The sequence below is a fragment of the Lactuca serriola genome, chromosome 5 (genome assembly GCF_051521515.1).
Source record: "Lactuca serriola cultivar US96UC23 chromosome 5, Lser_US96UC23_V15, whole genome shotgun sequence".
Lineage (NCBI taxonomy): Eukaryota > Viridiplantae > Streptophyta > Magnoliopsida > Asterales > Asteraceae > Lactuca > Lactuca serriola.
This window is the reverse complement of record NC_136412.1, coordinates 303,947,041-304,019,129: the sequence shown is the minus strand read 5'-3', so window position 1 is coordinate 304,019,129 and position 72,089 is coordinate 303,947,041. Positions and strand designations below refer to the sequence as shown.

At 32.7% G+C, this 72,089-nt stretch overlaps 2 protein-coding genes and 1 long non-coding RNA gene across 24 annotated transcripts in view; 1 reads left to right on the top strand and 2 right to left on the bottom strand.

The window, feature by feature from the left end:
- Positions 1–9,564, bottom strand: part of LOC145054816 (translation initiation factor IF-2, chloroplastic-like) — a 16,228-nt gene extending 6,664 nt beyond the window's left edge. For 2 of the 22 annotated variants that reach the window (XR_013684947.1, XR_013684951.1), the window contains exons 1-10: positions 9,325–9,564; positions 8,929–9,166; positions 8,570–8,680; positions 7,640–8,031; positions 7,506–7,538; positions 6,174–6,777; positions 5,940–6,074; positions 5,575–5,859; positions 5,335–5,479; positions 5,102–5,237 (exon numbers count right to left, since the gene is read on the bottom strand). Coding sequence is in view for 2 of the 22 variants with exons in the window: in XM_079003077.1 (XP_078859203.1) it covers positions 7,515–7,538; positions 7,640–7,981 (366 nt within the window). In the remaining 20 variants the exon portion in view is untranslated. Of the gene's footprint in view, positions 1–5,101; positions 5,238–5,334; positions 5,480–5,574; positions 5,860–5,939; positions 6,075–6,173; positions 6,790–7,318; positions 7,539–7,639; positions 8,032–8,569; positions 8,681–8,772; positions 8,816–8,928 lie in introns of those variants that run through there. The other 20 variants (XR_013684949.1, XR_013684964.1, XR_013684966.1 and 17 more) reach the window with 20 other exon arrangements.
- Positions 9,565–27,668: 18,104 nt separating this feature from the next.
- LOC145051759 (trihelix transcription factor GT-3a-like) lies at positions 27,669–28,884 on the bottom strand. Its single transcript, XM_078999578.1, has 2 exons — positions 28,542–28,884; positions 27,669–28,473 (listed from the first exon to the last, which is right to left on the bottom strand). The coding sequence occupies exons 1-2, from the start codon at positions 28,806–28,808 to the stop codon at positions 27,940–27,942; spliced, it is 801 nt and encodes a 266-aa protein (XP_078855704.1). The 5' UTR covers positions 28,809–28,884; the 3' UTR covers positions 27,669–27,939.
- Positions 28,885–36,593: 7,709 nt separating this feature from the next.
- LOC145051758 (uncharacterized) lies at positions 36,594–37,765 on the top strand. The gene is made up of 4 exons (XR_013683817.1): positions 36,594–37,096; positions 37,194–37,231; positions 37,495–37,588; positions 37,676–37,765. It is a non-coding gene; the product is annotated as an uncharacterized LOC145051758 (long non-coding RNA).
- Positions 37,766–72,089: the final 34,324 nt, after the last annotated feature.

The window sequence follows — 72,089 nt, the reverse complement described above, 5'->3', positions numbered from 1 at the left end:
TGAAAGTAAAATGCTATAATAGGTAGACCTTTTAAAGAAAAATTGAAAGATATTGATAGATTTGAATTGCTGTAATAGAAAAAATAAAAATAAAAAAGCTCAATGCTATAACTAGGTTGACTTTTAAAGGGGAAACATGCTTGAAAAAAAGAAAATGTAACTACAGTCAAATAATTGGTAGATTTTTAAAAATGAAATGCTTTTATAAATAAAATAAAAAAAGTCTGATAGATTTTTCAAAATAAAATCCAAAGATACGAGAAAAAAATTATGGATTTTCAAAATAAATAAATAAAAATAAAGTCATGATAAGAAAAAAAAATTGAGACTTTTCAAAGTAAAATGCCCTGAAAAGAAAAGACTTGATAATATTTTAAATTAAAATGATTTAATAAGGCAAATTTTGAAAAATATAATGTTGTAACACAAAAAAAAATGTTATAGTAGTGTTGATTTTTCTGAGGAAAATGTGCTTATAATAAGATTACTGAAAGTTCAATGCTATAATTCAATAGATCTTTCAAAGTAAATTTACTCATTAAAAAAAATGAATGTTACAATGCTGTAAATGGGATTTTTAAAAGGCAAATGTGCTTAAAATAAGGAAAATAAAAGTACATTGCTATAATTGGTAGATTTTTCATATAAAAATGTCTTGATATTGAAAAATATGATATAGTTTTAAAATTAAATTGCCTTGATAACATATAATTTGAATGTTATAATGTTATAAAATAACAGAAAGAAAACAAAAAAAAAAGTGATACTCTATAAATGGGTTCATTTTTCAAAATAAAATTTCTTGATAAGAAAAAAATTGAAAGTTACAATGCTCTAACACATATAAAAGTTGAAATTTGCAAAGTTATCTTTGGATTGCTTTTTTTAAAAGGAAATGTGTTTATAAAAAGAAAAATGTAAGTACAACACTATAATTAATAGATTTTTCAAATAAAAAAGCTTTTAAAGTTATAATGTTGTAACAAAAAGAAAACTAAAAATTGCAATACTATAAAGGAGTTGATTTTTCAAACAAAATGCCTGGATAAATTGATAGATTTTTCAAAGTAAAATGCCTTAATAAGAAAAAGCTTGAAAGTTGCAATGTTGCAACACAAATAAAATTGAAAATTGAAAAGTTATAACTGGGTTGATTTTTCTTAGAAAAATGTTTTTATAATAAACAACTGAAAGTACAACACCATAACACGAAAGATTTTTTTAAACTAAAATGCTTTATTAAGAAAACATTTGAGAGTTAAAATGCTATAACATAATGAAAAACAAAAAGTGCAATGCTATAAATGGGTTGATTTTTCAAAGTAAAATCTCATAATAAAAAAAATTACAAAGTTATAATGTTGTAACAGAAAGAAAACTGAAAAGTACAATGCTTAACTCGGTTGATTGTTCAAAGGGAAAACGCCTTAATAAAAAAAATTGAACTTTACGATGCTGCAACAGAATAAAAAAAAAACTAAAAAGCCTTATATTTTTAAAAAATGAATTTTGAAAGTAAAATGCCTTTATATGAAGAAACTAATGTTTTAACAAAAAGAGATTTAAAAAGCGTTTGATTTTTTAAAGGGAAATATGTTGACAATAAGAAAACTGAAAGTACAATACTATAAATAGTAGATTTTTCAACGAAAAATGCCTTGATGAGAAAAAATTTGAATGTTGCAATGTTGTAACAAAAAGAAAACTAAAAAGTCCAATGCTATAGTTATGTTGATTTTTCAAAGGAAAATGTGTACAATGCTTATAATTAGTAAAGTAATATGCCTAGATGGGAAAAAATTGAAAGTTAAAAAGTTGTAACTTAAAGAAAACAGAAAAAACGCTATAATTGGTTGATTTTTTGAAACAATATGCAAATATGATTGATTTTTTTAAATAGAATGCTTTGCTAAGATAATATTTGAAAGTTATGATGTTTAAACATAAAGAAAACCAAACAGTGTGATGCTATAGATTTCAAAATAAAATGTATTTATAATGAAAAATAAGATAGATTGCTGAAAGTAAATTGCCTTGAAAGTAACAGAAAGAAAATTTGAGTACATTAAGCAAATACTGAGTTGACTTTCCAAAGTAATAAGAGAAAACTTGAAAGTTATAACATTGTCACACAAATGAAACTAAAAAGTGCAAAGCTATATTTGAATTGATATTTTAACAGGAAATTTACTTATAATAAAAGAAATTAAAATACTAACTAAAAACCTTAAAACTTATTAAACTAGTAGCCACGCATGTAAACCTGTGAATTAAACCTGATTAATCCCAACATTGATAAGAAAAACTGAAAGGTTTTTGAAACTAAAATGCATTGATAAGATATAAATTTTGAAAGTTACAATGTTTTAAATGAAAAAAAAAAGAACTATAAAGTGTGATGCTAAAAATTGATACATTTTTCAAAGTAAAATGTCTTGATCAGGAAAAACTTGAAAGTCACAACTAGAATCCCAATTGTCCTTTTTCGTTAAAAAAAATTAAAAAAAAAATCCATGGCATAATTGTAAACAAACCCAAACTATAAGACTTCTGACAATAACTCTTATTTTTATTATAGCAAGCATTGTTTGACAACAACTGAATTTCAATAAACAAACGTATATTTTCTTTTATTATAGCAATTATAAGAAAAAACAAGATGATATTAAGATTCATTCATAACAAAAAAAATGAAAAAAAAGGAAAAAGTTCATTACACTGGTATCTTTTGGTTTTGCTTCAACAACAAGTTACACAACCAAAAAGCTCCATTCTCACAACAAGTTTTATAATTGGGTTGATTTTTCTCAAAAAGAAAATGTGCTTCATAAAAAGAAAATTGAAAGTAAAATGATATAACAGGTAGATTTTTTAAAGAAAATTTGAAAGATTTTGATTGATTTAACTGCCTTGATAACAAAATTTTGAAAGTACAATGCCATATCAGAATTTTTTTTTGAAAAGATCAATGCTATAATTGGGTAGATTTTTAAAGGGGAAACATGCATATAATAAGATAATTGAAATTACAATGATATAATTGGTAGGTTTTTAAAAATGAAATTCTTTGATTAAAAAACATCTGATAGATTTTTCAAAATAAAATCCGAAGATAAGAAAAAATATTGATAGATTTGATAAGATAACTGAAAGTACAATGCTCTATATAATAGATTTTCAAAGTAAATTTTCTTGATAATTGTAATATGCTACAATGTGTAACAGAAAGAAAACTGAAATTTGTAATGCTATAAATAGGATTTTTTTTAAAGGCAAATATGCTTATAATAAGAAAAATGAAAGTACGGTGCTATAATTGGTAGATTTTTCAAAATAAAATTCCTTGATATTGAAAAATATGAAATACTTTTTAAAACTAAATTGTGTTGATAACATACAGTTTGAAAGTTATAATGTTGTAACAGAAAGAAAACAAAAAAGTGTAATGCTATAAATGGGTTGATTTTTTAAAATAAGTTTCTTGAAAAGAGAAAGCTTGAAAGTTATGATGTAACAAAAAGAAAGCTAATTAGTATGATTGATATTTTTCAAAATGAAAATGTCCAGATAATGAAAAAAATGATATGATTCTAAAAGTAAAATGCCTTGATACGATGAACTTTGAAAGGAACAATGTTGTAACAGGAAAAAAAATGTGATACTATAAATAGGTTGATTTTCAAAGTAAAATGTCTTGATATAAAGAATCTAACACCTTTTTCAAAATAAATGTCCTTGATAAGAAAACTTGAAAGTGATAATGTGGTAACACAAATAAAACCGAAATTTAAAAAGTTATATTTGGGTTTGTTGATTTTTTAAAGGGAAATATGTTTATAATAAGAAAAATGAAAGTACAATGCTATAAATGATAAATTTTACAAAATAAAATGCCTTGACATTGAAAAATATGATAGATTCTCTCAAAAGTAAATTGACTTGATAAGATACAATTTGAAAGTGTTATTATGCTGTGGCAGAAAGAAAACTAAAGAAAAAATGGCTTGATAAGAAAAGAAAAAATGATAAAAATTTTCAAATTAAAAAAAAAAAAAAAAAAAAAAAAAAAAAAAAAAAACTTGAAAGTTAAAGAGAATTATGTGTATAACAAGAAAAATAAAAGTATGATGCTATACTTGGTAGATTTTTCTAATTAAAATGTCTTAATAAGAACTAAATGATAGAGTTTTCAAAGTAAAATGCCTTAATAAGAAAAAATTGATATATTTTTCTAAATAATATGCCTAGAAATAAAAAAAAAAAGCTTGAAAGTTAAAATGTTTTTACACAAATAAAACTGAAAACGAGTTTGATTTTTATTGGGAAATGTGCTTATATTAAGAAAAATGAAAGTACAATGCTATAATTGGTAGATGTTTCAAAATAAAGTGCATTAATCATAAAAAAAATGATAGTCTTTTCAAAGTAAAAAAGCCCAGATAAGATGAAAAAGTATGATTCTATAAATGGATTGATTTTTCAAAGGAAAATGCCTTGATAAGAAAAAATTGTATAACTTTTCAAAGTAAAATGTTTTCATAAGAAAAAAAAAAAACTTGAACGCTACAGTGTTGTAACGAAAGTTAAGAAAATATATAGGTGTTTAGTAAGTGACAAGATATAAGAACAGATGTTTAGAATCACTCAATTGTCAATGAAAATATTCAAATTGAAAAAGATTAGCAACAGCAGAACGTTAATATAAATAGTGAAAGGAGTTGTATACAGATTAAAGAAAACTCTTGCTTTGAATTCCAAAAAGAACGATCACGTCTCAATTTAAGTATCAAATATCTTAGATTTCGTCTTCAAAATAACTGCAGAGTGCTATATAAAATTAAAAGAAAAAAAATAACTAAACCCTAAAAGAATTAAGTTTTCAAGATCACAGACGTTGCTGTTGTTGAATGCCGGCAACACAAAGTTCAGTCAAAAACTGGGTTAACATTTATCTAAAGATGATCGTTAAAGTTATTAGACCCTAAAAGTAAGAAGTATTACAATCGAAAGAACATCAACAGATAATGCGTTTTAGACCAATTAAACCCTAAAGAAATTCGAGTCGATGTGGGATGTGGGTTTAGAGAAAGGATAAAATTACCTAAAGAAAAATGAGAAGGACAACAGCCAAGAACGCTTGCTCTCGGACGAACATCATCGTCTTCTTCCACTGTTTCTTGGAACTGGAAAACGACTATTATCAAAAACTCCAAGTGTTTAACGAAGAACCCAAGAACCTACAACGGAAAAAACATCAACGCATAGTGTGTTTAAAACCCTATAGAAACGCATATGTATTTTGAATCTAGAGAAAGAAAAAGATGAGGAATATACCAGGAACGAAACACCAGAGGAAAACGATTAACATCCACACGCAATGATGTCAAGAAAAGAAAGGTGGATGCGATCATGATTCATGCGAGAGGAGAGGAAGAAGTAACATGGCCTGGCCCTCGATTTGTAGTCAAACGAACCGTTTCTGAATATCATAATTTTGATTTTTGATAATGAATCTTATGCATTAAATAACTAAAAAAAATTGCACCGGTTTCGTATTATCAATTATGATCTTACCGGTTACAAATTGTTTAAAACTAGATGGAATCATGCGCGCTCATTGGCGCTGATTCAATTTTTTTTTCATTCTTTCAACGTGTATATGTACATAATCCATCTCGTGAAGCCTTAGCTGCTACATAAGCAAACCTGACATCTAGAACCAGCCAATTTCATTTTTTGTCGTTGCAAAAATAGTCATCTGGTAGAAAAAAAGTCTGTTGGAGTCTTAGCTTCTATATAAGCAAACCACACATCTGGGAACAATCAAATTCCATTTTTTGGCATTGCAAGAACACCTGTCTGATAGAAAAGAAAAAAAGTCATAAATGTATGATTTTGAGTTTTTATTTAAATATTTAATGCTAAAATGTTGAGTTTACCTGTGTTATGATTTTGTAGTGGGTATGATTAGATACAACAATCCAAAATTCCATTGTTATGCTATCCATGAAGCTTATATATTGCTTTTTATATCCAAGATTTTGCAAATAAGAAAGTACACCACCATCTGGGCCCTACAAATGAATTAAACAAAAAATTTTATTTTTTAAATAAATTATAGCCCATGAAATCTGTTAATAATTAAAAAAAAAAACAAAAAAAATGTTTACAACCTGGGCCTTGACAAAGTCCAAATTCAAGAAGTTTATTTTTTTCCAGCAACAAAACAATGGTTTGCAGCATCTGTAATGAGTAAAGAAGCAAAATTTATAAGACTCACAAAAGGGGTTCTAAAAGTTGAACCACTAGAAATAGCAACAATACAAATAAAATTTTCAAAGATTCGATCTTTTTGTCTAAATGTTTCCAAAAATACCCTTCAACCCAGAAAATAAAACTTACAGCAACAGGGCCTTCAATAATCATCAAGGGTATACAGACCTGCATTACTAACACAAATAAACGGTGCAGAAAGGAAGAGATGTATAACAAATAGCATTCAAAAGTGCATCCATATATGGAAGCAAGCATGTATATATAAAAAAAAATAATCAAATAAATAAAAAACTATTCAAAATCCCACGTTTTCATCATACTCTCAACAATCGATTGACATCAACTCCATTGAATTGAAAAAAAATCATATAGACAAATCAATAAATTAATTACCTTAGGTTATAAGGAAATTCGTCAACGGTTACCTTGATTTCTTTGCCAGGTCGGTGATAATAAGCATCTAAGTCGAGACACCCCAGTCAGCTCCTTGTTGACTCTTGACTGGCTCCAAAACTTTGATGTTGTCATAACTCGCAGGTTATACTCATTTCTTTACTTTAAAGATTGTATATATATATATATATATATATATATATATATATATATATATTATGTTTATGAAACGCATTTAAAGAAAAAATATATATTTTTTATTTTTTTATTTTTTATGCAGTGCAAAGCCGAAGTTTTTCTATGATGAAAACCGTGCTAATCTTTTTGCGGTGGGCACAGATTCAAGGATGCTTATCAATACTGATAATGGTAGTCCTATGGCTCAGGTTTGTGTGGAAGTATGTTTTTACCATTTTACCCCTATATGCATATTTTAATCAAATTTTTATTTTCATTAGCTTGGAGCCTCTTCTGTAGAAGTGGCAGATCAGCAGATCCCAGATAAAGGGTACAAAGTGTTTCAGATAAGTAATCAGTATATCCGAATTACATAAATACCCTTTTCTACACAACACCAATACTTAGTGCACAGTGGCGGAAACCCTTTACACAGACAAGTCATTGGATTTTAGAGGTGAAAGAACAGATATTTGTAATCAGCATCCAGTTCATTGGTCCTAGTCAACTCTAAAACCAAAACTGGAAAAGAACATGTTATAAAGACAATCTTTTTCATTCTTTAATCATAAAGATCCAATCTTTATTTACATTTCATGTTACAAAGACTATCTTTTTCGTTCTTTAATCATAAAGAAATAATATTGATGAAATTGTACCTTGGTTTTCTAGATAAATTCCAAAAGGGTTGTCTGTCATATACAAAAAAAAAACAATATTAGCAACAAAAAAGATAAAATAGTCTTTTAAGGAAATCAAACAATTTAAACCAGTAACTATTACTTATTATTACCTTTCCATGATCAACATGACCCATGATTATGAGAACAGGGGGTCTATCTTGTAAATGATCCAAGTCTTTTTTATAAAAAAATTCTTTCTTTTTAGCTTGTTCTGATATTTTAATGGGACCCACATCAATAACTTCTACCTCATACTCCCTACAAACCATCTTCACCATTTCCTTATCAAGCTTCTGCACCCCATCAGGCTTAATACCCTTTGCATAAAGATGCCCTAGTATTTCACCTTCACTCACAGCTAAATTATATGCCAGCTCATCAATCAGCATACCTTCTTCACCAACTTCCATTAGTTCTACTTTGACCGGTTCGGCTTCCCGAGCTACCTGCATCCTAGCTGCTTTCCTAACAGCTTTACTCTACTTTCTTCCCTTTTTTGCCCCTGGAATTGAAACATCAACCTCATCATCATGAACACTATCATCTTGAACCATACACCTACGGGTCCCACCAGCTGCCCCACTTCTCATTCTGAAAGCTTCCTTTAATTTTGTGAGACCCGAGGGCTTTCCTGGATTAGGAGGTGATAAAACTGCTTGTGCCATTAAAGGGTCAACTGGTGGTCTTTTGGAGGTAAAAAAGGATATAGTATTATAGATTTTAGGTCAGTTCAGTTCATCAACAGAAATTTAACAAATAAGTTGACATTCCATACAGAAACAGGTTACAAATCAAAAACATTAGATTCTTTCCACATCTGCTTGAAAAACTCTAACATGACACACATGTTGAGAGTTTATAGGTAAGTCAGGTCCCGCTTTGTGACGATGTTTGATTGAAAAAAGAAGAATAAAAACATATGCCAGTTGTGATGATCTAAAAAAATCTTCTACAAGAATGAAATCAGATAAAAGTTTTATTGTTCTAGGGTTATTCAGTCTTCACCAAAAAAAAATAAAAAAAAAATAAATAAGAGATACCCCCATCCATCGCTGTCTGTTTTCTAGAAAACCATCCATACTTGAGTCGATTAACACCAAAATTGTAATCAACAAACTGGTGGAGAGCAAACGAATCGAACGTAGCAACATCTACAATCGAAAGGAATTACAAATATCAGTGGAATACCTAAAACCCTAAACTAAACAAACGATCTATTAAAAGAAAATACCATAAAAATTACCTCCAAATTGAAGCTTCAAAGCATATGATCAACAATAATGCTTCTACAGAAACACAAACATTCCGGTTATAGCATAACATGACAAAAAAATTAGAATTTAGAGAAATCTGAGGTTGCCTAACAGTATTTGAATCAGTTAATTAGACTACTTGACACCTGGAAGCAGCAGATGAGAGAGGGCTGAAGGGAGCTGGAAGTCGACGACGCGCATGTGTTCTTGAAGAGAAGGAATCACCGGAAGCTGAAGAGAGAATCTCCATGGCGAGCAGTGGAGGCAGCAATGAACAATAATACGTATGAGAGTCTCGGAAGCTTCTTTCTCAACAATGATTTCCTCCCTGATTTGAGTATAAACTCCTTCAAGTAGAGGGATTGGTGGCGATGGAAGCGGTCCCTTTTAGGCGGGGGAGGAAGTTGGAGGAGTAGAGAGAGACCGGAGATGAGAAAGACGGTGGGGGGAATCTGTAGTTCAGTAATCGGATTTTCTTTTTGTATTGTGTCTGTTAATCCCTAAATATTTATAAAATTTGTGCGGAATACTGAACTTTTTACCTTTCTTTCAATCGCAGATAATATCGAGGAGGACATTCGTGCTTTGGAACTGGACTCATCTGGTAGGTTTCCTTGATCTGCATAAAGAGCTTTTTGTAGATTCGTACTTTCTGATTTTAGGAATTGTATGTGTTCGCGAGAGAGAAGGTGGAGAAGGAAGTAAGCAGAAAGAAAGAGGAAACGAAGAAAAGCGGTCGAATTTTTATTGGACGAGGAGGGGCAAGGCGACGACTGAAACGGATAAGAAGGAAAGGCAAGAAGAGAAGAACTGGGGCTTTTTTATGAAAATGTAAACTTCGGTGGCAGCAAAAGAAAGAGAAAGAAAGTTCCTGTCTACCTTTTAAGGATTAATACTATATATAATTAATATACATTTAATATAATTATGATTTATAAAAGGGTAAATGGCACAAAAAACACTCTTTTTACACAAAAATTCAATTTTGACAACGTGTTTTTTTTTGTCAATTTTGACACTGTTTTTTCCAATTTGTTACAATTCTGACCATTTGACCGGTTAACCAGGTTGCATGGTGACGTGGCATGGTGACGTGTCATTTTGATGACGTGGCATGCTGACATGATATGTTGACGTGTCAATTTCTCACAAAAAACATTAAGTTTTCATTTTTTTCGATTTTCACACTAAGTTTAATATTTTCTTTCAACTTTGACACTATGTTTTTTTGTTCCAAATCGAACATCATTTTTTCCAATTTTGTTCAATGTTGACAATTTTCTATTTGAAACCGTATAAATATTTTTTAATACATTTAAACCGTATAAATATGTTTTTTTTTCATTTAAAAACCATAGTTTTGTATAAATACATTCTTTTTACACTCAAACAATATTTTTATGTATAAATATGTATTAGTTATATAAAAATTGTATTTTATATTAAATATGCAACTTTAAAATGTGTTTGGAGGTTTGGAAGCGTGTAGTCGATCAAAACTTGGATATCAAGTTTGCAACCCATTAAATTTTTACATCTTAGTAGAAGCTTATGGTTAGTTTGATTCTCATTATATAACTAATGCTTTGAATGTAAGAAAAAAAACATCTTGTATTTATATAAAAATGTGGTTTTTAAACGAAAAAAATATGTTTATACGGTTTAAAATGTAATTAAAAAAATATATTTATACGGTTTCAAATGGAAAATAGACAAAACTGAACAAAATTTGATAAATGATGTTCGATTGGAACAAAAAAAACATAGTGTCAAAATTGAAATAAAAAATTAAACTTAGTGTCAAAATCGAAAAAAAGTGAAAACTTAGTGTTTTTTGTGGAAAAAAAAATCAATTTTGACACGTCAGCATATCATGTCAGCATGCCACGTCATCATGTCACGTCAGCATGTAACCTGGTTAACCGGTCAAGTGGTCAGAATTGTAACAAATTGGAATACACAGTGTCAAAATTGACACAAAAAAAAGCACGGTGTCAAAATCGAATTTCTATGTAACAAAAGTGTTTTTTGTGTCATTTACCCTTTATAAAAAAAGAATATAAATATGTATTGTGAATAATATATAAAAAATAATATAAATAACAAAAATATATAATTTAGTTAAAGTTTAAATCTGTGACGAAATCTGAATCCTTTAGTTGTTTGGACCCTTTTTGTTAAATAAGATTAAATATAGCTAATTTAGGTAAATTTTGTTATCATGGTTTTATAGTTAAAAATATATATGTAGTAAATTTCTCAAAAAAGTAAATTGTGGTAAAAATAATTCATCTTAACTGGATGATGAGATGTGATCACAAGTTGTCACCTATCTTTATAAATTTGTCGTTATAAAAAATGTAAAGATAATCTGACAGCTAAATTATTGAATAAACTTTAGTTTCAACCATTGTCGATTATTGAATAGCCGGTCCTTGTTGTAGGATAACAAACTAAAAACTTATTTTCCAATCGAATATATGTAAAAAAAATTAAAAGCAATTGAATGTAATAAAATGAATCACGAAAGGGTGTCATTCATAATGGTTGGTAGTGTTTAATTATAACAATAATAATAAAATAATTATTAATTTTCATATGATTATGTATATTAAATTTGTCTTATTATTATATCTACTCTTGAGACACCATTTCATCTTGATCTAAAAAATTATTATTTACCAATCCAAATTATTATCAAATTCAACAATTTGTGGGTGTTTCTATAAACATTTTTTTAACCAGTTTTTAATTGTTATTTGTAAAAATAATTCCAAACCACATATATATTTGAAAGTAATTAAATGTGAGCCAAACCCAAGAAACACATTTAGTCGGCCAACTTGCAAAAAAAACGTCATTCATTTGGTTTTCATAAAAACACAAAGGGCTAGAAAGGAAACAAATTTAGTTCGATCCCTTGAAAATTTGTGGTATCAGTTGCAAAAGTATTATATCAAAATTTGAAATTGTAACAAACTTATGCACGTTGATTCTTCAAAATGTAACCAAACTCAAAAACACTATGTTATACCTCAGCTAACAAATAACACAACAGGAGATCCAGATTTAACCTTTGTTTATAGTTTCTTCATGTTGTGGAGAATAAATTTTGTTGAACTCATGGTATTCACACCACTTGACAATTTACATGCTCAACTAGAGTGATAAACAAATTGTACACAAAAATCAGAGAAGGCATAAAAAGTAAATAATTAACTGTTCCGCCCACAAGTAAAACTCTCCACATTTTGTAGTAGAGACTGCTCTTGCCAACATGTACACAGAAAACAGAAAAAAAAAATTAAATCCATGGGTTTCTTGTTTTTTTATGATCTTGACAGAGATGATGAAGTAAAATAGGGCATAGAAATACAATATGATTTAAAGAGAGAGTAAGGTTATAGAAGAAATGGAGGGGTTCGAATCAGACATGAAGGAGGTGATTTGTCGAGATTTAGGACTATTGAGATATCAAATTGAATCAAATCCTGATTTGAAGGGATTCTAACCGAATGACTTGAGGGTAATTTGGTAATTTAACTTTAAGGTTAAAAACATTTTGGAGAAGTCACGTGGCAAAAAAGGATTCATTTATCATAATAGGGGTGTTACTTTCATTGAGATTCATTGCTTTGCTGGTATTCTTAAGGGGGTGTGGTGTAAACTTATTTTTATGGGCTTAAGTTTAGGGAAAATGACTTATTATGTGGGCAATTAACTACTGTATTTATATTTATTTTGTCATTTTCCTTTCTTTTTCTGTATCTGATTTATCATTAAACTTGTTGTAGGTGTTCATAGAAATCATTAAAATCGGCTATTGAAGGTTTCCGACAATTTCCTATCTCCGGCAACTCTCCGGTCGTCTTCTCCAACGAGCCTCTGGCAAAAATGAGTTTTCTGACAGATCTTTGGGTCTCGGCTGGATGACTTACAGTACTAGTAAGCAGCAGGAGGTGGTGATGGTGGTTTACCGGCGGCAAATGGGAGGTGGCAGGTGGGTTATGGTGATGGCAGGAGGAGGTGGCAGGTGGTTTGCTGCCTCGTCCCTTTTTCGTTTTTCTTGCAGCAAATCGACAGGAGGGAGAGAGAGGAGGGTGGAGAAAGCTAAGCAGCAGCACCGATGGTGGGTGCCCCTTGGGATGGCAGTTGAGAAAGGTCCGCCGGAAAAACTCATTTTTGTCGGAGAAGACGATCGGAGAGTCGCCAAAGATAAGAAATTGGCGGAAACCTTCAATAGTCGGTTTCAATGGTTTCTATGAACACCTACAACAAGTTCAATGGTAAATGAGATATAAAAAAAAGGAAAGTGACCAAATGAGTATAGAGGCAATAGTTAATTACCCTCATAAATCATTTTCCCTTAAGTTTATGACCTTAATAGTTTAATAACTAATTAGCTTATTAGCTTATAAAGTAAAAAAAAATGTTTGAATTAGCTTATGACTTATAAGCTAATAAGCTCTTTTCAAAATAGTGTTTAGGTTAGTTTATTTTTTGTAAAATGACTAAAATTGACATGCTTACATTATACAATTGGGGAAGAGAGCTATTGTGTTTTGGGGAAAGAAGAATAAGGGTAAATATGTAAATATACATAAATAAGCTTTAAAAATTAAAGCTAAATTGAAATGGCTTATGAAAATTGGCTTATTTTTAAGTAAAATAAGCTTATAAGCTTACGCCAATAAGCTAACCCAAGCACTAATTTTTTAATAAGCTTAAAATATAAGCTCATAAGCTAAAAAGCCTGAAAAATAAGCTAAAAAAACACCTTCTTCGTTGTGAGCCTGCGAGTGTCCATTTATTTATCTTGGGCTTCCTATTGGTGCAAATATGAAACTTACAAAGAATTGGAATTCTATTGTTGAGAAATTCAAATCTAAAATCTCCTTATGGAAAGCTAGAAATCTTTGTTTCGGTGGTAGACTCACTCCTGTTTAATCTGTGATGGAATAGGTGTCTAAGCACATAACTATATTTGATATGTACTTGAATTGATAGCAGCATAGTTCTTTTGGGTTGCCCTCAAACCTAACAATTGGACAAGGAAATTATGAAAGGGGATAAATTAATTTATTATAAGATTAATAAATTAATATAAGTGATTTATTAATGTAATATATTAATTAGAAATCATAATATTTAATTAATATTTAATTGTATTAATTGTAAAGTACATGGACTAGAATTAATATATTAATTGTATTAATTGTAAAGTACAAGGACTAGAATTAATATATTAATTGTATTAATTGTAAAGTATAGGGACTAGAATTAATTAATGTAATATATTAATTAGAAATCATAATATTTAATTAATTATAATTAATTTTGGGGTTAATTGTATTAATTGTAAAGTACAGGGACTAGTTTGCAATTATTAAATAGTTGGAAGGAATGTTCCAAAACCTCCTTGGAGGAGGTGGGCGAAATTCATAGGGGAAACCATAATGAATTTGTCCAAGGGCCTTGGATAAGGCTTATGGATTTGCTTAGGCCCTAAGCAGGGGAATCCTAGGGTTATCCCTTAAACCCTAGCTTTGGGACTAAGTTACCTTGACTATTTAAAGAGCCTCCTAGCTCCTAATTTCGTCCCACTTAGAGAAACCCTGACCGAAAATTGCATCCCTCCTCTCCTCTATCTATAGTTTCCTTCTTTCTAGCTCTTAGGTGTGATTCCATTAGAGGCATGACAATTGTGGTGCTAGGCTTCCAAGAAGATCAAGATCTAAGGATTATCAATTGTTTACTTTAACAATTGAAAGGTATGTAATTCTTAAACCCTTTCTAGTTATTGTCGAAAAATAGCTTATTCCCTTAAGGTTCTTGTTTTGCTATTCAAAGTTATATGTTCAATAGTTAAAACATAGATCCAAAGTAGGTTGCATGTGAACTTAGGAATTGTTTTTCTAGTTTATTTGTTTTACCTAAAACCTATCATAGTCTTCCCTTTTTTTACTTCTCACTTATCAAAGCTCCGGAGAAATCTTAGATTTGTTAGAGCGCATTAGAATAAGATTTCTTTGAAGCGGCTTGGAGGATAAAAAGAAAATTCATTGGGTGGATTGGAATACAGTCACTAGACCCAAACACAAAGGCGGCCTCAGGGTTGGTTGTCTTCTGTCTTCGGTCTTTGAACATTGCGCTTCTTGCTAAATGGTGATGGAGGCTAAAAGTCGAATATACTTCCCTTTGGTCCTCATGTATTAAAGCTTTCCATAATGTCAAAGGATTTAATGGAAAACCTTTTGCCAAGTACGGTATTCCAGGGACTTAGATGTCTATTTACCAATTTAAAATGGAGTTTGAGGAGTGGAACATTTATTTGGAAGATCTTTTTTTTTGCAGGAACTTGGGGATGGTAATCATACTCACTTCTGGAAGGATAAGTAGTGTGCCGAGGTTCTTCTTAAAGACTCATACCCAAACTTATATAAGATTGAGATGATAAAAATAGCAAGGTTTCAGATAGATTAAACACGACTACTGGTGTGGATTTTTCATGGAGTTGGAAGCGACAACCAAGGAGTGGAAAGGAGGCTAACGAGTTGAATTCCTTAATCAATGTCATGACATATGTTTCTCTCTCCTTGCGATCAGATATGTGGGTTTGGAAACCCGAAACTTTTGGGAAGTTTTCTATCAGGTCCTTAAGGGCCATTTTGGCGAATAGACGTTTAACTAATAATTACATGCGTGATTTTGTTTGGATTAGTTGTGTTAGGGTGAAAAGTTCTCATTGGATGTGTAAATAGGAAGTGAGATGCTCCCATTTATGTAAGAACCCATATGAGAAATTAGTCTAATGAGAGAAATATTGCAAGACCCACTTTGTAATTACTTTCTAGACTAATGAGAGCTTAAACTGTTTTATTTAGTCCTTGTATTCTTGATATTGTTAGACTCAAATAATCATTACATTTTCGCATTTTGTCACCATTCACGGGATCTTACAAGTTGGGTGTCCTTTAAAGTTAGTTCCTTTGTATAGCGTCTCTTGTGCAATCGGGTTCATGTGGCTTCCAATCTTGCTGTTAGGTAATTACTTTAAATTCCAATCATTGTATTTTTTGTAATGCTATCGAGGAGGATCCAAATCATGTATTTTTCAACTGCAGTTTCTCGACTACAATCTGGAGCTGGTTCATTACTTGGAGTAGGTTGAACATGGTTTTACCTAGTAGTAAAGAGGAGTTGTTCGAAATCCTAAAGACTATTGTTCAAGGAAAAAAATCCTAAAGACTGTTGTCCAAGGGAAAAACAAAACAAAATTAGGATGTCCTTGTTGTATTATGCGGTGTGGCTGATTTGGAAGGCCTGTTACTCTTCGATTTTTAACGGAAATAGATCTTCTCATCTGAAGACGGCGGATGATATTCAATTTATTGCTTTCAATTGGGTCAAACATAGATTGTCTTTTAATTTTATTAGTTGACATGATTGGTGTATTTCCCCTTTTAATGTTTGTACACTTTAATTTCTTCTAACTTCTTGCAAGTTTCTAATGCATCCACTGTTCAATAAATCATTTTTTTTTCTTTAGTGTTTTTTTATACCCATAAAGACTTCTCTTATCTTGTGAGGTTATTTTTAAATTGATAATTATTTATTTATTTTCCTTTTTATTAACAATAATAATTGAAAAGTCATATGTTCTGGTTTAAATTTTTTTTAATATTTTTTAATAGGTAACAAAAGGTAATTATAAAAATAGTTTATGTGGTATAATATCGAAAATGGTTAATCGTATTAAAGATTTGCTTTTTTATGATTTTTTTTAAATATAAAGATTGTTTTATTTTAAAAAGGCTTTTATATTTTTTTTGGTTTTGATTCTTTTAGCATGTTTACCGCTAATTTTATGGTTTTATATAATTTCTTCACAAAAGACAATTAATTGATTTTGAGAAAACTCTCCAATTTTTATATTTTTATATCTAAAATAACTTTCATTTTATCAACTTTTTTAATTTAAGTCATATTTCTCATGTTTCTTTTATTGTTGTAGTTTATGGTGCTCTTGGTAGTTTTCAAAATAATACAAATAGAAAGAAATGTCTATCTTCTCAAAAACAAAGAGAAAAGATGTTATGTCCACTTTTTATTGAGAAAATGCATATTAATATTTATTTGTTGGATGTTCAAAGATTATTGAATTTTAAGAAATAATGATGTTGATGAATCTAATGTTGTTATAATTATTGATCAAATCACTTTTTAGATTGAAAATATTTTTAACAGAAAAAAACATAAAAGTTGAAGTTATATTATAAACACATATAAGAGTTCCAAAGTTGTAACATCTAAGATTTTTGAGGTTTGCTTTTGAACCTTTGAGTTTTGACCTTGTTTCATTTTAGGTCCCCAAAGTTAAAATCTTGAAATTTGGCATTGATCATGTATGCGGGTCATACATCCTTGTACGCTTAGCGTAATGGGCTCCGTATGAGTACGTTGCGCGTACTCCTGTATGCAGGGTGTATGTAGCTCAGATCGAAACCCTACGAATTAGGGTATGTGCACTATTTAATCCTCCTTATGGCCCAAGACACTCCCTACCTCAGCCTCCACTCCCTTTCACGATCCTCTTAGCAAACCCTAGTCCATTTTGATCTTTTTGGAACTTTTTGAGTGATAGTGTGTGCTTTTGGTTGTGAAGAATGTTGTTCATGAAGGAAGCTTTGCCCTCAAGAGTTTGGATTTAGCATATCCTATTCATTTTGCACCACTAGAGGGTATAAAGCTTCAAACTTTGGTTATGTTTCTGTAAGTTCCATTTTGAGACTAGTTTCCTCCTTTTGCCCCTAAAGTTTAGATGTTGGTGAGTATGAGCTACTCCTAAGCCTCCAAGTTGTATTTTTAGATGTTTCTAGTCGTTTTCTATCATAAAGGTGCAGGCTTGAACCTTGTTGAGTCCCCATTCATATTCTAGAGGGTAGGTTTGGGTGTGATAACCTAGGTTTTAGAGTTTGGGCTCTTTGTATCCACCCAAAGGCATAAAGTTTGCAACTTTATGACCTTAATGGTCTTAAGGGGTCCAGATATGAGTTTTAGTCGTTTGGTCTTAAGTGATTAAAATGTTTTTGCATGGCTTGCATGGGGGCAACGTACGTCGTGCGTACTTCCTGTACGCCATGCATACTTCCTCTTTAACCGTGATTTCCCACTTTAGACTTGTATGTTGCGCGTACCATTGTGTACGGAGAGTTTATGGCCCAGATCAGGTGGACTTGTGTTTTGGGCCCAAATCGATGAGCTTGTATGATGGGTTTGGGCCTTAGGCATTTTTCCGGTGGGCCACTCCAACTGTTGGGATCCTCGTGGGCCTTACTTGACCTTTGGATGAGGCCTATGATTTTATTGGGCGTTAGGTCTAGTTTGGCCCATCTATCGTTGGACATTAGTCTTATGTTGTAAGTCTTAGTCCAGATTTTTGACCCAATTGTTTTGGGAACTTATTGTTTAGTTAGCATGGGAGTTTATCCAGCCTAGCAGCCCGAGTATTGGTTTGGGATTTCAGCAGTTGAGGTGAGTCTTCTCACCGGGTTCATGGGTCGAAGGCATCGATGCCGACCCATTTCTTATTTCGTAGAATGTTGTTGACTTTTGTGATAATTGTATGGAAGACCATGGGGTAGCCCATGACACTTGAGTGTAAGACCGGGATTTAGCCCTCAACATCGCAAGGAAAGACCAAGGGGGTAGCCCATGGTACTCATATGTAAGACCAAGATTCGGCCCTCGACATAGTGTGAAAAGACCATGAGGGTAGCCAATGACACTTACATGTTTTTGTTTAGTATGTGATATGATTGGGAACTCACTAAGCTTTCACTTACAATTTTTATTTGTAGTTTCAGGTACTTCCGGTACTAAATGGAAAGGTCCGGCTTGATGGCACAACATTCACCCTCACTGGTTTTTCCGTATTTTGACATTTTATTTTGATGATTTGACATTATTATTATAGAATTGTTTGGAACAAAGTATGATTGTTACTATTCTGTTATTTAAAATGAAAATTTTGATCTTTGATTTTTGGGCTCTTACAAAAGTTGTCATTATATTTGATTTTATAAAAAATTTAAGATGTAAAACTAGCTTATATCGTTGTTCTCCGCCTCTTATAATCTTTTAAAATCCTCCACGCAAATTTTGATACACATGTTTGCAAACAAAAATACACACAACATCCTTTTTCTTTTTCTATTGAAAAAAATAATTGTTTCCTTTAAATTAAATGTTAACAATTATCACCAACAAGAAAACATGATAATTATATGTCAAAATAAAAACAAATTGGTCAACACAATAAGTTTTTCAAATGTGAGGGTTTTTCGAGAAAAAAAAAATTCAGGGTTTCTCCAGAAAACAATGTACAAACCAGGCGATTATTTGTAAAGTGTCCAAGCTTTCTTGTTCTTCTTTCTCTTTCTTGGACTTTTGATCTTGTGTTGGAAAGGGTGGATGTGTGACTTTTACATAAATTTCCTTTTGTTGTAGTGATGGTATGATCACTTATTTATCTTTCTCAACCTTCTTTGTTGCATCGTTTTCCTTTTCATTAGAAATTTATACATCTCTCATAACCTTTTCCACTCCTAAGAGTAATGGCATTTACACTTTACTTTGGATTAGTTTGAGTTTAAGAGCGTAATTTGCATTTTTATTCAATTCTGCCTATTGTACTAGCTAACTGTATTATTTGTTTCCCCATGCTTTTAAGATTTTCACTTGTCTCTTGCTGGAACTATTGTTGGTTAGTTGCGAGAATTTTGACTAAATATTTGAGAGATGTTATAGAAGTATTCCCGGGAGGTGATGTTGTAATTTCTTGATATGATAGTTGAGGTTGATATTATTAGTATTGCATAGGCTAAAATGGCGACCGTTGTGTTTGGTATTATTGTGGTCTTTGTTGGTAAGCTATGTTTGGAGTATTCCTCTATCCATCATTGTATTGTCCATATGGGACTAATGGAATTGTCTTGAGCTCTAACCTTGGAAACCACCGATGGCAATGGCTTATTCTCGATTGTCCTGCAAGGTAGGGCACATGTCAGTTGGATGGACAACATTTAAACATATTTCACATCCTTTTGTGTGTATCTTGATCTTTTCCTTGTCTTATTTGTATCGCCAACTTTTTCACATCTTAAATTTGAGATTCATCATTTGAAGAATGCATCTTATTGATGCCTATTGATAGGTCATCATACCAATGTCCATCATTTGTTGCATGTTTTGAATTTTCAGCTAATAGATTGATAAAAACTCGAATTTGCTAGGAGGTTTTATCAATGATTGACCCTCCACTCAAGGCTTTAAATATACTACACTCAATTGGGCTTAGTCCCTTACAGAATTATAGCATCAGGAGTTGTTTGGTGATGCGCATGTTGAGGGAATCTCACACATAGTTGTTTGAACCGCTCTCAATAGACGTGAAACAATTCTCTTTTACCTTGGCATGCTTAAATGATTTGTTGTTAAGTGGTGGATGCTCAAATCTCACGAAATTACTTCTCAAGAAATAGTTGAGCCATCTCGTTCCACGTATTTATGGTCTGATGAGGAATATATAAAAGCCAATTTGTATCCCTATTTTCTCAAACAAAGTGGAATGCCCTTAGCTTTATATAGCCTTCTATAAAATCACGTGGTTTCATGCAAGATTGTCAAAATCGCATTTTTAACTATAAAATCGCACAATGTTCAAATGTTTAGTTTATGTCTAAGAAAGCCCCTAGAGTTTCTCTATCTACCTTACGATGTTCAAAATCTCTAGATATCCATGTCATCCTTTCTTCAACTTTATGTACTGATTGTACTGCGAGTTTAATCATAATGTACTATTTAAAGTACTTTGTTCAGTTCTTGTTATGTCATTATTTTTTTTAAATTTATTTCTCTTTTAAAATATTATTTTAAAGATTTTATAGCAAACTTATTGTTATAACCTCATTTCGCAATATATGGTATTAGAACCAAGAAATATTTTTCGGTGGTTAAAAAAATTAATTAAAATTTGAAATAAATATATCACACATAACCACCCAAAAATCTTTCTTGGCTCTAATACCATATATGGCGGAAAGAGGTTCTAACAATATGTTTCCTATAAAAAAAATAATGACATAACAAAGTACAATTGAACAGAATTTGAACAAAGTACTTTGAATAGTACTTTTTTTTATTAAAATCAAAGTACAATTAGTACATACATTTGGAGAAATGATGACTTGGAAATCTAGAGATTTTGAACATTGCGAGGTAGATTGAGAAACTCTAAGGCTTTCTTAGACATAAACTAGACATTGAGATAATGAAAATTTTCGAATGCTCGAAACTAAAACTCCATTTTAATTTATAAAAGGTCTTGATCTTTAATATTGGTAACCAGATGTTTACCGGATCAACAATCTTTAATTTTTTCAATCTTTTCTTGAATAATCATCTTTTGTTCTTCTTGAAATGGCCAACAATGAGCATCTTTCCTTTTGAAAAATTTCTTCATCTTTTAATAATTTGGTTATCTTTCGTTTGTCTTCATCTTGAATGGTATGCAAATCGTTTGGTAGAATAATAAAGGCTCGCAATTTTCCTTTGTCATATTCTTCAATATCGTAATGCTTGTATTTATATCTATCGTAATGCTTGTATTTATACCTATCATAACATATTTTTGATAATAATTTTGAAAAAAGATGCTTATACACAATATATGCACACACAATATTGATAAACATTTGAAAAGAAATACCTTACATTGAAGGTATACACCAAAATAAATTTTATAATATTTTAATTTTTATAAGGATCATCAAATGGGTCTTGAGCATCTTGAAACTCTTCATTTTTATTGACTTTGATGGGGATCCTTCTGATCGAGAAGGAGAGTTACACATGTCTTGTAATAAATGTTGAAGTCTTGTTGAAATGATCCAGCAACACCACAGATTCTTGCAACTAAATATGTGTCTAAGGAAGGAATGTTTGAAATATATCTTTGATTATTTCATCTTCTAGTTCTTGATGATACATATCTTGATAATACTTGATTGATTACTCTACTTGATTATTGTTTTCCTCATTAGCTTGATAAATCTTGAATTTATCCCACCATTTTAAACGATAACGACGATTTAACCACGGAGGAGAAATTCCTTTGGCTTATTGATAGTGATATGTACATATCATAATCCTTGGGATTTTGGCTATTATACTAAATTGTAACATGTATTCAAATTCAGGAATCTGTTGAGTAAATATTTCTTTGAATTTGAGATATCCCTTAGACATATCATTTGGTAGACAACTTGACCCACAAATTTGTACTAGTTAACAAACGATCTTGGATATTCATAGTCAAAGTTAATATCAAAAAAGATAAACCATCAATAAGAATAATTTCGGATTAACAAAGTTTTGAACCAGACTTATTGATGATCATAATAGGAAAATTTTGGGGTTGTTTGTAATTTTGAAGTTCATCTACAAAATCAGATTTAGTGGGACTAGGTAAACTAGTTTCACTATTTTGTTCATCTTGATGGAGTGGTTTTGGAATAGAATTAGCATAATCAACAATTTTTAATTTCAAAGACCTTGATTTTGAAAATGAAGGTTTTGAAGTGCTAACTTCTGGAATTGAACTAGTTGAAAAATGTGATGATAAAAAATTTATAGAAGAAAAATCTACATCAACTGATCCATCATTATGTTCAACTATGTTAGAAAACTGTTTTGAAGAATCTGAAGCCTTTGTCTCAATAACGTTTTAAAAATTTTGGTTACATGATTGAGTAATTTCTAACCATTTAAGACTTTTAGGCATATAGACCTTAGTATGGTTTGTATTTGTTTCAAAAATAATTGATTCATTTTTTTGGACTTGATAAATAGGTTCTTGGTTTTAAAGTGGTTGTCATAGTTTTATAACAAACACGATAGATTATTACTAAAAGTTTGGTATTATCTTAAAATTCTAAATTTTGTGTTTCTACCATTCAAACATGGTATCTAATTTATTTTTATCAAATAATCCTTCAGAGAAATTTAGATAATAATTAAATAAATTGGTCCTTTTGAAATATTTGTTTTTGCCATAGCTAAAATAGAATTTTAAAAATTTATGTCTTTTATCTCTTAAAATGGGAAAACTGGAGCATCAATACCAAGTTTAAATAAATGTTTAATAGCAATTTGTACTAAACCTATACGAAGAAATTTATATTTTTGTCTATGTTCTAAAATGGATCTTAATGATAATAGATTTAAATTTTGTTGATTTTGCCCAATATACAGACTTTGTTCTGTCATTTTGATTGAGTAACTTTGAAAATAATAAAATGTTCCTCTTTTGTATATTGTATCTATATTTGTTTTTGGTATTACCCAATCATTTTAAACTTTGTTCTATGTCATCAATAGTTTTTTCGATAGAATTTATTTGATTATTATCATAATTTTGTTCTTCATTTATATTTTTACTAGGAATGTATCTTTTGGATAATAAGCAAGAAAACTTACTCATATTTAATTAATTTTATTTTAAGATTTTAAAAGAAAACTTAATTTTTTTAATAATCATGAACATAGGGGAATCGTCCTGACGATGATTGTGGTCCGGCACCGCGACTTACATCATTATATGTGTATCTTACGCTAATTCAACCAATCACTAGTCTTGAATCTGAATAATACTTATTAAAACTCATAATTTTCTTATAAAAATTTAAACCAAAATTAATCAAATTTAAAATAAATCTATCACACATAAAGGTTCATGTGACAACCGCCAAATTCCCGGTCAAGTCAAAGTCAAGCAAAGTCAATGGATCAAATTGGTCAACTCAAATAGCGCTTACATGTTAGGACTTACTTTATGGTTACTAATGTACCACTCAAAAAAAATCTTAACGCAAAGTATCACTTGTAAGTTTCAAATGTTTAGAAATTCTAAACCCTAATCAGATTGAGGGATGTAACAACTCTATAGAACACTATTACATGCCCTTCAGGGGTGTATGACACTCAAAGTAGGGTGTAACTAAGTCTAAGGTCCTTGCTCTACGAAGAAAAACATTAATAAAGGCCCCCCGACCAAGTCTCTCCCAAGTCTCTTCCAAATCTCTCCAAGTATATGAAATTTCTCTCAAATATCTCCAAGTATATCGAATCTCTCTCAAATCTCTCCAAGTATATCAAGTCTCTCCCAAATCTCTCCAAGTATATGAAATCTCTCCCAAATCTCTTCACGTATCTTAATCTCTCTCAAATATCTATATGTACCTTCCTCAGTCGAAAGCAACTCAAAACCTAAGGAGAAAACCCAAAAGGACCCTCTTGGTTTGGAACCCTCTTGGGTCGGAACCCCTCTCTACTTCAGAGCTTTTGATGGATTTCGGAATGCCTTAGTTTGCTTCGGAACACCTTCAATCCAGAGGGATTTGCTCCGGAATCACCTCGTGCGGATCCTTCGGTTCTACTGCGGAAGACCCCGCCTCGCTTCGGAATTCCCAGCCGGCTTCGCACCTCCGGTCCGGACCTCCGGACTTCGCATGTGACTTCGGATCCGAGAAAACACTCCGGAATTTTGCCACATGACTCCGGAACTACCCTAAGCCCTTCGGACCCTCGCAGATTCCGGACTACACTCCATATTTTTGTCAATTTCGGATTATTTCTTCAGTTTAGGATATTTTTGTTGGATTAGTGGCTAAGGCTGTAACTATATTTGGTAAGTACTTGACCCGGTTGTGCATGGTCCTTTTGGGTTGCCTTCACCATAGCAACTTGATAGGGTGATTTAGAGAGAAGAGATATTATTATTAATATATTATAAGAATAATATGTTAAAAGAATAACTATATTATTTGATTAATATAAGTCATAAATTAATAAGGAATTAATTTGGTGACTTAAAGAGATTAATTGAATAAAGGGGTATAAACTGTCAAATGTGTGAAAGTTGTATTTTGAGCTGATAATCCTTATGGATATAGGGTTGGACGATTTTAGGGATATGGATCACCTAGAAATCGTCCAAGGCCTTATCTAGGAAGGGATTTGGATTGCTTTGAGGCTAAGTTATCCAATTAGGGTTTAAGGGTGAAACCCTAGGAGCTCACAGTATAAATAGACCCATAGGGTTGAGGAAATCGGCCAACCTTGTGATTGGAGTAACCCTAGAGCCGATTTCCCTCTTCCTCATCTCTCTTAAATCATCTTCTTGCTAGTTGGTGTTTGTAAGCCATTAGAGGAGTGACATTTGTGACTCTAAGCTCGAAGAAGAAGAAGGTTTTCAAGCAAGTAACTCAAGGTATCATTCTAGATCTGTTTTCATATATATATTTTAATTGTTTGTTTACATTAGATCTAGCCATGGAAGTCTTGGATATGTTGCATGTTCAATTAGTGAAACCTAGATCCAAGCTATAGGGTTGTATGTGCACATAGGTAAAGTTCTTATGTCCAAAACTCATCAATTTTGACGTCGGGAATTCCCCCAAACTCGTATTTTTCATATATTAGACCCTTTAAACCCCTATTTTATGCCAAAATTGATTATTTAAAACATATTTATATGAAATAATACCCAAGATTTTTAAAGGGATTCTAACTAGATAAGGGGTTTGACTTTATGATGTGATGCAAATCCCCCGTTTTTCCATGCAAATCTCAATAAAACCCATATTACCCATAGATAATAAGGTTATCCACCAGCCCTCCAAGCAAATGTCGAATCACCCCTTATCCCCTCCATTTAGATACGTGAACTCCTTTCCCCCTTATTCCACTTCTCATTTTCATACTTAGTAAACTCCTAAGAGGTGCTCTCAACTCATTCAAGCTTCAAGTCTCATTCCTTCAAAGAAAAATTCCCAGATTTTTGTAAGTAACTCATCTTCTTTGACTAGTGATTCTCCACATTATTCCTAAGATTTCATTATATTTACACATAAAATTATTCTTAGGATATTCTAAAGTTCAAAGAACCTTTCAAGTGTTGGAACTTGGAAGCTCCTTAACACTTCTTCAAATCACCCAACAAGCTAAACCAATGTGAGCTTCATATCCCTAGTTTTTCGATATTTTTATTGTTTTTGGGGGAGGATGCAAGTCAAAACTTTGTTTTAAATCTTAGTTTGCGTGCTTGTTATGCTTGTATGCTAAATTATATGTGTTAAAGTTATGAAAACATCAAGAACTCGAAATCTTGGGCAAGTCTCAAGTGTGAAAGTCATATTTCCCAAAATATACAAAGAAACAAGAACTAGCATGTCACAAAATAGAAGTTACAAGCTTCTATAACAAAAACCATAAGTATTTACGTCAAATTTACTTAAACTAGCATTTAGAGGGAAAGAGACCACTTTCAACAAACCACCTAGCTTTGAGTCATCTTTTGACAAAAATGAGTCTTATTTGTTAAATTATAAATTGAATGACCATTTGGCCGACATCAAGAATATTGGGTCTTTTTGACGAGCCTGATTTATAAATGAATATTTTCTAAATGAAAACGAAATATTTAGCCAACAAGTACGCCATTTCTGTTTATGTAATAAATAATGGATTACAACGATTTGCTTCAAAATCTGTTAGTATTCTAGTCAGACGAATCTTCACAGTATATATATATATATATATATATATATATATATATATATATATATATATAATAGTGTACGCTCAAAGTCCTGTAAGAGTTATAACCAGAGTCTTCTGGAGGGGAGCGGAAATTTGTGTATAGATCTATACGGGGTTGACACCCCGCACCTTCGTTGTTCGCTACAGCTAGACCATTAGTCTAGGGTGACAAATGTCTTAAACAAAACTGACGTCTGAAGAACGTCAGAAACAGACACTATGTCATATTAGTATGATTATAACGACTCATTAAGAATATAACAGTATGTTTTAGAAAACTACTCAAGTTACACTTTTCGATTTTAGACAACGATTGTTTTGAGTACTACAAACAAAACTTTTATCACGCCAGTCTTAGAGTTTTAAGACCACCAACTTATTCATCGGAAAATATAGGATTTTCTGGGAAAAACAATTTTATATGATTTTGTAAAACGATAAACTAAATCACACATGCAACTATACCCGATTTGTTTCCACTCTTCAAATTAGTCTCATTATTCATTAAATGAACCGAAGATACAAAAACAATGGAATCCAGATCAACCCCAACATGATTGTCGTTAATATTGTTAAGACCTAGTTAAAATTTGTATCGAATTCCATCGCTAAAAACGAAGAATCAAGTGTTTAGATCGAGTGAGGTTTAATGGCGAAGAAGATGAAGTGAAATAGGTGCTTAATAATCATATTATTATGGAATCAAGGAGATGCAACGAATAAGGAGGGAGAAAAAATTCGATGATGCAAAAAGTATAACCGTAGGAATATGAACAGAAATACATGGGCGTCAACAAGATGATCTTCGAGTCGCAACAAAAAGACTTTGGATTCATTTTTCAAAATCAAATTTGCGGACGACCAACAAGGGGAAGGTTGACGAGGAAACCTGCAACAAGAATTTCGGAGAGAGAGAGAGAGAGAGAGAGAGAGAGAGAGAGATTCTATTGTTTTAATTATTAAAATATTAAATAGATATTAAAAATGTAAACATAAAAATAAAAGGATATAACAATCATTATAATTTTCAGACACACCATTTCCACATAGAAACATAACCAAAAAGACCACGGAGAAAAAAAATCGAAGTTTAGATGAAAAACTCGAAAAAATAGATACCACCAGTTTTGCAGTTTTGTGTCTAAAATATATCTAAACAACATGAAAGCCAATATATGCATATCCAATAAAGTAGAAAAGTCAAAAGAAAATTATATCTTCGTCTTTACATGAGTATCAGAAAAGTCACTCCATGCACCATTCCTTCTCTGTATCTATGACCATTATATACCGTTTTTGTTCATGCATAAACACAAGCTTTAGTATATCTTTCTAAAATATGAACTAGAATGTATGTTGTATGAAATACAACAGATGCTTAACTAAAGCATGAGTTGTGTGTATTAAAAAGTAGATGCATATTTTGTTAAGGATGTCAAACCGTTAGATTGGGATTGGCTATCAATGTACAAGTATAGAATCAGATAATCTTGAATCTATAAGCCTTGAGATCTAAGCTTGTTTAAAAGTGCAGTTACAAGAGCATCTCGCTTCTGTGCTCTATCTTCCTCTCTCATGCTTCTTTGCTCTTCTCTTTCCCTCCATTTCTCATACAACATTGTTCTCTCCTTGCCTAATGCTTCCATTGTCTGCCTCCACTCCAGCTCCTTCATCCTCCTCTCTTCTTCTTTTGCCTTATACCATTCCATCGATTGCATTTCATGTTTCATATACTCTTCCAATAAATCCTTCAAGTTACTAATCACGTTGCTCCTTGTATCTTCGGGGTTACATTGGCTACTACTCTCTATACCCTTCTTCTTCTTTGTGATCTTACTTCCACTTGCCTTCTCCATATCACTGTCATCATTGTCCGAAGCAAACTTCATCTCTCTTTTCCTGGATCCACTTGCAACACCTTCTGCTTCCATCCACAGTAACCTTTGCATGCGATTTGCGAAGATCGTTTGTAACTCATCGTAGAATGGGAACTGTTGCCTCGTACCTTCTTGTTCCATCGCCTCATATCCCTGGTTCAATTCCAAGAAAACATGAAACATATTTTCTAAAAGAAAAGATAGATATAATTATGACAAACCTTGTAACGGGTTACAAGATTCTTCCACTTGCTTTTACATTGATCGCCACTGCGATTATAACCCCTCTCCTTCATCTTTGTAGAGATAACTTCCCATAGAAGCTTGTTACGCTTTGTCTCCATGAAGTTTGAGTCCAGTTCTGCCCTAATCATCAACAACTCCCTTGTTTCTTGTACACTCCATTGCGGAAACCTGTCAGCAGCAGCACCACCACCAGTATCGAGTACTCCTTCGCTGATAAGAAGGTGGCTAGGGTCCATATACATATCAAACAGATGAGTTTCTTGAAATATTTGCCACGGGAGATGATCATAGCATATATTCTTGATGAATTGGAGTCTTGTGAAGGTTTGAATGAGAGAAAAGAAAGATTGACTGAATAAGGATATGCAAGATTAATTATATATATAATGTTTTGCTGTGTGAATTCAAAGTGTGAAATGGTCAAAGTTTTGAGAAAGTCAAAAGAAAAAAGAACGATTCTTAATGTGCTTACACGACAATGAAAGCATGCAAGTAATTTGTTGGTTGTGACCGAATAAAAGTTGGTCATCAGTAGGATGCAGTATAGTGTTGGTTATGACCGAGTAAAATATATGTAAAAACACAGTAAGATGATTATGTCTTTATATTGCTTACAGTTACTTCTCGTTAAAAAAAATTAAATACCAAATTTTAGAAACTCCTTTTTTGTTAGTTGGGCATTGTTTTGTTATGATGATTATGTCTTTATATATTTTTTGATTTATATTTATATATAACAAAAAATGTTTTCCAAGGTTACCGATTTTGTAGAAAACAATGCTTGGACAACATGAAAACGTTATATATTAATATCAACAATATAAAATTTTGTATTTATTATCGGAGTTATTATAAAGATCTTGATATGATTTATTATTAATAGGCTTTGTATTTTTTTTTGTATATTTTGTTAATATCTAAAACTTATACAATATATGAGAAAATAAACATCACCAGTTCAATCACTATAAACATAATTTACCATGTCTTTTTGTATTTTGCTCGGATGCAAAACTAAACAACCGATTTTTCTTAATAAGCCAGGCATTATTAGTTTAATCAATAAAACAATACTTATATAATTCTCAAAATGATAAAACTGCCGTGTGTTTGTCCTTAAAATAATAGAAAAACATTACCAAGCCGTAGAAATCATTTGAAAACCATCATCAAGTAAAGTTCTTTTCCTTTCCCGTACGCATCTTTGACCAGTTTTTCCATAAGATTACTTAATTAAAGGTTATAGTTAACCATTTGGACAATTTGTCTTTTATTTTACTAAAGTCAAATGCGGGACCCATTACAGATCTCGGTTGACTAAAACTATAGAGAAGAGGTTTGTGCTTTTACCAATGTAACCCTGTGTGTGATCAATAAATATCAAAAGTCAGCTGCTTTGACTAATATGGGTGATATTAATAGCATTCCTAGACGTGACAACTGGTCAAGTTTTGACCTGATTCGCTTGCTTCAAACCCGTAAAATTTTATGAGTTTGAGTTTTAATTTTCAATTTGTTTACTCGTTTATAATCCATACCTGTTTACTCTTTTATTAAATGGGTTGAGTATGAATCATTGTCGATTCGTTCCACTTATAACTCGTCTCATTTAATATATATATATATATATATATATATATATATATATATAGAGAGAGAGAGAGAGAGAGAGAGAAAGAGAGAGAGAGAGGAGGGTTCAATTGAAAAAAAAAGTTGAGAATGGGGGAATCATTCTCAGCCACTCATTTATTTTTGCCGTAAAAGCCTCCGTCGTACCAGCAGAAATGGGAAAGGAATAGACATGTGTTTTCCAACAAAACATGTTTCCTTAAACTATGCTAATCATTACCTTAATATATACAAAAATATAGTTTTTTCGTTTTTTATTTTAAATTTTTAAGAAGCTATTTTTATCGAAAAATGATTTTTAAAGATACCAAAATTCATGATTTTTTATTCTCTACAAATAGACATCCATATTGATATAGTTTTAAAATAAAATAAAAAATTTATTTTTTTTATATTTTCAGCTATCGTTATTCATAAGTGAATAAAAATAAATCAAGTTTTTACTACAGTACATTTGTTATTCAGTTATGAATAAAAACTATGATTAATTTTTTTTTTAATACAATTTAAGTATCATTCATATATGAATATAGCATATAATAAACATATTATATTCATATTTAAATATTAGACGATGCATTCACTTATGAATATTACATAGTATATTCACTTGTGAATATTAGATGATATATTCACTTATGAATATTAGATAATATTTTCATATCTGAATATTACATAGTATTATATGGTATATCACATGTGAATATTACATAGTATATTCATTTGTGAATATTAGATGATATATTCACTTATGAATATTACACAGTATATTCACATATGAATATTACAAGGTATTTTCACAAATATATATAATTTTTATATGTTATTCACATATGAATAACATACAGACTTGCATATCTGTTTTTTTTGTTTTAATAATCATATACTGAGAAAACATATTCATATATGAATATAACGTGGTAATTTAGTTTATACATTTCATCAAACAATTGGAGTGCATACAATTTAACTTTTTTTAAAAATGTTAAAAACATGATATTTTGACTATTTAAATCTTACAAAAGAGTAGATTGATAGAGAATTATATGAAATTTTTCAAAAAAAAAAAAACGATTTGATTTTTTACTAACCTTAATTTTGAAGTTTTATTTGATAATCGATGTTGAATGAATGGTATGAAGTGGATTTTTGTTGATTATCGATGATGTTGATCTAATAACGTTGGGAGTATAATTAATCATACATGTTGAAGATCTGATCGTATTCAAGCACAATTGAAGGTTGAATTAAAAGAACCAAAAATGAATTTTTGTTGTTAACTGTTGAATCATGTTGATTATTGACGAAGATCGATGATTGATTAGCACTGGATGATGTTGATGATGGTTTAATTGAAGAAATCTAGATGATTGTTGAAAGTTGGAGAAGAAATTTGGATGATAAACGATGAATGGGTTTGAACTGTAATCTAATTCTCTACAGATACGTATTTGAGATTGAAGGTTGTTATCATATTTACAAGTTTGCCACCGTATCTTTTTATGCTTAGATAAAATGAGTGGCTGAGAATGATTCCCCCATTCTAAACCTTTTTTATTTTCTCAATTGAACCAACATCTATATATATATATATATATATATATATATATATATATATATATATATATGCACACAATAGATAGTGAAAACATTTAAACCTAACTTTCTCTCTCTCTCTCTCTCTCTCTATATATATATATATATATATATATATAGAATTGTTTGAAGGTTTTAAATGTTGCTACAACAACCTACATCTGTTATATAATAGTAACAATGATTAATAAGATAATATGTTAGTTATGTGACATACAAAATAAGATATAGAACAATATTTGTATAAAATATATTAAATAAAAAAATGACGATCAAATTAAATTGTATTTTACATAAATAGTTACCAATTGACATACCATTTAATATTTTTTTCTTTTTTTATCACTTATGTTTATGCTTATGATAATATATGCCGATCCCTAATTTCACAAATAGATTTCCTACAAGTAATTTTCTATGTTTTTGTTTGTCTTAGGGATGGTATAATCTTATTTGTGTTTAAAACCTTAAAATAATCATAATTCATGTGACAAAACTATAATGAACAAAGTATGGCTAAAAAATATATACCACAAAAAACAAGCAACATGATACCAACCTAGCCTAAAATGTTAGTAACCGATATATTTGGTAGCCTACATGTTTGGTCAATAATACCATACTATTTGATTAACCATGGTAGAAATTAATAAAATCATTTTGGAGTGATTTTTCAATCTAAACAAAACAAAACTCTTATTAACAAAACCTCATTTCATGTTTCACAATGCTCAAGAACATGAAAATCCTCATTCACAAAATCTCCATACATGTTGGTATTAACCCTTACCAATATGTATCAACCAAATTTATTAGTAGTCAAACAAGTTGGTACCAACTATACTTGGTAGGGTAGTGGTAGGGAAATTTTGTATCAACTATAATTGGTAAGGTATATGGTTTAGGAAAAAACATAATTGATACCGTATCAATTTCACCCCTAGAACAAAATGTTAAAAGTTTTTAGCAAGTCAGTTAGTAAAATATAGATTTTTATCAATTCAATATAGGTAGATATAAGCAAATAATATTAAAGACTAAAAATGTATATATCAAACATACAATCAAAGATATTATAGTTATAGATAATAAAAATATTTGTATTTTATAAAAAAAATATATAGATAAATATATGAAAACATAGAAAATCATAAATGGAAGGTTAGTATTTATATTAATATATTAATATATATTAATTAATACAATAGTATAATTAATTAATACCAGGTGGATATAAATCTAAAATAAAAAGTTACTATGTATATCAGTATACATTAATATATATATATATATATATATATATATATATATATATATATATTAAATTTGTCCAAAGTTAGGAATAGTGAATTTGATGGTTTTTTGGCAGAAATCGTCCCTGATTTATAGTGGTATGTGCTTTTTCGCTCTCTTGTTGTGCATTTATCTTCTGGGAAATTTATGCCATTTACTACAAACTTTGTCGCCACGTGTTTGTCACCTATCTTCTTTACAGTTTTCCTATCCAATCACATTTCGATTGGTGTAATTGTTTTCCAGTGGCTGCCTAGACCGACAATCGTTTGCACCAATAAATCCCTAAATCTTTTTGTCGTCTCTCTATAAATGTATTGACATCCAAGAAAAACCAGTTCTTCACCCCTCCTCCTTCTCTCTTCTGTTATCGTTGACTTCACCATGGTATTTCATTACGATTTGGTTAGTTGTGCAGATATTAGAAGGAGTCTGAAGGAAAATCAACAGTGTTGTTGCACCAGTCCCGTGTGGCATGTGTGCAACGGAGGTGATTATGTCAGTGTCAAGCATCAGCAACGAACCCTAAACCCACAAATGTTTCTCTTTCTCCTATTCCCCTGTGTTTCCCATATTTAGGATTTTAATTTCTTCTTGCTTTTTTATTAGGGCTTTATGTTTCCTTCCGCTGCGTCGACACCTTCAGTCGTACCCGAGACGCCCTCGGTTGCATTGGAGACGTCTTCAGTTATACGATAGACGACTATCATGGAGTGAGTCTTACCGATTGCATCTACTGCTCGCCGAAGGAGACAATAGTAACGACTTTTTGATTCTCCGACCATTTCAAAGGTTAGCTCGCCAACAGAAACATTCAAAACACATCGGTAGGTACGATTCTCTTATTTCGTGGGTTTGATTTCAGAAGTTAGCAAATCCCTAAGTAAGTTCATCATTTGCACTGTACAATGATTTTAATTTATGTGGTTTCGATTTATAAGCAAATTTGGCTTTGATTTCGATTTATGTGGTTTCCATTTGTTGTATGTCTGATTTCGATTTGCTATTTATTTGATTCTCCCAAGTGATTTCGATTTGTAGTGTCTGCCACTGCTACTATTGCTTTCGATTTCATCATAGGAATCGGTGCATCTAAAGCTTCAGCCGCATCTTTAGAGGTGTAACACTCCAAATCAGGTAAGCCTTTGAAACCCTTGAAAATGAATTAATTGGCAAAAATTGTCCCTCTCGTACGTTGGGCGTACCTAAGGGTACGCTTAGCGTACTATGGGAGAAGGATCGCGAAGGAGCCTTGCGTACGCGGGGCGTACGCAACAAAGGGCCAAAACCCTAAATCTCGGACTTGACCCTTATTTAAACACCTTTTAGCCTCTTGGACCAAACCCTATCAGTCTCTTTAGCCTCATTTCGTCCACCTACAGCTGAGATATTGTGTGAGATGGTTTTTGAGCTTAAGGAGTGGTTTTTGTGGCCATTTTAGAGTTCATTCAAGAAAGAGAAGTTGGCAAGGAAGCTTGGAGTGTCATTTGGCTTCAAGAATCTCCATATAGTCGACCTTGAGGAGCTTCTGGAGGTATAAAGCTTGGACCTTTCCATCTTAATCACTAGAGCTAGCTAGGGTTTTATAGTTTTGTCCCTTTGGTTGATTTTGGACCTCCTCTTTTGAGTTAAGCAACTCCAAAGGATGGAAATGACATATCCGAGGTCCTGTGGTCCTTTTGCATCATAAAAATGGAGTCTTGGTGGGTGTTTTGACCTCATGCATGGGTTAAGAACCTTAAAAAGGTCTTAATGGGGGTGTTAGGAGCATATGAGGCATGCAAAGGCATAAAGCTGCCAACTTTATGCCCTAAGTCATCTTAATAAGCATAGATCTGACTTTTGGACCTAAAAGAATCGAGTATTAAGCACTTAATGGAAAAAGTGCTTAATCTATTAGTACGTTGGGCGTAACCCAGTGTACGTTGTGCGTAAGTCCCAGAGCCCCAGTACGCTGCACGTACCAGGGTGGTATGCTAAGCGTACGCATCACAGATGGGCTTGGATCTGTTTTGGGCCTTTGAACTGTTGGGCCTCATTTGGTTATTGGACTTGGTTGCATTCTAAGAAAAGTGGGCCATGTTATCTGTATTGGGCCATTGGTGTTATGGTAGGGTCTTATTGGGCCAAGAGGTCCATTAATGATTTTGGACATGTAATTTGGGCCCATTAACAAAGAAAGGATAATTGGGCTTTGGTGGAAGGACTTGGGGTTGGGTTCCCTTTTGATTAAGTAAAGTCCTAACATTGATTAATATTATTATTCAGTATGGAAGGTTACAGACTGTTAGGAGAGCAGTTTTTGCATCCAGCAGACAGAGGTGAGTCTTCTCACCATATCCATGGGTCTAAGGCACTAAGGCCGGCCCATTATGTGATTATGGTTTATGTGTTAGTCATTTATGTGATTTGATATGCTATGTGATTGTGTGTTATTGCTTGGAAGACCCCGAGGGGAGCCCGTGCCATTAGATGTAAGACCATGGCATTCCTAGGTAAATACCATGTGGGGTAGCCCATGACATTGGATGTAAGACCATGTGGGGTAGCCCATGGCATTTCTAGGTAAAGACCATGTGGGGTAGCCCATGGCACGAAGATGTAAGACCTTGGGGAGAGCCCATGACATCCTTACAAGTTTATGTATGCATGGATTCTGTGTTATATGTGGCTTTTATAGCTAACAGGATATGTGATATGTGTATTGTCTGTGGTATGCTCAGGGAAACTCACTAAGCATTTAGCTTACAGGTTGTGGATTTGTTTCAGGTTCTTCAAATCCCAAGGGAAAAAAACAAGGTGTGATGGCGCAACGTCCACTCTCTCCCAGACGTTTTTATGGACACTCTGATGTTTGGAATAAAAGTTGTATTTGACATATGTTTTGAAAACAATTATGATTGGATTTCTTAAATCATGGAAATGTATATGACTATTCAAAAATGAAAATTTTCTTTAAAAAATTGGGTCGTTACAAGAGGTAACAAACACGAAATTTGTTTTAAGACTTAAGTTTTTATTTGAAGATTATTTGATTTCGTAGAAATTACTTTTTTTGATATTTTTTCTACAGGTATATATTTTTCTACCTTTGTTGTAGATTTTTCCCATCAAATCATCAAAATTGAAATTGTACTGTATGTAAGTTTCCTCATGAACAAAAAAATCTCTCTTTTTTATTGCTATTTCTTGCTGATGATGAACATAACACGTATTGCTTCCTTCTTTAACAGATGATCATAAAAGCTTTTACAACTGTTCTAGCTGTGATTCTTGAAGCCTTTGCTGTATATTGTGAAGGTGAATTCAAATGGGGTTATGGTTAAGATAAGATTTCACAATTTGTGATTCCAAATGGATTATAAACCATAAAGAATTATTTACTAACATTTGTTCCCTTGATTTTTTTTAAATGTGTAGGTATCCTTACATGGCTATTATTTTAAATTTTGGGTTTACTATTGTGCTATTGACAATGTCTTCTACTGAAATAGATAAGCCAAAAGTAGCAAAAATAGCAAAGGGCAATATGAGAAGTTCAGGGAGAAGAATACTTGCTGACATCACCAACTTTCCACAACAACCTTACACTCAAAAGCAACCTGTCAATCCTCATGAAAGTTCTGATACTATAAGAGAGCACAACAAGCAGCTCCAAAAGGTATAAATTTTGCTATGGTGGTTTTGTTAATATGACTCAAGAACTATATGTTATCTATTTATGACTTTATGTATATGTTCAACCGGTGATTGAACTTAATCTTTTATGTCATCCATGAAAAAGCAGCATTAATGAAACTCCTATCAGAGGAAAAGCATCCAATTAAATCTCTTTTTCCATTTCATGTCACCATGGGAGTTCCCAAATCTTTCTTTCTGTCATCGCCCTTAACATTTTTTTAGTAAAATCATTGAATAAAGTAGAGTTGAGAGATAGAAAGTGAAGCTTACTTTGCAGAAGGTCCAGGAGCAGAATTTGCAACTTGCTCAATTAAACACTCAGATGCTAATGGTCTGTTTTCTTGGCATAGTTTCTTAAACCCTTTTTTTAAACATTTTCTTCTGAGATACATGTACACATGTTATAATATATTGCTCTATTTTTGTAGAAACTAAATTCAATCAAGGACAGAGTAACTACTGTTAGGTAATTCCATCTTATATTTGACTTACATCCATAGTTACATTCATACCCCTTTGTTTTGTTTGGTTTTAGAGCAAAGCTCTGAATCATGAGCTTCGATGCAAAAATGGTTTGATTAGTGTAATGAAGTATTGGAAAACAGAGTTTGTCAAACAAATGATTGTGATATAAGTACATGAACATTAATCCTATTTTTTTTAATAATATGTTCAAAATTGTGTCTCATATCATCAAAATAAGGTGAACATATATGTTTTCACTTGTAGAACAATAAGGTGATTCAGGCGAAGGAAACTGAAGTAGTAGCAGAAAATAATGAAGACAAACATTATATTATCATAAAAAAGAATAAATCAAAAGGTCAATGTCATTTTTTTTAGTTTCATTTCGTTATATATAAACACCAATTAAATTAAGATTGTCATTTTATTTGATTGTTGGTTTTAGGTTTACTGCCATCTGTTGAAGAGGTTCAAGATAATGATGTGGCTAGAAACAGAAGGTTTGTAGAGTTATTTACTTTCTTTATATATATATATATATATATATATATATATATATATATATATATATATATATATATATATATATATATATATATATTGACAGGATTTAAGGATTCAATCTAGAAGACAAAAGTTATATTCGTAGTAATAAAGTTTTTGTAATATTTAATACACTAGTTAGTTATTTATAGAAAAAATAAAATAATAATAATAAGTGTTGAATGTTTTGAGTCAAGCCAATATAGTCTTTATGCTTTTGACTAAACTTATTCTAACATGTTACGTCAAGTATCCATAACTCTATCAGCAAAATATGTAATGAATTAGGTCATTGACTAAGTTGTCTCCATAAATTTAAGGAATGGTCCATGCATTGTTTAGCCATATGTTGGGCAGATTAATGGTCCCTGCATTGTGGACCCAAAGACCATAGTGACATAGCGGACAAATCATCCACAAGTTAGAAATTGTCTCTGTTTACGATTTATAGCGGTTGTATGCCTATGATGTTTTATGGACCGTAACAATAAATAGATCAATAAAGTATGCGGTGGTTTTCCTAATCGGATGTGATTTCTTTATTACCTTATTTATTTTCATTTTTTTTTGTAATCGTATAATTACGAATGTTGACTTTTAGTTTACACTTTGTTTAATTCAGATAAGATTAAACTGATTGATTTTTAGCTAAACTTTATTCCAAGTTAAAGATTTAGTAATGTACTTTCATATAGTTGGGTTGTTACAACATTACAGTTTCAATCTAAAAAGTGTACTATAAACGACCAAAACAATTGATCAATAATCTCTTTTTTTTTTATACTTTAACAAATTCATATCCCGCAAAACGGGGTTTCTCATCTAGTTTATTACAATAGTTATTTATAAATATAACTAATTGTTAATCATCACTCATCTAAAATGTTCATCGACCCCATGTAAATTTAATTAGTCGATTTTAAACACAAATCATATTTTAATACAGAAGTTTAAATGCAACTATATCGCGTGTTTATATATTTATAATGATTTTATATATTTTCATATTTTTATTTTGATAACTATAACGTAATAGAAGAATTTTATGTATTTATTGTTTATAAGGAAATATCCTTAAATGTTTAATAGAAATAATTAATTAGTAAGAAACAAAACTTAGTTAAAATTAAAATATAACTTAAGGAGTAAAATAAAATATAATTAAAATAGAAGGTTGTATGCCTTCATCTGTAGCGTGACCTTCAGTATTTGGTACTAGGGATGAGATTTAGAATCGGAAAACCGGACCGGAATCGGAACCGAACCGGAACCGGACCCGTTAGAACCGGAATATATAGAACCGGGTCCGGTTCCGGGTTTAAAAATTGGCTTTATCCGGGTTCCAGGTAATCCGGGTTTGGGTCCATTGGGTCCGGGTAAACCGGGTCTAAAACCCGGAACTGGTTTTTGGAACCGGAACCACTTTTAGGGCCGGAACCACTTTTTGTGAAACGTTTACAAGATGCATATCTTATTCGTTTCAACTCCAATTGACATACGGTTTTTTCCAACATGTAGTTTAGAGTTTGTACATGATTCTAGACTATAAATTTTTCATTTTTAGTTTTATATTCATTGACTTACAGTCCTCAAAAGTTGAGATACCAAAGCTAAAAGTTTTTAGTTTTTTAGTTTTTTTGTATTCGCTGAAAGTTTTAAAGCATGCATATCTAATTCGTTTGAAGTCGGATTGACAAGTGGTTTTTTTCCAACTTCTAGTTTACAGTTTGTACATGAGTTTAGACTATAATTTTGTCATTTTTGGTTTAACATTAAATGATTTACAGTCCTCCGAAGTCGGGATATCAAAACTAAAAATTTTCAACTTTTCAGCTATTTGTTTTTGTACTTTGTATTATGTGAAAATATTAACACAAGTATATCTCATTCGTTTAAATTCGGATTGACATGCGGGTTTTTCCAGAGTATATTTTAGAGTTTGTACATGATTTTAGACTCTAATTTTGTTAATTGTGGTTTCGTATTCAATAAGTTACAGCCCCCCAAAGTGGGGGTATCAATATGAAAATTTTCAAAGTTCAACCCACTAAGTTGTAAGTAATTACCAAAAAATTCCGGCTTTTTCGGGTTTTCCGGATCTAAACCCACTCTATCCGGTTCCAACCTACCCACTTTGATGTTTCCGGGTTTTCCGGTTCTAGACCCACTTTACCCGGAACCATACCCGGAACCGAACCGGAACCGGTTCCTATATACCGGTCCGGTTTCCGGTTCTATAAAATCCCGTTAACCGGTTCCGGGTTTTCCGGGTCCGGGTCCATCGGGTCCGGGTTTGGACCCACTTTCATCCCTACTTGGTACACTCTCTAACATCATAACTAATATCAATTCACGGGGCACCACAATAGTCGTTAAAATTTATGGCCTTTCAAATTTCTCAAAAGGAGTTATGGCTTTCATTGGATTTGTTTCATCATAATGCTTAGCATTGGACTCACTTGTACCATTCTTTCGTAAAACAAAATACTTTAACATCTTAGTTTCTAAGTGTAGGTCGAGGTCCAACTTCTTAGTATAGGACCCAATTTCTATCTTTGTCTTTATAATCCAATCTAATTTAGGTGAGGGACAATCTTATATCTCTTCAATGACTACTTTAACATGGGTTATGCCATGCATAATATAAATTTTGATATCCTTTTGCTCGGCATAATATCTAGATAGTGTAATGACATCTTGGTTATTGCTTATTACCAAGGTCAATGAGTTCATGATTTTGCTTCACTAATAGGCTCACGATTCGATTATGATAGTTATAGACTAGTACAAAGGCCGACTCCTAGAAAAACATACCTTATTTTATCAGCCGGAACAGTAATAATGAAAATAACCTCTTCCTTAGTGCAATATGACTTGTTTATTTATATCAGTATCTATAATGAAAATGGTAATAAATTGATTATATTTTAACTTACCCTAATTCCTTGAGCATAACATTAAGTTCATGCACGCAAATTCATCAATGTCAACATAAGCAACGTAGTTCACCTTTTTGGATTATGATACATATTATATTTAATCAAAACATTAACATAAAAGCATTGAACCATGGATCATTGCTCAACAATTAATAGCAACTATCATATGGTGTCTTGGAGTAGGGGTGTGTATGAGGTGGTTTGATTCGGTTATTTGTCATAACCGAACCATAAACATTACAATTGGTTAATGTATTTCGATAACCATTGAGTAATGGTTAATATTGTTTTGGTTAATGGTATTAGTCGGTTAATAGTTATGATTAATGGTTAATATCGGTTAACCAAAATGGTCAAAAATGACATAAAAATAAAAATATTTTTCTATAAAAATTGAAAAACACAAAGTTTATCGTTATAAAAGTTGAATGATTGTATATATATAATTGTATTAATAGAATATTACTTATCCTATCTAACTCCAAATAATTACCCTTTAAAATTTCAATTCTCAATATAATTACATACCATATATTTAATACTATATTATATTAAAAACATTATTAATATTATTGGTTTGGTTCGATTTATAACGGTTTGATTTTTGATGAAAACCATAACTGAACCATATGTATTTGGTTAACCAAAATTAGAAACCAAATCATATCTTTTAGTAATGGTTCGGTTATATCGGTTAATTTGGTTATGGTTCGGTTATTTGGTTAATATGCTCACCCCTACTTGGAGACCTTATTTGTTGGTACAAGGTTTATGACTTTTGCAATGCCTATTAGGGAATATCCTTGAAACTGAATGGTATAATCGTGATATGACGACCACACCATATCAACTAATGTTTGGTTTCGCTTTCAGCTACAACATTATGTTGGGGTGCCCCTAACAAAGTCAACTGTGAAATAGTCCTACAAAATCTTATATGATTGTTAAATTCCTAACTTAGATACTCACTACCCATATCAGATATGAAAATCTTAATCATTTTAATTAACTGATTCACTAATTCAATTTGGAAAGTCATAAACATCTCAAAGGTTTCAAACCTATGTATAATCAGATGAACATTGTAACATCCCGAAAATCATGCCATACATTTTTTGTTTTTAGATTAATAAATCATTATTACAAACCCTTCCCATAAACCCAAGGTAATAAAGATTTAACAAAACATCATCAAATCAGAGTAATCCACAGAATACGTAAACATGTGGTGTGTGCTTTGCAATCATCCAGAGCTCTTCCAATTAAAAACTAGAGTAGGGATGAGAAATTGGGTCGAAAACCCGAACCGAACCGAGAACTGAACCGAACCGAACCGAATTAGACCCGAATAATCAATTCGATTCGGTTTTCGGGTATCTGTATATGGGTTATTCGGTCCGGGTTACCTGAATAAGGACTTATTCGGTCCAAAAAACCGAACCGAATATGAAGAGTCTTTTTTCCATTGCGTGAATCGATTATCCTATACGATTCCCTCACAGTTGACGATTCCCAGTCGACGATTATCCTATACAATTCCCTGATCCTAATAGCGGGTAAACCAAACACAATTACACCAAATCGAATATCCTAATCCTATTACACCGAATCGAGTATGTTGAAATTCCATATTGATGATTTGCGCCAATTTGTTTGATCGAAATTTGACTGGTTCTACTTCTTGCTGCCGAGTGCCGACTGGTTCTACTTCTTGCTGCCGACATTTGATTTGTTTGATCGCCAATTACACCAAAATCGAATATCCTAATCCTTCCGTTTTTTTGATCGACAATTGGTTGTACTTCTTGCTGCCGACGGCTTTGCCTTTGATCGACACATGATCCTTGCGACTTGCGAGTTGCGACAATAAGCTTTGATCGACATTAGGTTTTGATCGACTTCCCTGCTTCAAACTTCTTGAATCGTCTTCTCATCTTGTTTTCTAGTTTATACTGTGATAAAATTCCATTCAATTCATGGAAAATTGGGTTCCAAATCAAGAAACACAAGTAAGTATTTGTATCTTAATCTACTACTCATTGAAAATTGAATAAGAGAATTTAATGAAAATAACCATATATGTTCTTTTACTTGTGTCATTCCATATTGATGAATTTATTTAAATGCTATTATGCTTTAGATGTATGATGAATCTATTTTGTTATTATGCTTTAGATTGATGATAAAGATGTATTTGTTGATAACACACAAGTTGAAGGAACAAGTCAAGCAACAAACCCGAAGAAAAGGAAATATGCCCAAAGGGCGGCTTGTTGGAACGACTATGATGTACTTCATATTGACAAAGTTAGACATAGCAAATGCAAAAAATGTGGAACTTTGCTCAAAACCGAATCCGGAGCAAACGGTACGTCTAGTATGATTAAACATACTGAAAGATGTAAAATGAACCCAAAAAATTTAGAAAAAAAAAACTAGAAAACCAAACCACTATAAATTTCAAAAAAATGAAAACCGAGAGAATAGTATTGGGACTTGGAAGCATGATGAGAAAAGAATAAAAAAAAAGCTTTGTTAAACTTATTTGTAGTTGGAGAATTACCATTCAAGTTTGTAGAGAACGAATCATTTATTGAGTATACAAATGCATTGAACGGGAAAATAATTTTGGCATGTTGAACCACAATTTCAAATAGAGTTACCAATTACTTTCTTGAAGAAAAGGCTAAGTTATTTAAGTTCTTTAATAATCCCCTAAGTAATGTGCATTTGACGACCGATTGTTGGACAAGCTCATGTCAAAGGTCGAGCTATATGGTGGTCACGACCCACTTTATTGATGAAGATTGGGTCATGCATAAAAGAATTATCAACTTTAAATCTCTAGATAGTCATAAGGGAGAAGACATTGGGCGCACGTTGTTGACTTGTCTTCAAGAGTGGGGTATCAATAACGTAATGACCAAAACCGTTGACAATGCTAGTGCAAATGACAAAGCAATCGAAATTCTAATGAAAAAGCTACCAAACTTGTACGATGGGGGGGGGGGGGGGGGGGAACAATTACACGTAAGGTGTATGGCCCACATCCTTAACCTTATTGTTAGGGATGGGTTTGATCAACATCAATCTAGTATCAAATGCATGCAAAAGGCCGTTAAATACATTAGGAATTCTACACAACAGATTCAAAGGTTCAAAGAATGCATGAAAGAGCTAAATGTGGAATCCAAAAAGTTTTTGTGCAATGATAGCCCAACTCGATGGAACTCCACATACGAGTTATTGAAGATTGCGGTGGAGTTGGAGAAGGTTTTTGGCATGTTTGAAGTCAAAGGTAGTTTCATATTCCATTCCATTGTTTTTTTTTTAAATTTTATATTTCAGCATTTTTACAAATTTTTAGCCAACTTTGAAGAGTCATAACGTGTTCGTTATTTGTCCGATTAGCCCGATTTTTTTCCAGCTTGTAGCTTACAATTTGAAATACAGTTTACACTATTTATATGCGTTATTTGGTTGTATATTCATTGAGTTATAGGCCTCTAAACGTTGGATATTAAATCTTTGTTTTTCTGTTTCAGCATTTTTACAAATTTTTAGCCAAGTTTGAAGAGTCATAACGTGTTCGTTATTTGTCCGATTAGCCCGATTTTTTTTCCAGCTTGTAGTTTACAATTTGAACTACAGTTTACACTATCTATACACGTTATTTGGTGGTATATTCATTTAGTTATAGGCCTCTAAACATTGGATATTAAATCTGAGTTTTTCTGTTTCAGCATTTTTACAAATTTTTAGCCAACTTTGAAGAGTTATAACGTGTTCGTTACTTTTCCGATTAGCCCGATTTTTTTCCAGCTTGTAGCTTACAATTTGAAATACAGTTTACACTATTTATACGCGTTATTTGGTTGTATATTCATTGAGTTATAGGCCTCTAAACGTTGGATATTAAATCTGAGTTTTTCTGTTTCAGCATTTTTACAAATTTTTAGCCAACTTTGAAGAGTCATAACGTGTTCGTTATTTATCCAATTAGCCCGATTTTTTTTCCAGCTTGTAGTTTACAATTTGAACTAAAGTTTACACTATTTATACACGTTATTTGGTGGTATATTCATTTAGTTATAGGCCTCTAAACATTGGATATTAAATCTGAGTTTTTCTGTTTCAACATTTTTACAAATTTTTAGCCAACTTTGAAGAGTCATAACGTGTTCGTTATTTTTCCAATTGGCCCGATTTTTTCCCAGCTTGTAGTTTACAATTTGAACTACAATTTACACTATTTATACGCGTTATTTGGTTGTATATTCATTGAGTTATAGGCGTCTAAACATTGGATATTAAATCTGAGTTTTTCTGTTTCAACATTTTTACAAATTTTTAGCCAACTTTGAAGAGTCATAACGTGTTCGTTATTTGTCCGATTAGCCCGATTTTTTTTCTAGCTTGTAGTTTACAATTTGAACTACAGTTTACACTATTTATACGCATTATTTGGTTGTATATTCAGTGAGTTATAGGCTCCTAAACAAAGGGTATTAAAGCTGTTTTTTTTTTTTACAAAAATAAATACTAACATTTACTTTATTATAATAGATCCTACATTTGTTCGAGACTTTTGACCCCCTCAAAAGAAGATTTCAACATTTGTATAGCTATGGTTGGATTTCTTGAGAAATTCAAGATGAAAACCGACATAGTATCGACGTCAACAAAATCGATGACACATCAGTTTTTTGGAGAAATATGTGATGTGTACAAACACATTAAGGAATGGGCGGCTAGTCCCCAATTTTGTTTGATCGGGAAGGAAATTATTGATAAATACGATAAGTATTGGGGCGATATTGAAAAATTAAATGACTTTTTGTATTTTGCGGTCATATTAGATCCACGGTTCAAGTTTGATTTTCTTCAACAAGCTTTTGAGAAGTTGATTAAGTTGAAGAATCCACAAAAAGATCCTATGCTCAACTCGGAAGTCATTTTGAAGGCTAAGGTCTTAATACGGGGTCTTCAACAAAGATTTGAGAATTTTTTTTATTTCTACAAATCAAAGTTTGACAATACCGACTCTTCTCAAAATCAAACACATGGTCATGAAGATGTAGTTGTGATTGATGATGAGAATGACTTCATGGGTGATTTAATAGTACAAACTGATTACCCATCGGCATCAATAGAAACGGAGTTGACACAATACCTAAATGAACAGTCAGTTAAATACAATAAAGATTTTGATATTCTACTTTGGTGGAAACAAAATGCATCTCGTTACCCTATTGTATCCCGTATGGCGAAAGGTATAACTTTATTTTTTGTATACTTTTTTATATAATTATATTTTAACATTTTCTATGTTTATGCTGATAGATATTTTGGGACTGTAAATCTCTACCGTGGCGTCAGAGGCGGCGTTTAGTACAAGCGGGCGGATATTGGATCCATATAGAACAAATTTGTCTGCAAATATAGTAGAGGCTTTGGTTTGCACTCAAGATTGGGTAAGGAAATCAAGAAAGCAAATTGTGGACAACATTGATGAAATTTTGAAAGACGATGAGGTCGCGAAAGCTTTAGAAGATGCGATAAAGAACGGAGATGGAAAGGTAAAACAACCAATTAATATTCTCGAATAGTTAATTCGTGTTTGAAAAATGTTATTTTGGATATCGGATAAAAACTTAAGATTCATATTTTTATTTGGGTGTTGAATGTTTAATGTTTAACTTATATACTTATGGATAGATTTTTGGGTGTTTAATTTTTAGTGTTTAATTTGTTTCTTTTAAAGGTTTGTTATGAAATCATAAGCTACAAAAGTCATAAAAAATACAATATTTATTCGGGTTATTCGACTCCTTAATCATTTTGTACATGTTATTCGGGTTATATATTTATGAAATCATAAGATTCAAAAGTAATACAAAATATTTGGGTTATTCGGGTTATTCGGGCTATTAGGGTTATTCGACTACAAAATATTCGAGTTATTCGGGTTATTTGACTCCTTAATCATCTTGCACAGGTTATTTGGGTTATTCGGGCCGGAACCGAATAATACCCGAACCGAACCGAACCCGTATTGCTTATTTGGTTCGGTTTTCGATTAATACAATTAGCCTTATTCGGTTTTCGGTTTATTCGGTTCGGTTCCGACCCGAATAACATCCCTAAACCAGAGTACCTGAAACATAAACTGAAAACCGTAAGCACAAATGTAGCACTTGGTTCTTGGTATGTAATTTATTTAAGTATTTTGCATTTTTGGCCTTGGACTCGGCGAGTTGAAGGACCAACTCGCTGAGTAGAAGCGGGATGGGACGCGGGATTTAAGTGATGGACTTGTCGAGTTAGGTCTCGGACTCGACGAGTAGGCTCTGGATAGACAAAACCATAATCTGAGGGTTTGCACCCTATTTAATCATCTCATTCAGCCACCACTCGTCCCTAATGCTCCCAGAAACCCACCCTAGTAAACCCTAAGTGTTTTGGTGCAAGATCTAAGGCTTTTGAGTGATTTTTGTGGGTTTTGACCTCAACGATGAAGGAAGAGCATAGAAGGGTCAAGAGGAGACTGAAGGATTCGAGTTTGGTGCATCATTTCCAGTCCTTGAAAGGTATAAAGTCTGTACCTTGCTTGTTCATTTGTTAGATCCCTTTTTGGGGAAGATTTAGGGCTTTTTAAGCCAAATGAGGTGGCCAACCATGATTGCAAACATGGTTAGGGGTCAAGACTTCGGATCTAAGTCTTGGAAGGAGTCACAAAGTAGATTTGGGTTGCTTTTGCACCCAAGGAAGGTCCCATGCAACACAAGAGTCATTTTAGAGCTTTTTTTGGCTCAAAGGTCCCATGCATGCACGTAAAGTTCGAAACTTTACGTGATAGACCGAGCTTGGGGACTTGGATCTATCATTTGGTCAAAAGTTGTACGCCAGAAATCGAGGAAATAGAGCATGGACGTTATCGTCTCAACGAGTCCGTTCTTGGGACTCGACGAGTCCAAGGCCTTGAGACCCATATCTATTGAGAGTCAAAAGGACTCAGTTGAGTGTTAGAAGGGTTGTAGCAGGACTGAAAGAGTGACCCAACGCATTGGACTTAGTTTTAGACCTAGAGTTCATAGGACTCGACGAGTACTAGAACAAACTCGGCGAGTCCAAGGCAATCTTTTTATGGATGAAGATGAACTCGACGATTTGTTCATACAAGTCGGCGAGTCAGGGTCAGGACTTTTTCATCAGATGAAGGTGAACTCGACGAGTGTTCATCCGAATCGGCGAGTCGGATGAAGGTTCATTGATGTTCATACAGAAGGGGAACTCGTCGAGTCGAGTCGTGGATGAGGACGAGTAAAAGAAAGGGACTCGACGAGTTGACGGCCCAACTCGACGAGTCGGGTCAACTGGAAGTTGACTTTGACTTGGACTTGGTTGGGGGTAAAATAGTCATTTTACCCTAAGAGTAGATATCAGTTTCTGACTGAGTGTTTTGTGGGGATTATAGCCGGAGGACTTCTGGAGCAGCAGCAGGCAGAGGTTTCCCGCACAGATTATCAGCAGCTACTTGTTCGAGGTGAGTTACCTTCCAGTAGCGGTGGGTCTACGGTCACAATGTCGTCCCACCAGTAGGAGTTGTATGTTAGATGATTGTCTTTGTGATATTCATCTAGGTTTGCTACTACCTAATATGTTGTGAGCTAGTATGATATGATATTAGATGCTAGTAGCAGTAAAGGAGATAGTCCCCAAGGTTACCGGTCGATAGGGCCAAAGGGGGTGGTTATACCTAGTCATACTAGATAGAATATGGTTACGTATTACATGCTATGTGGTAGTAGTAGAGGGGTGAAATAGTCCCCATCATCCAGTCGAGAGGACCGAAGAGGAGGCCAACACCCAGGTATGCTAAACAGTATCCGGTCGAGAGGACCGTTAGGGAGGCCAGCACCCATATATGCTAGGCAGTATCCGGTCGAGAGGACCGAAGGGAAGGCCAACACCCAGGTATGCTAGGCAGCATCCGGTCGAGAGGACCAAAGGGGTAGGTCGGGCACCCTGATATGCCTGATAGTATATGTATGTTATGTGATTGTATGGTATGCGGTACGATGGGGGAACTCACTAAGCTTCGTGCTTACAGTTTTTTGTTTTGGTTTCAGGTACCTCTTCAGCGAAGGGGAAAGAGTTGGTGCGGTAGCGGCACATCATACACATACTCGTTGTTTTCCGCACTATGGATATTCTGGGATTATACTCTGACATGTTCTTATTTTATGACTTGGGTTTACAAACATGATTCATTGTTTTATGAGATGTTGTGATTTCACAGTATTTTCTTACGAATGTTTTTATGAGTTAGTTAATGAAAAAGAAATTTTTGGTCTTGAAAATTGGGTCGTTACAACAAAGTTTAGTGATTTCCCAAAATACCATACAACATACAACCACATATTATCATGCAACATACATATAGTTGCCATGGGCTCCCCCCATGGTCTTTATTTGGTATGCCATGGGCTCCCCCTATGGTATTTACCTGGAATGTCATGGGCTCCCCCATGGTCTGATATCCAATTGCCACAGGCTCCCCCTAGGGTCTTCCATGAAAATATCACAGAGACAACTAGCATACCACATAACACGTAATGGGCCGATATCAGTGCCTTCGACCCATGGATATAGTGAGAAGACTTACCTCAGACACTTGAATCCCACATATACTTTCTGATTGCAGATCCGCTAAAATTCCCATGCTATCAAACAAATAACACCCTATTAACAATTGGTGTCCACACCTAATCCAATAATCTATTCATGGGGTAAAAAGACCATTTTACCCCTCACTTAGTTTAGTTTAAGACTAAGGCCCCAAACTTCTTAACATAAAGGCCCATTAACCAGATAATTAACCAAACCCCATTTATGGCCTAATTTTCCAAATTGGGCCCAAACCCTTCCTTGGGCCTTACCCTAAAGCCCACTACTTATCTTTATTCCAAAACACACCTTCTCATATGGCCCAACAAAGCCCCAAGCAACCAGGCCCAAAAAGATAGCCCAAATCGAAGCCTAAATACACAAACCCACTCAGACCGAGTACGCAGGGCGTATAAGCATGTACGCGCAGTGAGCTCGATTGGAGGTTTGTACGCCCAACGTACTCACTTAATCAGCCCCAACTTGATTTTCCCACTTAATACATTAAGACAAAGCTCCACAACACTGATCTGATCTTCTTGAGTTGGGCTAACACATAAAGTTGCCAACTTTATGCTCATACATGGCTAAATGAAGCTCTTAAGCTAAAAAGGAACTTAATGGTTGACTTAATGCATACATCACACCATAAAGCACATAAATCTTGCACTTTTGTGCCCAAGGATACCAAAATAAACTTAGATCTGAATGAACAAACCCATAAGCAAACTAACTCATCCATAAACCCAAAAAGAAGACCAAAACCACAATAAAATAGCCATGAAGAGATCTAATCACACATAGGTCAAGATACATACTTGTTACCTCAAAAAGCTTCTCTACAAGGTGATGATTATGGATCTAGGGTCTTTCCACCAGGTCAAACAACTTCAAGTTTCTCTTTTTTCCTTCCAAAGGGAAAATTGTGCACCAAAAAACTTCAAAGAGCTCAATAACACCATTAAGAGGATACAAGATCGATTCAGGGTTTTGAGAGGGTGGAGGTTGACCTAGAAATGAAGGAAACAGGCTAACATTATGCTTATATAGGGTTCAACCCTAAAATTAGGGTTTTCAACCTCACCCTCGTAAGCCCAACGTACCTCCTCGTACTCCCAACGTATAAGGTCGCACACCCCGACCCACTTCGCACTTACGCTACGCGTCCTTCCAGCTAAGCCTCGTGTAACCTCCCTGGCCTCGGTACGCCCTGCGTACCACCCTGGTACACCCCGCGTACTAGGGTTTTCCCCAAACCCTAACTCATCCGAAGACCATAACTTTCTCGATACGACTCCAATTTTAACCATCCGTATATCCACGAAAAGGTATCGAGACACTATACACTATTATCAACTCATACTCACCCATAAGATATCCCGAAAGAACCTCCACTTTCCATAAAAGACCGAGCTAACAAATTACCGAAATGCCTTTTGATTCCAAAACACAAACCGAATACCTGAAACATCTGAATTACATTATCTGACTCCAACTGGGTCCAAAACTCAATTCCTCAAGGATCTGAAGCCTCCTAATACCCAATCCCTAATCACCATCCCCAACATGGGAACAATTTGAAACAAGGCGTTACAAACACACTACTAGAAAAACAGCCTTTTACGACGCGCAATGCGTGTCGTAAAACGCTCAGACGACGCGCAAATGCACGTCAAGGAAGGCTCTATCATAACGAGAGATGACACACTTTTGCGCGTCGTCTATAGACGACGCGCAGTTACGACACGCATTTACGACGCTCATTTACAACACGCAATGTGTATCAAGGAAGGCTCTGTCATAAAGGAAGACGACACGCATTTGCGTGTCGTAACCTTACGACTCACATTGCGTATCATTAAAGCCCCTGTCAAGAAAGGCCATGTTATAAATGAAGATGACACACATTTTTGCGTATTGTAATTTTAAGTGTTTTAAAAAAATATTATTTATAGATTTACTAATTTTCAAATTAAATTTGCATTTAATGTCTCATAATATAAAATAAAATATCATATACAAAAAATACAATCCATTACATAAAATTTAATGTCATACAAATAATTGTTCCATGGAAAGATAAAATAAATCAATAGAAGTTGTAACAGAAATTTACAAACTAATAGTTCTAAAAACCTAATGTTTGCCTCACTGTAAACAAGATTTGTGCTTATGTTTTTAAATGTGTGCATGACTTGTCTCCACTCTTTCTTAGTAACACCACTCAAGGACTCTAAATCTATGAACTTGCTCACAGTAATTATATTGTCTACAAAAAAAACATAACTACAAAATAAGTGTTATCTAGGATCAAATATGTTGCCAAACTAGTAAGCATAATACAAGTATAAATATAAAATACAACAAAAAGTTGATTAATTTTACAAAACAATCCTTCAAGCTGTTATAAAGAATAATGACTTTACCTGACCAATAGCATCTATTGTTGATGATGCAATAGGAAGCATATGATTTGTATAGTCCCTGAATAAATATAAAGCTTATTAGGTTAGGGGCAAAACCGTCATAAAAAGAAATAAAGTCGGAAAGATATATATTGTCTTATACCTGCTACGATGACTCTGGAATTTTACACTCAAATCTGTATGTGTAGAATATGTTATCTTAAGAAAACATGGTCCAAGCTTTGGAATCAAATACCTGCAAATCCATAAGGGCAAAAACATCAATTTAAATGTTAAAGGGCTCTTCTTGAGACAAAAGAACACGAGGTTCCACAACCACAAGAGCAAGAGTGGGCTCCACAGTGGATATATGTGTAAGACAAGGTTCAAGATCAATTGTCCCACCACCTTTCTGAATCTTTTTAAAATTGAAAGTGGAGTTAATGTAGATCAAAGTTGTTACCTAGGTATTGGTGGAAGAGATAGATACCTCATATTCCTTCCTTTTGTTGGCCTTGACTGCTGCAAAAATAATGTTCTCAATTAACTTTTGGCTTTGCTACCAGTTATAGCAATGTTAGACAAAAAAATGAAAATTGTCTTAATATGGTAAATATTAATTTGTGTTATATGAAAAATCCAACCAATTATAGCAATGTTAGACAAATACAATGCAACTTCCACATATATAGTCGATAGATTTTCTCTAAACATATAATGCATCAATCGAATAATAAATGAAAGTACAATGCTTTAGTTGAAAGAAATAAAAGTAGGATGCTACTTCTTGCTTTTATCCGAAAATATAATAAATTGAAGAGTGATTACGATACTTGAACATGCTTGAAAAAAAAACATATTTACCAAATTGTTTGTCCAAAATTATTAATTCTTCCACAAAATCAAAGGAAAGGGCGAACCTCTGTGAGATTGAGCAGTTTTGATAAATTGCTTGATATGTATGGAATCGGAACGAGAACTTCATTTCTTGTATACACATCATTGTCTGAAATTACAATAAAGTCCTCAACAGTGGGCATAAAAAGATTTCTTCGTATTTGCAAGCTAGAATACTAAGAACCGACTTTAATATAAAATCGCAAACAAGCACAGGAATAAAAGCTTCAGTGAATGTATAGATGATACTCGATTACAAGAGAGTTTCCTAATCATTTTTCCTGAGATTCGAGAGCCTATCCTCTCCCAAAGGTTCTAAGACAACATTTGATAGAAGATAATCATACCGTCATTCTCATTACCCTCTTATAATTTAGCACTATTTTGTAACAAAGTAAATAGCATATATACCGAAAATACCCCCCACTAATAAGATGCTCTTTATTTTTCTAAGTTTCCCATCTTTCCCTTATCTAACATACATGGCTGAATTGGATGCTTAGCATAGAAGCATGGCTTCTACGCCTACAAGCTGAAGTTCCTTGATATTGTTTGACATTAATTCCAAGAATCTTTGAATGAGATTGATTGAGCCTTAGAGTATAAGATCTCTTCCATCGGATTATAAGTGATATGGTTTGATTTATTGGATTCAGTTAAACATAAAATTCACCAAAAAAGGGGAAATCTTTAGAAGAAGGGCAAATTGATAAAACAAACCTGCAAATTTGATTTCGAGTAAATTACATTTTTGGTCCCTGACTATAGATGATTTTTTTCAATTCTGTTCCAAAAAAGTTTAGTGTTTGGGTTATAAGACTGAAAAGTTTTGTGCTTCAGATATGAATCAGTGGGTTCATCTGTCTCGATTCTCATCCATCCATTGCTATACAGAAAATTAAATACATATATAAACCAGGTTAATTTCGAAAAGGGTATAAGCGTAATTTAACTAAATTTAGATTACATACCTGGTGTTGGAAAAATGTATCAAAAAGCGAAGGGTCGGAGACCTCAAGTAATCCAACAGCAAGTACATCATAAGGACCTGCCATAATATCGAAGTAACACTTACAATAAAAAAATTCAACCTAAAATCGCAATATTTGTAAGAAAACCTAAGACAAAAAATTTCAATCGGGTTTCAAATATCATGTTTAGGATTCATAAGTCGGCAAAAATCCCAAATAACTGGGCACAACAGTCAACCGGTCCAATCCCTGTATGATCCTCGAATTACACTCACATGCTTGCCTCTAATTGCCCTTTGTGGCTTCTTCTGTGATAGGATTCAAATAGAATAAAGGAACATATCATCAACAACAGGGAACAAGAAAACCGACAGAGTAATTTCCGTTAATATAGTGTAATAGGATTTTTAATCCAACTGATCATTGTTCTTGTGAGATTGCCAAAATACACTACATACCAAGAATGACTAGTTCTAGATATACAATGGAAATATAAACACAAAAGAGAACCATCTTAATCTTATTTCCCAATTTTTGTTAGAAACGTTGCTCGTTCATAAATAAATATATGCTCTTTTGCAGTTCAGAAAAACGGGAATTTGTTTCCAAAGAGAAGCCAAGTACAATGATTCAAGATATCAATCACTTTTCATGATAACAAAGAATGAAGATTGAAGAGGAGGGCATTCACGTCTTTTGCACACACAAGATATCGAAAGTATGTCAATATCACAGTTACAAGTTAGGAAATGTGAATGTTATTTGGAGAATTAAGTTGTAGTTGTGTTTCTTTTTAATCTACTTATTTAACTAAGTCTGAACTTTTTTTATTTGATGTAAACTTTAGTTTTTTTTTGGGTCAACCTGTTTATCTAATAGATCAGGTGGGACAAAAATGACAATTTTGCCCCATTCACATCACAATCATCCTCAAAAGGGATAAATGTTGCATTTTCCATGAAAAGAAGAGAGTATTTGCTTTGGTACCTGAAGTAAATTGGCGAGTTCGTGGTTGAAGATTAGTTTGTCTTGCATTTGAATCAGTTTTGAATCTGAGGGCTAAAATGGACCTTTTTGCTGACAGAATCTACATTCAAAGAAAATGTTACACATTGAGTGTATCAAACACTATCTATGTATGTCAAAGTGTTGTACAAATATAAAGATTCTTACTAGGTAAAATGTAAGGTTTGTGATGCTTGGTAAAACTACTAATAATTCTTGCTGTCTGATGGCTTCTTTATTCGTATATGTTTGGCATGTAAGAAGTTGCTTTACATAAAAAAATAAAAAGAAATTTTAAAATTATGTTGGAGTGATTTACTTTCTAAATCATTGTCCTTACAAAAATATCAAAGAAAAAGAAAAATTGATTAAAATTCAGGTGTGGGTTTTCTCTTTTCTTTATTTAGCATTATTGCAAGAATGGTAGTTTGTTTGTAAGTCAATAAAGAAAAAAAAGATCAATATATCGTACTTGATGTAAACATGTAAGATGTAACTCTGTTGATGAAAATTTTGAACTCTGTTGGTCAAGAAGGTCAGTGAGTTTGTAAGCAACAGTGCCAAGATGGTCAACAGCATTGACTACGGATCGAATCGCAAAACTTCAAGTTTTGCTTCGTATTGAAATAATAATCTTGGCTAATCACAAAAAGGAAAGAAGAGGAACATAATTAATCTCCAATGAACACGACTAATTAGTGTAAAAAGGCATCAAATTGTGCTTAATTAGGATATAGTCATCAACTAATCATGGATAATCAATGAATCGTGTGACGTACCTTCATAGCAGAGAAAAATTTAACCATTTTCTCTTTGAGAATGGCTGACATTTCAATGTCGAGCCTCCCTGCATCCACCTGGTTAACCCTAGATATTGCAATTTTGCAATTGGAATTGCAGACTGAAAAACAAATTTACCAACAGAAAATGATAGAAACACGTATACGAAATGCACAATAGAAAGAGAAACACGTATAACAAAACTTTGAATAGATTAACCATTGTATGAAACAAAGAAATGATAATAGAAATTCAAATGATATACATGAAGAAAGTTAGTGTGATTAAACTTCCGCCGGTGGAGCACCACCAGTCGATGATGAAGTTGGGGGAATCGTGGGAGCCAGAGGTGGAATCACCGTGGTAAGTACCACAGGTGGGATTCCAACGACAGGTGCATGTGATAAAGCAATTGATGTAGAGATCAAACTCGGGGATGGAACAGATATAGATGGCAACGAAGATTCTGGGGTTAGTGGTGGTGTAGCGGCGGGAGTTGCTAGTTTGGCAAATAACTCCACTGGAAGAAGAATGAAGGAGTTAAAAGAGCTTGAGGACGAGGGTATCTGGATGATTCGGTTTCCATATGTGAATAGGGTTTCAGCTTGTAAATGATGTTCGCTGGTGGCTGATCGGACATGATATAATATTAGGGTTTCAAAGTGTGTGAGTTGACCGAGGATGGCCACACAATCACAGGCATGCTCTGGATTGGATCTCTCATAGATCTCACACTATCTCATCGTTGTCGCGAGGCATTTGATCACAAAAGCAAGAGGAATTCTGCTATGAACACGAGGGCTAGGGTTTTTTCTTTCTAATTGGAAGAGGCGGGGGTTCTAATTTTTGGGATCCAATAGGCGGGTGAAATCCTGCTTAAAACGTGTGTTTCATTAAAAAATCAAAAAGCGACACACTTAGATGACACACATTTTATGAAAGGCGCCCTCCGCATTTCCACTTTTTTCTTTTCTGACACTAAGTTTAGGGCACACACAAATGCGTGTCCTCTGTTCTTCATATTTTGCAAAACTGACATTATCTTTTAGGGCACGCACAAATGCGTGTCCTCTATCAGTGTGTGTCATTAATTACGCGTCGTAAAAGGCTGTTTTTCTAGTAGTGACATATCCATACCAATGAAAGTCATTAGTGAAGGTTGCAAAGTACATTCTGTTGGATTAGATGTCTAAGCCCATAACTGTTTTGGTATGTACTTGACCCGATTGTGAGCATGGTCCTTTTGAGTTGCCTTCACCATAGCAACTGATAGGATGAATTAAGGATAAAGAGATTTAATTATGATTTATTAATATATTATGTGAATAATATATTAAAAGAGAAATCATATTATTTAATTAATATTAGTCAAGAATTAATTAAGAATTAAGTTTGTAGCTAAAAGAGATTAATTAAACTTGGGAGACTAATACTGTAATTATAAGATAATTGCATTGTGGACTATGGATTCCTATTGGAAATAGGATTGGACAAAATCTATGGGAAGCCCATATGGATTTCGTCCAAGGGCTTTCTAAAGGGACTCCATGAGTTGCTTAAGGCCTAAGCAGAGAATTAGGGTTTTCCCTGAAAACCCTAGCAGCCCACACAAGTATAAATGGACCTCTAGGCCACCTAAAACGAGGCTAAGCATTCCTTGGAGTTTCTTGGACGTTTTGGTCCCTCCTCCCTCTCTCCTTGTTCATCTTGTTGCTCATGGTGTTTGTGACTCCATTAGAAGTGCAACATTTGAGGCACTAAGCTTTCAGAAGTCAAGATCAAGAGGAATTGAGATTGTTATTGTTACATAACAATCAAGGTAAGATCTAAATCCTATTCTTATGTTAATATCGATTATCACATGCTAGATCTAGGGTTTATTGCTTTGGTATTCAATGTTGTATGTTTAATTAGAAAAACCTAGATCAAAGCAATTAGGGTTGCATGAACACCATATGAATGATGTTATGCTCATAACCCAACAGTGGTATCAGAGACTAGGTCGTTTTTCTAGTTGAATAGATGCAAAAGTGAACTGCCAAATGATCAAAAAGTTGATTTTTTTGCTGTCTGCACCACCGACTCGGCGAGTCCATCAGTGGACTCGGCAAGTAGGCTGAACTCGGCAAGTCCATCAATGGACTCGACGAGTCCAGGGTGCTGTTGACGGGATTTTCAATTTTTTGAGCAAATTTTGTTAAGGATAATTACAAAAACTTGCTTTTTATTGCCTAAAATCGATTTACAGTGTTTAGAATGATTATCCTTATCAAAATTAATGGATTTGGTTAAATATGGATAATATAGGATTATTATTAGTCAAATATTTGACCTATAAGATTGAAAAGTTTCAATTTACACCATTTAGGTTTTATAGTTTAAATTTGAACTTAAAAGTTTTAGTTTTTGAAATTTAAATAGTTAAACCCTAATATTTTGAAAGGTTTCAAAATTTGTCCTCAAGTTTTGGAATTTAAAATTTAATTAAAAGTTATTAATTTTGAAATATTAAATTCTAGAACCCTAGTATTTTGAAAAGTTCAAATTACACCCTCATGGTTTTATTGATTTAATTAAGAGTTTAATTAAAGAGGATAATTAATAAATCCATGATTATATGGTTTAAGGTTAATCAAATTAAAAGTTTACTTTATTAAATTAAACCACCTAGTATTTTAAAAGTTTAAAAATACACCCTTATACTATATAGAATTAAAAGTTTAATATTATATATATGAGTAAATTTCAGTCTTACCGTTAGTAGGCATCATTCACGAAGTTGGTCTATAAGGAGTGTTTAAGAAAGCGGCATGTAAAATGACCGTCATTGGGTATCCACTATTACCCACCGCACTCTTGACTAGTGGAAGGTCGTTAGCCGAACGGGTAGGATAGGACACACCTTCCATTATAAAGTATAATGAAATACGAAGTAACTAAATGTTTTATAAATTCCTAAATCTTAGTTACTTTAGGAAAAATGTGGAGTTAGTGCTATTCCATGAAATTACACTTTGTACCCTTGCTAAGACGTTACTGGAGCGTGTGTGGTTAACCGACACACTAATTGGGCTCTAAGCAAAGATAGCAAAGGGTGACTCAATGTTTGTCATAGATCGATGGAGCGTGTGTGGTTAAGCAAATTTGTCTAGTAAATCAATGTCCCATCCTTCTATGGGGAATGACAACATTAGAAGTCTAGAAAAGTTTTCCCCACGCAAGAGAAAGGCTGAGTCTGAGATAGTCTCGTGTACCATTCTAGAAGAATCCGTATGTTTCTACTGCCAAAAGAAGGGGCATTGGTTACGAAGCTGCGCAAACTACCTGAGAGATCTAAAAGATGGGATAGTCAAGATGTTTGACTTTTCTTCAGGTAAAATCCACTATCTAACTCCATTAAGTTCCTATTTGGAGATTCTAAATACATGATGTGATAAGATTGCATTTTGTTGTAGGATCGAAGAAAAGAGAGGAAGCTTAAAGGAAGAAGTGAGCCGAGTTTGATCGCGAAGAAATAGATTTCGATCGCATGATTCGATGATTGGATTTTAAGCTGCTACTTTTAGAGTTATGATAGATTGCTTAGGAATATGAAAATAGCATAGTTTTCATTTGAATTTGCATTGTAAGGACAAGTTTTTCCGCACCGTTTTATAAATAAAATAAATTTGAGTTTTGTCTTATATATATATATATATATATATATATATATATATATATATATATCTCCTTACAATGTTATTTATGAAAATTGATGCTTGTGTGTTTCTATTGGAAGCAATATTAAGTGGATGTGATTCTTAGTTATGTTATTTATGGGAGTGTCATAATTTTTCTAAGTAAGGAAAGATTCCCATCGCCCATGTTTCAATTGGACAGAAGCTTGGAATCATATGATTTGAATCATGTGATGTATGGAAATCTTGGTACTTAGGAAATTAAGACTAATTCCTTGATTACATAAGTATGTGAGTCAAGTGAAGGATTAAAGGACTAGAACACAATGTTGTGCACTAGTCAAGTCCACCACAAATAACAATAAGACTATTCGTCATAATTTACTAAAAGTCTAGTAAATGTGGTTATGCTTACAAGATTAAGTATAATTCTGAATCATTGAAAAGTTTCAATGAATGGCAGAACGAATAAGAAGAATCAATTAGGCAGAAAGATAAAATTTTCTCCAATCTAAAAAGAAGGGATAGTACTTTTGTATCGTGTTTTACGATCATCTTGTTGATTATGAAACCATATCACAATTAATCCTCTATGGACATCTTAGTGCACTAGTATGGCTAAGAAGAGGAATCGGAAATTGTTGAAATGGTTAAATCAAAAGGATGAGTCATAATTCGTTCCAAAATCAAGTCTTAGAGTCATACTCCAAGATTGTGAATTGAGCAACACATCTTAAGAAGTTCTAACACACTCATCAAATGTGAAGTAGAAAATTATTTTTTTCTTACTCTTGCACATTTGAAATTGGTAAATTGTGATGTCTTGGATAAGACAAAGACCAACTAATACCAATTGTGTGTAGTGTTTGTCTTGATAAGAATCCGCACTAACTCTTGAACATTTTTCTTGACAAGAGAATCTTATATGTCAAGAGGTCAGTGGGAGTCTAAATGATCTTGAAAAGTTTCAAGAACTAATTAAGAGTAAACCTATTATTAAACACTAGCACACGACTTGAGGTTTGTAACCTATCATGTTGACGTATTCTTGTTTCTGTGCCAATGCAGTTGAGTTGATTATGCATATGAGTTCTACGAGTTCTCAATAGACTGCATAAGGCAAGCACCTTGTTCAATGAAAGTACATTGACTGGCATAGGCGAGCTGCTAAATAACTTGGAAGCAATGGTGGGACCCTTGATGGCATGAAATCAAGAATGAACAAGTTCTGTCCATAGGAGTTTGGATTTGTCACAAACATTATCTTACGATTATGGTTATGGAAAATTCACATGGATAAGAACACGTACACTATAAAATCTAAGTGTCATAAAGTTTCTTTCCTTCATGAAAATGATTGTGAGGAAACGCTTTCACTAAGAGAGATTTTAAGAAGATTGCAGTTATGTAGATTGCATTCTCAAATTCGATTATGATTACTACATCCCTCTTCATAGTTCAAATTGTGATATTTGGCGATTAGTCTGAACATTTTGGGACTTAGTAATATAAGTTCTGAATTAGTTTAGACACACATGTGAGTTATCTAATGAAAGGTGTATGAGTTTGAGATGCTCAGATAAAGGCTTATCAAAGCATATCGTATTAGGAAAATGAACTTTGGAAGTCAATAAGTATTGTTTTCTCAGAAGTTTAGCTGATTTCTAAATATGTCTCAAAGCTAGTGAGAGCATAAATGTTATGTTGGAATGGATATAATCATCATGTTAGTGGGAGCATGATTATTATTTTAAGTGTTGCAAGTTAGAATTATTAATTATAGAAAACAAAAGGTTTCACTTTGCAAAGTTGCAGGGGTTGAAAAGTTGTTTTGCTATAATTAAGGGAGAGCATGTTATACTTTATTTCGAAATATAAAAGCTTAGATCGAGAAATTTTAATCAAATTTAGTCAAGGATATATTAATTGCGTCATCAAACTTCGATTATGATTACGACATCCCTCTTCATAGTTCGAATTTTGAGAATGTGGAAAATAGAGATATTATGGCAAATGGATGATAAAGTATCATACTTTTATGTAATACATTATGAATTATGTCCTATACGCTTCTGGTATAGGATCGATTGCATATGTTGTAAATAATTAAACAACTGTCAAGGACAATCTAAGGTTCGCCAAAGATTGATCGCTTGTGGACAGTTGGAAGTATACTAATGGATGGACCATATTGACTTTATTATGAATAGATAAGACTCTATTTAGAATTAGTTGTCATATGGAAAGTATGGAAATGTTTCCATATTGGGAGTTAGACGTTAAAAAAATTTATGTCTAGATTAGAAACTTTTATGCAAGAAGGATGTTCAAAGGAATGTACTTTGAATGTGAGACTTCACATCTATGGAATTGTCTTGTAACAATCTCCAATAGAGCATTTTGTAATTTCATTGGCCGAGTATTGGTGACTTTTGTGCCGTGACATTACGAAATGATCGTTGCATAAAATGTTAGAATCTAACATATTCTAGCAGTGGCAAAAATTTTGTATTCTTACACTAATGATTAGGAATTGTGAAATGAGCATCATTGGAAATGTGTTCAATTGATCTATTTCACAAAGCAAGAACAATAGGTAAACATAGTGTGCATGCTTAGTGCATGGGACAACTGTTGTTATAATTCAAGTAAGAAGTTGATTACCCGAAACAACAAATAATGAGTAATTAATATGGTGATTAAATAAAAGTGTTTTATTTATATTCAATGGTCTGAGGCTATATAGTATTAGTATTATTCTTGTGTTTCACTTTGCATGTTTTGACTTCCCAAATAATAAGATTATTCAAACGTTCCACAGTCGCTCATACTTTGGGAGTAGGTATGAAAGAAGATTGTCATGAATTGGTTTGTAGATTGTCTAAAGTGTATTAGATATAGCAAAGGTTTGCTGCAACGTTCATGAGTGCTTATGAATATGATTTGACCATTGGATTAAACCCACGCTCATTTGAATCACTTCATGGATTTTATCACGGGTGATTAGTGAGACGATAATATATTATATTCTTGAAACTGAGATGTGTGAGTTGTATTCTGCAAGTCGGTTACACATTGATAATATGTAAACGCACCAGTAACTTGGTGTTATAAAACATATTATTGTGTGTGATTTGATGAGTGGGTATAAGCGAGCATTGAGTCAAAGTTTATCCATTCCTTTTACCGAAAGTGGGATAAAAACGATATATGTGGGCCCCTCGATGATTTAGTGATGACACCCTAAGCGCTTGGCCAAGCCGGGACTAAGTTGATGTGTTCAATTGTAGTCTGTTGTCAGTCGTCATAAATCAGAGATCAGGAAACAACACATGAACAGAGAGTATGATTAAAATCCATGTATCAGTTCATACGATATCTAGAATGGAGGAATATATGATCCCTTATCTAAATGACACGTTTCTGATATGATCAAAGTTCAATAGCGACTTTTGAAAGCTACGATTGCTTATCAGGTTCTGTAGTCATATGCAAATAGTTATTAGACTTATCCAAGTGGGAGACTGTTGGATTAGGTGTCTAAGCCCATAACTATTTTGGTATGTACTTGACCCGATTGTGAGCATGGTCCTTTTGGGTTGCCTTCACCATAGCAACTGATAGGATTAATTAAGGATAAAGAGGTTTAATTATGATTTATTAATATATTATGTGAATAATATATTAAAAGAGAAATCATATTGTTTAATTAATATTAGTCAAGAATTAATTTTGTGGCTAAAATAGATTAATTAAACTTGGGGGACTAATATTGTAATTATAAGATAATTGCATTGTAGGCTATTGATTCCTATTGGAAAGAGGATTGGACGAAATCGATGGGAAGCCCATATGGATTTCATCCAAGGGCTTTCTAAAGGGAATCCATGAGTTGCTTAAGGCCTAAGCAGAGAATCAGGGTTGTCCCTGAAAACCCTAGCAGCCTACACAAGTATAAATGGACCCCTAGGGCACCCAAAACAAGGCTAAGCATTCCTTGGAGTTTCTTGGACGTTTTGGTGCCTCCTCCCTCTCTCCTTGTTCATCTTGTTGCTCATGGTGTTTGTGACTCCATTAGAGGTGCAACATTTGAGGCATTAAGCTTTCAGAAGTCAAGATCAAGAGGAATTGAGATTGTTATTGCTACATAACAATCAATGTAAGATTTAAATCCTATTCTTATGTTAATATCAATTATCACATGCTAGATCTAGGGTTTATTGCTTTGGTATTCAATGTTGTATGTTTAATTAGAAAAACCTAGATCAAAGCAATTAGGGTTGCATGAACACCATAGGAATGATGTTATGCTCATAACCCAACACATTCGACCATGTATGGTGGCTGATTTGAATGGTCGACATACATCAATGTGTATAGTTTTCACCAAATCTTTGCCTCTTTCATAGTTTTATGTGAATAACGCCTTTGAAATATTTCTAAATAGACAAGATTCACATTCATCATAAGATTTCTAGTCAGACGATTCCAAAATATCACCCGCTTGGAGTTTGGTGACGTCTTTCTTGTTTACAGGCCAAGACGATAATGCTACATATATGTTTTGTCCAACACATCTTTGAATGAATCAATGTTAAAGATTGAATTATTGTTTATCTTTATGCTTATAACAGTCTACTAGATGTCATGAAAAGGATTTGCTTTAAAATAGATGATATCATTTTGTAAACCAAAATTGAACCATCATCAAAATCAAAAGCCTAACTATCTTTATATAACACATAAAAGGAAATAATACTTTGTTCCATATCAGGACAATAGCAAAAGTTAGATAAAACCATTATTAACCCACTAGAAAGTTGTAATTTACAATTCACAATCACATGGACAACTATTGATTTCTTGTTGCCCATGATCAGGTCCAGCTCTCCATGCCTCAAGCTTTTATTCCATACATATAAGTATAAATATGAGTACATCATGTCTCCAACACCTACAAGTTAGAAGTAAAAGTGATATGGAGTTCAATGATATAAATATTTGAGCTGCTAGACCCATTGGCTTTTAATGATATTAAGTAAAAATCCTTTTGAATGGCTCTAGTTGTTTAAACTTTACACACATGTTTCTTATTGTGAATTCAATCCAAACCCACAAACCACCCACATAATGAATTTAAGATGATAAAAATCTTCTTACTTTTAATTAGAGTATATGTTTTCAATGAAAAGAGCATCATGAATCTCACCCATAATACATGTTGAGTATCAATTTTGGATAGTTATTTTTTTTCAATTACAAATATTATTCTTAGTAATCTCATATCTTTTTTCAATCTTACATATTTACCGATCCCAACAACCACCTTCACATACGTTACATGTCCACGATTTACTTTATCAATCTTTACGTTTCTATCATATTGTATGATTATTTTTTCTAGTCTCGCTCCTCTCAAATCGTGCTACTAATGCAAATAAGTAATAGTTCCCCAACCATACTTCACTGACACTTTTAGGCTTTTAGCTATCACAAACTTGTCATGAACTTTCAATAATTTCGCAAAAGGAAAATATTTCCTTATACATGATAACTCTCTAGCTATGTAGACATCGAAATTAATTCCGAACTTACTAAACAACTTTGTCAAGCCATTGAATTCCATAGTAGATGGAAAATTAATGATGTAAAAAAACGTGATATGATTCACTAAGTTTCCTTCTTTTTTTCATGTCGCATGACCCATTCCTTGCAAGACAACTACTTTATTGCCTCTGTCAATGTTAACTTTCTTTGACATAACAAACTTCCATTCCCACCACAATTGATTGTGATTACATAGGATCACACCCCCAGCTGGCGGCGGAATCGTCGGGTTGTGCGATGTTCGATGTTGGATCACTGATATTGAACATACATTGAACAATACAAAAACCATATAATTTAAATACTAATATCTTATTACTGAAAAATAGATTACATCAATATTCGATGTTACAATAATCGATTACTTCAAATATTAGACTACTAGCTAATGTGACATCACTGATCCATGACTTGAATTCAGGGAATGCAAACTTCCATCTCTTGGTTCCCTAGGAATACACGTGATTTTGAAAATGTCAACGTAATGTTGGTGAACTCACAGATTTGAAATATTATAACTTGAAAATATTTTTTATATATAAGTATGTTTAGCGATATAAGTATTATTACTTTCGACGTTGAGGTACCTTAAATTTATAAGTAGTATTATACTATTTATAGGTGCTTAAAGCATTCACACTTCTTTAACATTTGTTTTGTTTTGCTTTAAGGTACAAAAGAATTTCCATATTATATTGTGTAATTATAATTATAGTTAAACCAATTATCTTAGCAAAACCAAATAAGGAGAGTGAGAGTGACGATGTATTATATGATAACAATCCTTTGAAATGCACATGAATAACGACATAATATATAGATAGTATCCAATTGAAACGGGTAGAATAACGATATAATATATATATATATATATATATATATATATATATATATATATAATCTAATTGAAATGACAGAATAACATAATATATAGATATTATCCAATTAAAACGGACATAATAACGACATAATATATGAATATTATCAAATTCAAACGGACAAAATAACATCATAATATATAAATATTATCCAATTGAAACGGACAAAATAACGACATAATATATAGATATTATCCAATTGAAATGAGATAATAACTACATTATATATAAATATTATTCAATTAAAAGTTAAAACAGACAGAATAACAATATAATATATGAGTATTATCTAATTAAAACAGACAGAACAACGACATAGTATATAAATATTATTCAATTGAAACAGATAGAATAACAACATATTTTATATATATATATATATATATATATATATATATATATATATATATATATATATATATATATATATAAAATCCAAATTTAAACAAGCAAAGTAACAACATAATATATAAATATTATCCAATTGAAATGAGCATAATAACGACTTTATATATAGGTAGTTTCCATTTGAAACGGACAGAATAACGACTTAATATATAGATATTTTCCATTTGAAACGGACAAAATAACGACATAATATATAGATATTTTTAACAAAAATTGGACAGAGTAACGATAAGATATAAATATACTTTTGTAAAAATAACAATATTTATAACGATAAGTTAATAATACCCCCCTCCCCGAAATCCCTAAAATTTAGAAAAACCTTTGAAAACAGAGGCCTTAAACTCACCCCTAAAGTGTTATTTATACCCCCGATAGCTCCCGCCTATATACCCGAGACTTGCTTGGCTCAAAAGAGGTAAAAATCGCACAAACTCAAGAGGAAGTGAAAGTGGCTTTGTGTTGAAAAATGGATAAGTTCGTAAACAATTTATAGGCTACTGATTTGGGTGATGGCTCCAGAAAAAGCACTGTCACGTGTTCGTTATCTGGTGGTCTGCATTTATACCTTCTAGAACATTATGTGCGCCGCACTTTCCCGTGCGTGATGTGTGCGGAAAATGCAAATTTTGTAAAATTCGTATCTCTTACATACGAACTCCGTTTTTTTACGTTCTTTATATCCAGACATAGCTATTGACGAGTACTACAACTTTCTTTTAGGTTGCACAGGCTAATTTTGATTTTATGTTTAACCCATATGTTTATGATGAGTGTATCCTAAATGATTTTATAAAAAACATAACTTTCTCATACGGACTCCCTTTGTGGTGTTACATATGTCCATTGTCTTATATCGAGGAATACTACGATTCTCTTTTTGGGTGTTTGGGCTAAAACTCAACCAATCTCCTTTTTGCTAATTACGACGTTTCTCTAGTCATAGGGCTGGATTAAACTTTGTATTGCATCTTAGTTATCATTATACAACGAGTTAGATGATTGAATTAGTAACTTAAAAAATCATATATCCTCCATACGAAGTCATATTTTTATGAAATTTATATTTTTGGAATCAGGGAGACGTACTTTCGGAATATGTTACTATTTATGGAAAACAAAACAACTTTTTGTGCACTTATTTTTATAGTATTCGAGCAATTTAAATGATTTTTCTTCTACAGTGGAATACGAACTCTTGTATTTTCATCATAGATTGACAAATATTATATATTTAATCTATTTTCTTTGATGTTTGTTACGTTTGTGGTTAGTGATTGGTGACAATTTTTGCAGTTGTCACACATAGGTCATCATTAACCATGGTTTTACTGTTAATCTTCAACCCATCCCTATTGATAAGGCAATGAAACACCAATAAGTAATCAGATTTTTGTCACCGATGATAGTCGTTCAAGAGCGTCGGCTACTAGGGTGGACGCAATGTCTATAGAGGGAGGAAGGCGATTTGCTTAGAACCCATCACACGTAAATGTCTTGTGAGGCTAAGGGGTATTAGGGCATTTTCACTAGTAAGACTCATATGTAGAGGAAATTTTCACTAGTGAACACCACCCCGAAGCATAATAATTGTGTTTTGGAATGACGCTCTTTACGGAAGTTTATAGAGTTGTTTGGGAGTTGATTGTGTCTATTTCTCTCTCTCTCTCTCTCTCTCTCTCTCTCTCTCTCTCTCTTCCTCTCACTTCTTTTTCTTTCTCTTTCTCTCTTTATCTCTTATTCACTGCATGTTGACTAACGTACACCGCCTCCAAGGCTAAGTAAACATGTTGTGGAGTGACTACCTTGATGATGTGGCATGCTCTTCACTAGTGAGGATGTTGTCATGATACCCCTTAGCCTGAGTCGTAGGAAGATGGATGCATCATAGGAAGGGGAACACAAGTGTTTTGCATTCTCACGAACGTTATTGTTTTAGAGTTTGTTAAAGTGCACATGAATGTATTGCCAAGAGACGACGAGTTACCAAATGGTTTCTAACCAAACGGTATCAATGTTGTCATCCTTTATTGGGGTTGAGGGTTCAAGTCTCGTATGAGACATATAGATGGTAATAAAAGTAGTTTGATTTGCTGTTTAGAACAACGATGATTTAATATGGGCCTTTTCTTGCCCATGGATTTAATCCGGATCTAACTAAATATTTTAGACAATATTTTTTGTATATATGAATGTGAAAAATTCACAGAAATATTCGTCCTTCATTCGAAAAAAGTGCTACATCCACAAAAAAATATTATATACATGAAATTTTAGTCATAAAAATGTTTTTGCGTTGGAAAAAAGTAAGCCCGCAAATGACAGGTGTTTTTTTTATTTTTTTATTTTATTTTATTTATTTATTTATTTTTTCTTCACAAGAAAGATGATAATTTCATGATAAAAAAAAAGATGGTCTATATATAACCTCCATCAATAAGGGATGAGAATTTGCGCCATAAATTTAAACCGAATAAGAACCGAATAAATAATTCGATTCGGGTTTTAGGTATCTATATTATGTTTATTCGGTTTTTGGGTTATTCGGTCTGGGTTACCCAAATAAGAGCTTACACGGTTCTAAATACCCGACCCGAATAAACATTCATCGTCCCCTTTCTCTGTTCAACAAAAATCGAAATCACGATTTACATTTCTGTCATCGCCGTTCATAATAGAAAAAACCCTACACGTGTTGTCGTCGTTTCAAAATCGACTAATCTTTCAACTATTTCCAAACTCGAAATCACTTCTGTCGATCTTACCTCTTTTTTCAGACTTTTAAAAATCGACCATTCCTATTGTCTCTAAGGATTTGCGAACTCCTATTTTGTCTAGTCATGGAGAATTGAACTCCAACTCAAAAAACTCAAGGAAGAAATTAATTCTCATTATGTTAATTTATTATGTAAATGTTATTCTTTCAATATGTTATTGTGCTATGTTAGTCACTGAATGCTTTATGTTGATGTGTAAAAGTATTGTTATTCTATTATTTGGGTTATAGAATCCTAATACGGTTTATTTGGTTCTTTTCGGTTATATTAGGTTTTTAATCATCTTGTAGATGTTATTTGAATTATTCGGGTAGTAACTGAATCGAACCGATGAATACACAAACCGAATCGAACATGTATGGGTAATCTGTCTGGTTTTCGGCTTATTGGGGTTCAAGTCGGTTCGGTCTAGTTCCGACCCGAATAAGATCTGTAGTCCATTGTTACTTTTTTTTTATTATTATTATATCATACGACTATTTAAGTTTCTAGACACGGCATATGCAAGACAAAGCTCTTAATAACTTAAATAATGCAACAACTATCAGGCATGAAGTACAACTTTAACTACTTAGACCTAACAGAAACATTAAAACTCAAATTTAGAAGCAACTACAAATTTCCATGCCACTAAGTTTTTTTTTTTTTTTTTTTTCTTTAAAAAGCTTTTAACCTATTTGGTAAATTTACATTACCTTTTTTACGTTTACCATTTTACCTCTTTAAACAGCATCATTCCGTTGACCGTTTTTCCAAACTTAAATCCCAAAAAAGCAAAATGAAATCCAGTGAATGATTGCATTTAGTATTGAAACCCAAGTTAATACTAACTGAGAGTAAAAGACATAGTAACAATCAATGATTCCCACTTTCCCAGACCTTAGGCCTTGGTGTTACCTCTTTTTTACTTCTGATGTCACATGGTAACACTTTTGTGGACCTTTTTCTTTCATGGGTAATAAAGTTCACAAATGTTTTTTTTTTCTTTTTTTTTAATATACACTTTTGCGGACATTTTTTATAAAATTTTCTTAAAAAAACTAGAATAAAATCTTCCTATTCTAATAAAAGAATAGTTTTAATCTCCTTTTGACATGTGTCATCCTATTAGACATCCTAATTAATACATATTTTATTCTTTTTTTGTCAAGTGGCATCCTATTAAACCTCCTAATTAATACATGCCACTTGTCAACCTATTGATTCTCAATTTCAAATTTCAAATTTTAAATTTCTCACTCTAATTAAATTAAATTAATAACATTAGAATTAAAATTAAAATAAAATTAATAAAAATTATAAGATGATATAATTTCACATATTTATTCAAATTAACGATTATAATTTTATATAACTAAAAAAATTCATTTTAATTAATAATTTATTTAAAATAACTGAATAATAAATTTGAGTTTTCATCATGAAAGTTTAATTAATTTTGTCACCATGGTTCCCACGGATTATATACTAGTAGCTAATAAACGAGAGACGGTAAATTAGAAGGGATATCCGTGATTGAGTTTCCTAACCACGATCATTTTTTAATGTTGAAAATTATAATATAAAAGTAGATTTTTGTTATAAATTAAGTAAACGTTAATTTACCAACCATTACAATTTACAAACCCATAAATAAAGTGAAAACATTAAAATTGATAATTTTTGTTTCATCTAATTCCCCCTGAACTTTCAGCAGCAGCCTATCTGCCTCTGCAGGATCCTAAAGAGATTAAAAATCAATCACCAAAGATAATGAAGCTTAAAACAAAAGATTAAGAAACCAAAAGTAAAAATTTACCTGGAATTTGGTTAGAGCTTCATTTAGATAAGGCCATGGTTGGGTGCTATCAGCTTGAATTGTCTTCCATGAATCACCAAACACTTTTGATACTCATCTATTACCTTATCAAGATCAATCTGTCACCTGGATCTTCTGAACGACCATTTGTTTTACCATATTCAATAAGCTGGTAAGGTTGCTCGGTTTCTGTTTGTCTAGAATTGCAGGGATTATTTTTAAATTTTGGGGGAAAACTACGACTTTATAGTCAAATTTATGTATGACTCACCTCTAGTATTAATAATAAGCATTTGAAGCAGCGATAAATTAATCGTAATCTACAAAATTGAGGGAGAAAATGAACCAATGTGTTTCAAGTTGTGGGAGTAGTGTGGGAGACGAAGAGGGTTCTGGAATAGTGAGGAGAAATTAAACGGGAACTGGATTAGGCGGCGGAGTGGTAGGGGTTACACCCAAAAAGGCTAATGACACCGATCCTAATCTGATTGGATTACACGGGTGGTGAAGTTAATACGTGTGCAACTTTAGTTTTAAAAATTGCGTAAAAGGACCCTTGAATTTCAAGAAGGCAATAAACAAAGACATTTAGCAAACATACATAACCTTAGGGACTCATTGTGCCAATCCCTTAGCCACTTTACTGTAGCTAAGGGTGGACAATTTTAATCTATAGTATAATGTGTGTATTAAAATGGTTTTCTAAATCTGCAATATTAGTAACATTTTTTTTTACTTCATGACGTGTATAAGTCAAAAGCTCATCTATATAACAACGCTCTATTGTGTTTTACTAATATGCGCCATTATTTTATATTTTAGTAATTTTATAAATGACATGAATATCAGATAAGTTTATATTTTGTCTAAAAAGTAAAACTACTTGGTTACATAAAGTAAAAGGAAATATTAAAACATCGTTCTATAATAAAGAAAGTATTTAACCCTTTTCCAAACACTCTAAAAATAATATTATGGAAAATGACAACTCTGCCTTTGAACTTGATTATTCGAACGTTAAAAGAGACAACGCATGGCATCTTTCATCCCGAACTCTCCTTCTCTCTCACATATGCACCACTTTTCCTTCTCTTCCCTTGGCATCTTTTGTTGAATGTTAAAAGGGTTAAAAAAAAGGTATTCAATAATCAATATCATTTTAAATTATTCCGTAAGCAATTTTTAAGTACATATAAAAAGTTGACACCTTATACTAAAAACGTTCCTTTTACGGAATTGATAATCATTTATATAATTCTTTTTTTAATATGATTACGTATTAAATACACCATATCATTTTTGTTTTTGTGTTTAGCATTATTTATTTATTTATTTATTTTTGTAATCAATTTTATTTAGCAAAACTTTTTTTTTTTTTTTTTTGAAGTTTTGGTAGAAATTTTGTTTACCGATGGCCCCATCCTTCTTCATATGCTCCGTCCGGTTCCGACCCTTCCTTTCCAGTTCTAGCCGACGAAGCACACCCCCACTCTCTTTCTCTCTC

Excerpts from the sequence above, each read along its gene's own strand:
- LOC145051759 (XM_078999578.1), bottom strand. The coding sequence starts at position 28,808 with ATGTATATGGACCCTAGCCACCTTCTTATCAGCGAAGGAGTACTCGAT. Across the intron at positions 28,474-28,541 it reads ATCTTGTAACCCGTTACAAG|GGATATGAGGCGATGGAACA; the intron begins GTTTGTCATAAT and ends GAATTGAACCAG.